Source organism: Mytilus edulis, chromosome 2 (assembly GCF_963676685.1).
Source record: "Mytilus edulis chromosome 2, xbMytEdul2.2, whole genome shotgun sequence".
In the NCBI taxonomy this organism is placed as follows: Eukaryota; Metazoa; Mollusca; class Bivalvia; order Mytilida; family Mytilidae; genus Mytilus; species Mytilus edulis.
This window is the reverse complement of record NC_092345.1, coordinates 45,253,502-45,325,590: the sequence shown is the minus strand read 5'-3', so window position 1 is coordinate 45,325,590 and position 72,089 is coordinate 45,253,502. Positions and strand designations below refer to the sequence as shown.

Below are 72,089 nucleotides of genomic sequence, written 5' to 3'. Positions count from 1 at the left end.
TAATTGCAAAATATTGTGCAATAGCAAGATTTTTTTTTAATTGGAGTTATCTTTCTTTGTCCAGAATCAACTTAAATCTTTGTTATATACAATATACAATGTATAATAACTTTTTACTACCAACTGATAAATTAAAATAATCTTTACCATTCAGTGATAACAAGCAGTTTTTTTACATCTTAATATTTTATGATGTATTTAAATGAGTAGTTATTGTTGCAAACTCCATTAGAAATTTTAATTGAGATTAGTTTTGGAATAAGGGAAAGGGGGATGTGATTAAAAAAATTGGGTCCAATTTTTCTCATTTGAAATTTCATAAATAAAAAAGAAAATTTCTTCAAACATTTTTTTGAGAGGATTAATATTCAACAGCATAGTGAATTGCTCTAAGAGAAAACAAAAATTTTAAGTTCATTAGAACACATTCATTCTGTGTCAGAAACCTATGCTGTGTCAACTATTTAATCACAATCCAAATTTAGAGCTGAATCCAGCTTGAATGTTGTGTCCATACTTGCCCCAACCGTTCAGGGTTCAACCTCTGCGGTCGTATAAAGCTACGCCCTGCGGAGCATCTGGTTCCTTTTTGGTACCATGATATATATGCTATTGTGCAGAAACAAACCATAGACAAAACCAAAATAGTGCTTTCCCTATTAGAGAGAATTAAAATTGTTATCAATAAAGTTCATCTATCAAATAAGATTTAATAACTGCATTACATGGATTTTTAATGCATAGTTCATTTTGTTGGTTTCAGAAACTCAATAAATGAAACAATGCAACAAAATGTTGACCTTATTAATGGTTTATCTTACTGCTCTAATAAATTCAGCAATAAAGTTGGAACTATGTTATTTGTAGAATTGTACTATCAGATTATTGTCTTGTTGTAAATTATTTTATGTGATATTAAGATGGTCACACAATTTCATATTGATATAAATGTATTGCATGTAATATTTTGCAATTATTTGTGTGATGGTCAATTTATCATGCACATCACAATGCAATAAATCATTTGATATAATAGTCTTCTTTATTATCATTGCCCTGCCAACTTTTATTGGTGGTGTCCTAAATTTCTGTCTGAATTTTTGTCGGTCTGCACTTCTATGCCATATGATAAGTAAAGATTAGCTGAACAGATTTTTTTTATGCAATGACATTACACACAATATTTGTATAATTTTTGATTTTGGCATAGAGCATTGTTAGAATAATGCATTGACTACACAGCTACTATTGCATAAGTACTTTTTCTGTACTAAAAATATGTAGTACTGGAAATTTAATTTTAATATTTAGTACTATTTCTTTACTTTAAAATTATTGTCATATTTAGGTACTTGTATTTTACAGTACTTGATTTGTACTAAATATTTTTGTACAGAAATAATAAATATTTTATTTTTGAAAAACATAATATTAAGAGATTTGAAATAGAAAAACTTTCAAAATGCTGAAAATGTAACGGTAGTAACCAAAAATCTGTAGTACCTAAATTAAGTACTGTAAAATACAGGTACCTAAATAATACAATAATTTTAAAGTAACAAAATAAAACTATATTAAAAGTAAACTTCCAGTACTACAGATTTTTAGTACAGAAATAGTACCTATGCAAAAGTAGCTGTGTAGGACAACTTGATGTTTATATTGTTATTTTGTGTTCAAATCAGAAATATAGGTTTGCAAATAGTAAAAAGATTCATTAAAAATTAAAATACTGTTAATTCAGAAATTATACATGCATTTAATACTGCAATTTGGACATGCCAGACCAACATGTAAGAATGATCTCATTGCAATTTAAGGAAATTTTTTAAGTTCACTAGACCACATTCATTCTGTGTCAAACCTATGCTGTGTCAACTATTTAATCACAATCCAAATTCAGAGCTGCATCCAGCTTGAATGTTGTGTCCATGCTTACCCCAACTGTTCAGGGTTCAGCCCCTGTGTTCGTATAAAGCTGTGCCCTGCGGAACATCTGGTAATATCTGATTAAAATCTTATCTAACGTTCCCCTTTTGTGTACACAAGATTGTTGTGTTACATAAACGCCTTTTTACAGTACCAATTTTTCTGTGTCAGATGTGCATTCTAACAATGAATGTCTCTTCAGTGGTGCTCGATGACAACATATTTGAAAATCCAAAGCCAATTTCTGTACTTCCCGTTTTATCAAAACTTTTAGAAAAGCATGTTTCAAAACATTTGTATGAGTACCTAAAAAGATTAGATCTTTTACACCCAGCACAGTCTGGGTTTCGACAAGAACATTCTTGCCAAACTGCCCTTATCAATATCATAGATAAATGGATACAGGATATTAATGATGGTGATATCAACTTAGCAGTCCTGTTGGATTTTAAGAAAGCTTTTGATGTAGTAGATCATGATATTCTCTGTAAAAAACTTGAAATTTATGGATTTGATAATACTAATGTTTCTTTTTCTAAATCATATTTGAATGAAAGAACTCAACAAGTACAAATTGGTAATGATCATTCTGAAAAACTTTATATCAAGTATGGTGTCCCCAAGGCTCCATATTAGGCCCCCTTCTGATTATATTATACATAAACGACCTTCCTATTTATATGAAAAATTGTTGCACTGATTTATATGCTGATGATTCAACTTTACATCTTTCTGGTAATTGTTATCAAACTGTACAGTCAAAGGTACAAGAAGATTTACATGGTGTAGAGGAATGGTGCAATGATAACAATATGTTCATCAATAAAAATAAAACAAAACATATGATTATTGGAACGAAGCAAAGATCAATGCCACATTACAATGAGAGTTGTTTAACTGTTAACAATCAAGTGATACAATCTTCCACATGCGAAAGTCTTTTAGGCATTAAAATTGACCCTTCCCTCACACGGACAAACCAAATTGATGTGATCTGCTCAAAATATTATCTAGACTATATCTACTATTAAAATTTAAAAAAAATCTTAATCTAGACTGCAGAAAATTATTCTATAATGGTTATACTTTGCCACTAATTGATTATTGTTGTATAGTGTGGAGTAGTTGTAACAGTGAGAGTTTAAAAAGGATATTAAAATTATAAAAGAGGGCTGCTAGATTAATACTAGAAACAGACCCATTCGCTCCTTCTGCACCCTTATTCAAATACTTAAACTGGATGACAGTTGAACAGAGAATAAAATATCATAAATTAGTGATGACATTTAAGTGCATTAAAAATGATGCCCCATCATATCTTACTAACAAGTTTCATTATGTTTCAGACAGCTATCCATACCCCTTGAGAAATGCTGTTCAAGGAAACCTCATACTCCATAAACCAAAAACAGAATTGTTCAAAAAATCTTTTATGTATTCTGGACCATCCTTGTGGAATAATTTCCCAATACCGTTAAGAAATATTACAAATGTTAATTCTTTCAAATACAAAATAACAAATCATTTATTGAAATCAACCTAGCTGTATCAATAATCATGTGAATGATGGTTTGAAACGACCCTCAAAAGTATTGCCACTCAAGAATATCCTCAGAAGAAGTGTGTAGGGTTAGCTTCGGCAAGTGGTGATTTTGACTTGACAGTGAACTTGTTTGTGACGAATATCTTAGGATGAATTCTGTCTTCATAACAGGACGGGTTTCAGAATTGACTTCATGCATGTTCATGACGGGGATTGTGTTTGAGATGCTTTCGTGAGATAATTCTGTACATGTACGAGTAACTGCTTGTGCTAAGTTCTGATATAGGCGTAAATGAGTTTCAAGATCTAAATTATACTCATCTGCATCTGTAATTTAAACTTCTATATCTTCTTTCGATGTATTTTCCAAGATCTGTTCATCAAATTTAAGAATTACACATTGTTTTTCACTACAGCGTCAATAATTGGACCTGCAATGTCAAAATTCCATCTCCGAATTTGCGATGCAAGACGTAACGGCCATACTACCATGACGGCCATAGGATGAAACGGCCATACCCCGAAAAGATGAAACGGCCATAGTACAAAAACGGCCATACTTTGTAAAGACGTATCGTCCATGGTTTTTTTTTTTTTTTTTAAATGTTATAGATGAATTATTTTGATAGTTATAGATGGTTATTATAACTTTTAAATAAATTATACTGTTTTTACATTATTTTTCATCTTAATTTTTGTTATATCATTTGTTTACTCATTATATGTTTACGTAAATGAATGTGTTTAATCTAATAAAATATTAAAATATCATATTGTTTTCTAAATGATTGTTTGATATCTTGCGTATAGCAAATAGAACGAAATGAACAAATATTAATGACTATATCCGAATGGGAGACTAATTTCTGTCATAATTAAAACAATGAGTTAAGTTTTGAAATATAAAACAAGGTAATCAGCTGTAATCAAGTAATGATTAAGTTGGAAATTTAAGAAGAGATTGTTGATTGTTTATTATTACCTCTTTGATGAACACAAGTATTAATTATGCTTTTGTCAAGAAATTGTAAAGGAAATACAATTCAAGATCACTATAAAAACACAACTCCCAAGCTGAGTTCAAGCGGAGTGAAAACATACAATTTCAATTCTTTATTACTTTAAGCACATTATGCTTATCAGTGCAATAAATACAAATACATTTCTATAACACAACATGACATAATACATCAGAGAAGCAAATAAATATCAAGTATTGACCAATAACAGTTTGGTCCTATGATTAAGTGCATTAAACAAGAATTTACACAAATTACGTAAATCTTTTACATTTTCAGTGCTGAGAAGTTGCACTAATTTGAACGACGATGGACGTCTATAATAATAAGGTTTAATAAACTGTCTCCTCAAGTCTCTATAGCTTTCACATTGTAAAACAAAATGGAATTCATCTTCAGTGATATTCAAAGTACAAAGAGTACACTTTCTATCTAACCTATTTACCCCATGATAACGGCCTACTTCAACAAACAAATTATGAGATGACAATCTAAGGCGAGTTAAATACACTCTAAAATTCATATGTTTAGTTAGATAATTCTGTAAACATACATTATTGACAATATATTTATATAAATAACACTTGGATGAAACGTTCAGTTGATCATTCAAAGTCTGTTTTGCTTGATCATATATCCTTGTTTTTACAAATAATAATAAATTTGTATCAATAATCAAATTGTCTTGGTTATACCAGATCTCATTTAAACCTAAGTTAAATAATAATTGTTGTAGTTGATAAATCCAACTGCTTCTAATATTACAGAAATTAAACAGTTGTTCCCTGTAGCAGTTTTTAAGAATACAGTTGCTTGTGGATAACAATTTTAACCAGTACTTCACTATTTTGTACTTTCTAAAATATATCAAAGGATATCTACCCAATTCAAAATAAACCATAACATTTGTTGTACATTGTTTGACACCTAATATGTTTTTGCAAAAATCAAGTTGTATTTTTTCAATATTTGGAGCTTTATGGAAGCCCCATATTTCACAACCATAACATAAAATACTGCTAATGTAAGTATCAAATAAATTCAAATATGTAAAAACATTCAAATACAATGACGAAACCTTCGACTTTAAACCAAAAACAGCTTTTCTACTTTGCTCAGCTAAATGTTTTTGAGCTTTAACAAATTTACCGTTAAAATTTAACAGTACACCAAGGTAACAAAATTCATCCACTATGTCAATAGCATTGCCATCATAATACCAAATTTCTTCGTCTTTTACAAAACCTCCGTTTCTAAATACCATAATTTTTGTTTTGGCAATATTTACAGTCAAACCCCATTTACAAGTATATAATAATAATGTGTCTAACATATCTTGCAAGCCAATAACTGAATCAGAAAATAAAATCATATCATCAGCATACATAAGTAAAAATAATGACAAGTCTTGCACTTCATATGGTATATTACTACTATATATACATTTGGTAGTGAAATTCTTGTAAAATTACAAGCTGTTTGAGCAGTCTTTTTGATGTACCGACCTTGCTTTATAAAAGTAACCAGAAATGTCGGTGACCATCATTTGGGAAATTGCTGTTCATCATGTCGTACCCTTGTTCTGTTCAAACGGGGAAAGATCAAAAACTAGCAAAGACTCAGACGCAAAAAAGCAGTAACATTAGTCCTGCAATTTCTAAACCCACTCCCACATAACTCTTAAAATGTCTAATTATAACAATCACTCTCATATATTGATAATATGTTTACTGTATTTTTTCATATATAATTACATTAATATGCTTCTTTTTACATTGAACATTAGAAATGGTTTTGAAAACAAAATTTATGAAATATTAGATGATAATAGAAATATAGACATCATCTGTTTACAGGAAACTGGTTATATGTCGCCAGATGTTATACAAGATATAAAACAAAAATTTAATAAAAATGTAGATTTTTCAAATGGTGTAAGTAGATCTACAGGTGTCATAACAATAGTAAATAAAGATTTAAAACTTTTTAAATCTCATAGGGTTCCAACACCGCTAAAAGGTAGACTAATCCACAATAGCTACGTCTATAATGATACTGTCATAAATCTTCTGAACCTTTATGCACCACAATGTGGTTTGAGGGAGGAACAACGATTATTTTATGACATTCTACTAAACTATGTCTCAAATGTAGAACAATATAGTTCAAAAAATAAATATATATTGACTGGAGATTTTAATTTCATAGAAGACAAAATAGATTCAAATAACATGAATTGTAGACTTAACAAATATATACTTGATAAATTTAAAAGTATCAAAGATACTCTGAAAATTAAAGATGTTTATAGAGAAATTCATAAAGACAAGGCAAATTTTACATGCTACAACATCTCTGGTTCACGTACTAGAATTGACAGGTTTTATGCAGATAATGAATTTATTAATAAAATAAGTGAAATTAAACATATTCCATATAAAAAGTCAGATCATAAAATGGTTCAAATTAACATACAATATAAACGGCAAAAATGGGGTCGTGGGTTTTGGAAAATGAATAATAGTCTTCTTGAAAATGAAAAATATACCGTATTAATATCAAATATTATCAAACAATGGAAAGAAGATAAACTGAAATATGACCCTCTAAAAGGTTGGGACCTCTTAAAAAAACAAATAAAAGAAACAACAATAAATTTCTCAAGGGTTCAAGCAAAAATTAGTAAATCAAAGTTGAATAAGTTATATGACTCACTTTTAGCTGAAGAAGCAAAACCCTCTCAAAACTGCTCTATAATAAATACAATTAAGGACGAAATAATAGCAATTGAAACAAAAGAGAAAATAGGTACATTAATCAGATCACGTGAGTGTTTTTATAAAGAAGATATCAAAAATATCGAAATCTTTAAAATAGCAGAAGAAAAAAGAGGCACAAAGAAGGAAATAAAATCATTACTTGATAAAAACAATAAAGCTACTGACGATAAAAATTCAATATTACAAATAATTCTAGATTTTTATTCTGAGCTATATACTTCTGATGGCTTTAATGATCAAAAGGTTGATGAATATCTAGGGAAAATAGAATTAAATGAATTAAAAGAAGAAGATTGGTCAGTTTTAAACCAATTTATAAGCAAAGAAGAATGTCTAAATAATATTAAAGATTTCGAAAACAATAAATCCCCAGGTATAGATGGCTTAGGTAAAGAGTTTTATCTAAAATTTTGGAATGTAATTGGGGATGAAGTTGTTGAAATTGTAAATAATATATACTTAAAAGGGGAATTAACCGAAACAATGAAAATGGGTATAATCACATTAAATTATAAAAATAAAGGGGATAAAAAAGACCTAAAACAATGGAGACCTATAAGCTTATTATGCTTTGATTATAAATTAATCACAAAAACTTTAGCTAAAAGATTATCTAAAGTAATAAATAAACTAGTTGATATAAAACAAACAGGAGCTGGCGAAGAAAAAAATATTTTTGATAATATTATCTCGATTTCAGACATTTTCGACCATATGAATTTGAACGATATAAAAGGTTTTTTAATAAATTTTGACCAAGAAAAAGCATTCGACAAGATTAAACATGAATTTCTTATTAAAGTTTTAAAGAAAATGAACCTACCAGTAGAATTCGTAAGATGGATTAAGATACTATATAAAGATATAAAAAGTAAAATACAAGTCAACGGTCAGTTAACAGAAGAAATTTTAATTACAAGATCAGTTAGACAAGGCTGTCCGCTCTCTATGAATTTATATGCCTTAGCTATTGAAACACTGGCAAGCTCAATAAGAAGAAATAAAAACATAAAAGGCATTAACATTCCAAATTTAAAAGATCCAATAAAACTTTTCCAACATGCTGATGATTGTACAACAATAACAACAGATATTAAAGATTATTACTTATTTATGAATGAATTTGAAAAATTTGGTAAAGCATCAGGAGCAAAGATAAATAAAAACAAAACAGAAATATTAAATATTTGTAATGCCCCAGAAGAAGACGCTTGTTTAAAACTTTTAACAAAGGAGAGCGTAAAAACACTGGGCATTTGGTTTGGTAAGTCGAGTCAGAGTCAAAGTTGGCTACCCATTATTCATAGTATAGGAAATACAGTAAAAAAATGGGAAAATAGAAAGCTAAATTTTAAACATAAACTTATTGTTATAAATACCTATATCATAAGTAAAATCTTATTTGTTGCTAGAGTTGTGTCCCCTTTACCTGAATATATCACACAAATAAATAGATATATTTACACTTTCTTTTGGGGAAGGAGTAACTCGGAATATATAAATAGAAAGTCTCTATCACAAATGTATGATAGAGGTGGACAACAAATACCGTATATAAATCTGAAAATAGATGCCATGCTTCTCCAAAGAGCAACTTGTTTTTTACAAGGAAATACATCTGTTTGGACATGTTTTATGATATATTACTTAGGTTACACATTAAGGGAGTTTAATGCAGAATTAGGAAATAATAAATATCAACATACTATGATCTTACCAAGAGTTTATACAAAATTAAAAGCTCTCTTAATAAATCATAAGAATAAAATTGATCTACAAAGTATAAACCCCAAAAATATTTATAAGAAAATTCTCGAAATTGATAATCATAAACATAAAATTGAAATAAAGTTTAGCTATGTCGATTTTACAGATATATGGAGTAATATTAGGAATATCAAAAGCAATTACCAGCAAGATTTTATTTATAGAGTTGTGCATAATGCTCTTCCTACTAAAGATAATCAAAAAAGACGAAATTATAGTAACGTTTTTCCGATATGCTTTTTCTGTAACTCGGAAAATGAAACACTAAATCATTTACTGCTACATTGTAAAAAATTAAGACTATTCCGAAAATATATAAATGACTTCATTAGAATAGAAATAAATGATGAAACTTTTGTTTTAAATGAATTACACTGTTTGTTATTTAACATACCACAGGAACTTTTCCCATCTATGTATGCATATGTTTATTCAATTTATCAAATCAGTTATGTAAACAATTCAGGTGGTTTAATACATACTCTTAACACCACATTTCATAGAAATAGAGATATATATTTAGATAAAAACAATATTACTTAGTAAAATATGTTACTTATTATTATAATTTGTGTGTATATGTTATATATTTTTTTTCCAATAAAATACTTTAATGTTCGGAGCACAATGATGACAAAATTTTGGCCACATATACCTCTTCCACCAACATGAGAATGAAGGTTGAGGCCTGCATCCCAATATTTTTTATTATGAATAAATTGTTTTTAAATTATTGGTTAAATATAGCTTTTTTAACTCACTAGACATCCGTTAATAAATAAAGCACAAAATCCAGCTTCTTTCTATGCATATATGTTCATCACTCTTTAACAGCTATTAATTATTAATATTATATACTAATCATATTACTGTATTAGTAAAAAGTTAAGTCATATTGCGATTATTGCGATTATCGTTTTAAAATTGTCTTCCAAACCCATCAGTCTGAGTGCTCATTTAGAAAGAAAAAAAAAAAAAAAAAAAAAAAAAAAAAAAAATGTCGTACCCTTGTGTGCTATGTGACCAGCAAGTCCGACCAAGACAACATGCTCTCCAATGTGAAGATTGTGATAAATGGCAACACAGGCTTTGCAATACAGGTATTTACAAATTTATTATTAATTTAGTTTTTCCTTTGAATCATATTTCGTACTTTCGATCATATTTGATACATTTTGTTTTACTTTAATTTGGGTTACGACCCTTCCCTGATAAGAATTAAATCTGTATTAGTGTTATTTGCATTACACATTTGTCCAATAAATGGACAATAGGTATCAATTAATAGATATAAAAAGAAGATGTGGTATGATTGCGGTATGATTCCCAATGAGACAACTATCCATCAGAGTCCAAATGATACAGAAATTAACAACTATAGGTCACCTCACAACGGCCTTTAATCTTTTTATCAGTGTGTTAATATTACTTGACTGTAAAGAAATATATGTTATATTTTAATTTTTTGTTATTTCAGGTATATCAATTACTGATTACCGCCTGATGGTCAATGAAGAAGTCGACATCATCTTCCACTGTGCAGAATGTGTCCGCATACCACAAGATATGGAGGTTGAGGTTCATATATATACGTTATTGTATTATTTTTTTAAATGTTGTGGGTTCGACAGAATTGTTTAATTTCTTACCTTTTTTTTATTATTTTTTATTAGAAGAAAAATTGTATTCAACATAAATGTTTCATTTTTTGTGGTTGACTATTAGTCCGAATAAGTGCTGTTATGCCAAAGTTCTCAAACCGTTACTTATGACAATGTATGATTACCTATAAAAGACCGATCATAAATCATATTAATCCAATCATTGGGCGCGTGTCTCTGTTTAATGCAAAGTAAACAAATTACGGAGGTGTTAATCCTTTAATTAGTTTATGTGATTGTCAATTATCAAACAATGTTACAAATATTAATGTGAATTTATATATTTTGACAATATTTTTTATAATATAATATTATATTTGACGTTTGTTCTTTACTTTTTCTTTTGTTCAAAAATACACAATTATATTTTGTTTCACGACTTTTATACATATGGTTTCGTTTAGGCTCAATAAAAAATAAGAAGATGAGACAACAACTTTCAACCAGCACCAATGAGAAATTAAAATAACTTTACACATTAAAAACATATTTCGCTTTTATTTAAATTTTTGGTATCTATTGTGTTTATTTATTGTGTTTATTTATTTTAGGATGGTAAAGTTAAACTATCATCATATTTGAGTTTTTATAAATGTCACTAGACACATTAAAATTGTTTCGTTTTTATTCAAATTTTTACTAATTATTGTGTTTATTTTAGGGTGGCATAGGCGTTTCAATGGCAAGGCTGCCCACAACCACCTCCATTTCTACAAGATTGTGCCAGCCTTCCATCAGGAAGCCAAGACCGTGTCCATCACACAGCAGCTTGTAAGTGAACAGCAGCTCAGCCGATACCAACGAGACACATACAAACAGCTTCAAGGTCGTCTAACTTCACTGTGGGACCAGTACGAGGAAGACAGTATCCGTACATCCGACTTTCTCCGTTCCGTAGGCCATCTGTATGCACCACCTGTTCCTCAACCAGAGACTCTCCCAGAGTCCGACTCTGAAGATTCCGACTACGAGTCTGATTAAGTGTTCATTGTAGTGACTTGATGAACATATTGATTGTGCTTATTATGTGTATACTAGTGCTTTGTTAAAATAGTAACTTTAATGAGTTCATGATCGTAATATAGTGCATTTTGGTATGTTTTAGTGCTTTTGTTTCAGTTGTGACTTTTATAACTGCATGTTTATGTTGTGACTTTTTATAACTGCATGTTTATGTTGTGACTTTTTATAACTGCATGTTTATGTATTTTAGTGCTTTATGAGTATAGGTTATATGTGTGAGTCTGAATATAAATGTTTGAATATTGGGAGACATGTGTATGTAGTGGAATAAATGAATGAGTGACAAGAGCATATGAGAGAAAACGTACGAGAATGTTAATTTAAAAAATGTATATAAGATGAATGTCCTACATGTATGAACGAAATGTATATATGAATGGTTTGTGTATGTTGTATGTATGAAGAAGGTTTATATGTTTGGTGTTTATTTGTTTATCTGTATGACCATGATGACTGAATGAATAAATAAAATATATTAAAAAAAAATATCATCTTTTTGTTTCTTATGCTAGAGTATATTGGTATGATTGCCCATAATACAATTATCCATCAACAAATGCACAAAAAAATGAGAACATTTAAATTGTCAACAAATAGTATTCAACACAATTCAACACAATGAACAAAGCAAAAATAACATTCAGTATGATAAAAATGAAACTGGCCATCTTTTATCATATAATTAGCCAATCGGGTGCACATTCCTGTCAGATTTTACGAGTAATTTGTTATGTTATTGGAAAATTCTGCAGCAGTCTCTGTCTTGGAAAGATGTTCAGCAAATAGAATGACTCTAAACTATAAGAAAGAAAAAAAATTCAGAATTATTAAACAATGTGTCTGATGATCATGACAAATATAACTCGAACTTGATGAATTGCCTTCCTTAGAGTTAACCTTTACACTGAGTCCTGTTTTTAATTTCACCAAGACTGAGATTGAGAAGATTTTTATAGTTTAGAATAATATATATTTTTTACAGATATAATAAAAAGATCTGTAACATGTGCTTGGATTTATATATCGTCATTGACAGCGACAGTCAACATTCCTACAGTTTAAAATTCATATAAAATATGATGCCTTTATATCACATTACAATAAAAATGATTCTTCAGAAAATGTTTACAACTGAAAATGAAGAAATAATCAATATACTTACATAATATGGCCGCAACAAGTTGTAAACACGAGCGATGATGATCAAGCATTATTTTCTCAATTCACTCTGTTCAACCGAAAATAAATTATTTATATACTCTAGGCTCCTTATTTTCCAACGACACCCTAATACCAACAACGAAAAATAATACCCATGTCGCAATTATTTGCAGTAAAATTGTTTCTGTATTAATAAAGAAAAACACCATATAGAGACTGTCAGGTGCGGTGACCATCTTCTTAATTTATTAAACACATAAAACACAAGACAAATGTCCTCAAATAGTTTTCCCAACTAATGGTATCAGACAGTTCATTCAAATAATACACAATGGCATCGATCAGTTCATTCAATTAACATACGATCTACAAAAGAAAAGCGCATAATTAAAATATGAACTCTACCTATATATAAGGCATAAACTGTTATACTGAAGATTAATCTTCCTATACACAAATACACTACTCGTTAGATGGTCTCCACCCTTGTCGATAACTTTTCTCGTGCACGCACGACTTTAAATACTAACGGAACTTCTTACTCTATTGTTATTACAATTAGCCCGCTACCTATACTGAAAAATTCATACGCCTGTCGTAAATAAATATATAAGATAACTCTTACAAGAATAAATAAAATCTTCTGTACAGAAAAAAAGTACTACACAATCATATTTATGTTATTATTATGAACAAATACTTATTTTTAGTATTATATTTTATGTAATAAACTCAATAAAAAAAAAATTAAAAGTGTGGACGATACGTCTTACAATGTGTGGCCGATATGTCCCATGGACGATATGACGGTATGGCCGACACAACCTAGGGCCGTCATGGAAGTATGGCCGTCGCGTCTCGAAAGCACATTGCCCGAATTTGTGTTAAACTCATCTAGTTTCTTGGATGATTTCGCGATGGCGGCTCTATTTCAAGCTCAAATAGACCTGATTCTCGTCGAATTAAGAGATAACTGTATTGTATTTGAAGCTTTAAGGACGTCCATCGGTAGTTTTACTGTCGCAAATTTAGTTTATCTGGCGACGCGGAGCGGAGACAGGTAAACGGGTATTTGCGACAGTAAAACTACCGATGGACGTCCGCAGAGTTTGAAATACAATACAGTTATCTCTATTCTAATGCAAAACAAGTTCATAATTAAATTTCAATCATTATTTTATTGTAAAATCTTCATTAAAGAAAAATCCGCGAAAATATGTTAACTTCTTTGGTCCCTACACTAGGTGACGTCATAGGTATGCTCCCGGCGTCAAACATAAACACCGGGCGTTGGCTGGCTTTCGTGCCGCTTCAGAATGTAATTAAATTTGATAAAAAGAAGACAACAAGTGAGTTTTTTGGCTTAATATTGTAGAAGTTACATGTCAATACATTCAGCAATTCAAAATGTCGGCTTCCTTAGTTACAGACAAGGAGATGGAGAATTTTATGCTAGCTGTCATCCAATCAGAACCATTGATACAAAATAATTGCATTAGAATCCATCTTTTATCGTGGTCGCGGTACCAATCTCGTGATCGTATAATTGTAGAATGCGTTGTGTTATGAAGTGAGAAAAAGATGTCTATACAAATGAATGATTTAATGCTGGTATACAATGACGTTTACACATAGATACCATGACGTTACATATAGACAGCGCTAACGCGTATAAATACATATATACTGCAGCTGTCCTATTTGAGCAGTCAAATTGCATTGACTGTATATTCATATGTGATATACAGTCACTGACCGTATATCACCTTGTTTATGACGTTGACAATGAGTTTCCGTAGAGTTTTATTTATGACGTCAATAAAACATACAGGTTCGCGGAAATTTTACGTCGTCCGCTTCAAATTAAAAAATGATTGTTTTTACCCTAAATATTTCATTTAGAACACTTATAAGAGTTGCAGTATATAAAAAATAACCATACATTGTCTCGAAATATCAATCGGTTATTTGTACTCGGCTCGAAACAGGTAGAAATGCTCGGCACAGCCTCGCTTTCTACCTGTTTCTAAGCCTCGTACAAATAACATTGATATTTCGAGACAATGTATGGTTATTCTATATGTATAATTCACGCGGTACTGGGATAGTCTAGATATCATCGACAGGTATATCAGACGCATATACACCATTCAAAGCGAAGCATTGAAAAAAATCTTTCTAACTTTTTTCAGTATTCTATAACAAATATTGAAACTCATATTTATTTCTGACCAATTTATGAAGCTTCATCAATACCCATTGTAACAGAAGCTATAACATCATCTTAGCAGAGTTTGACTGAAGGCTTAAGCCCCCGTTTTAATACACTTTAATTATTTTCACAAAGCTGTTGTGATAATTGACAGAATGTTGTGTTCTATCACGATTCCAATAGATTGCCCTTTCTTTACTTGGCAACACCTTATTAAATTTCGCCCTCTTGCGACATATTCCATATGTTCTTAACTGCCAAATGAGCTTTTTCCAAATTGACAACTTAGTAAGCCAAATATCGGCCCACCTAATACCACATATATTAACTCATCATAGATACCAGGATTAAAATTTCGTATATATGTAACACTCCCAAACGTGTCCTTCCCCCCAAACGTGTCCGATTCCCCCAAACGTGTCTTTCCTCCCTAAACGTGTCCGAAATGTACAATATTCCCCAAACGTGTCCGAATGCATAACCCCCAAACGTGTCCGATAAATGTTGTTCGCCAAAACGTGTCCAATATTTAACGCCAGAACGTCTCACGTCCTTTAGCGTTAATACATGTAACTCCTAAATAAAATCGCTGATAACGTTAACTTTACGGCAATTCTATGATGGGGACACAGGTGACAAAGTTTTTATTTATTAGCTTTAGCTAATTGAATGTAAGTTTTAAATGAATATCATAATTCCAAATTAAATCTGTAATTGTTAATTATCTTTTGACTGAAATTACTTATTGTCCAGTTGCAAGTATTTCATACTCATTTAGAGCGAACCTACACTGAATAATTATAGAGTTGAATTAATCGGTAACTTTGTAAATTATTTTGTACTTATAAACTCCGATGATGCTTTTTATATTTATCCGAATACTGTATGGCGGGCGTTAAGCAGCATTTTTTTTCTCACTTTTGTTACTAGTTCTCCATCTGAATTTGTGTGTATTGCAAATCATCAAATCATAAACTGGTTAACCGTTTTTTCATAAATTTTAGGTTTCCAGCATCACAAAAGACACACGACCAAGAAACATACCTTCCAGTGCCAAATATTTCTTGCATTGGTTTTATAGATTCTTTTTATCAATATAAATGTTATGAAAAAACGCCGGCTATTAGTAATTACCGTAATTGCAAATTTAATTTGTACTGTATAAATTAACTTTCTAGACTATCTATCTATCTTCATATTGCCGCACTCAGTCACAACTTTGACGATTACAGGACTATTGATAGCGTATTCTCCAGTTGCAAGTACTCTATGCATATTTAGAGCGAAATAGTTCTACATTTGCCGTATAAATTAACTTTAGACTGTTGGTGGCGTATTTCCAGTTGCAAGTATTTCATGCATATTTAGAGAGAACATACATGTTTCAATGATTTCACTGTTCTATACTGTTTAAATTAATATTTAAATTGTTGATTGCGTATTGTCCAGTTGCCAGTATTTCATGCATATTAGAGAGAACACAGTTTACAAGTTTTTAATTGCAGTTTACATTTGTACTGTACAAATTTACTTGAGACTGTTGGTTGTCCAGTTGCCGGTGTTTCACGATATAAATTGTAATGTGCAGAGAAAGGGACATGGCGTTGTCAGTTAATTTTCGATTTATCAGTTTGACTGTCCCTCTAGTATCTTTCGTCCCTCTTTTTTGACCCGTTAACGGTACAGTTTACCGTTTTGGGTTAGTTGAGAAATGGACACGTTTGGGCGTTTATACAAATCACACACTTTGGCGATGTTTTTAACTAGACATGTTTTGCAGTTCAGTGACGTCAATGTGGACACGTTTTGGGGAATCGGACACGTTTGGGGGGAAGGACACGTTTCTGAGTGTTACATATACGCCAGACGTGCGTTTTGTCTACAAAGACTCGTCAGTGAACACATAACCTCTATTAAAGTGCGTTTAATCCTATAATAAAACTCCCTTAAGTTAGTTAGCTGCATTAGATGTAGTGTTTAAGAAAGATTCTGCTTTTGTACATTTTGTACACCTAATAAGCGATTTTGAGAGGTTTAACCTGGAAAAGGCAAGTATAACCGTATACGTTCCCTTGCCTTATAATAAACAATATTTATTATTATTATTTCCACATATGATTATTAAGAATAAGTTCATATGAATATTAATAATTGATTGATATTTTCTACATATTGATATAATTATTTCTATTTTGCAGGACTGATTCCATTATATGGCCAGCTTCTTAAACAACCTTCAATTAAGAACTAAGTGATTTTGTTTTGGGACAATTTCTAATTTTCCTATGACAATCAAATCTCTAATCGAATACTACGACATTAACAAGAAGTCCATCAAACAGAATCCTAGCATTCAGTTGAAAAGCTTATTTCAAAGATGATGCATATACATTCATTATATTGGACCAGTTATAAGTTTTTTGTTACAATAATGAATATTTTTTTCATTGCTACAATTTTAAAAGGAAAGTTCCACTTCTGCACCTGCTGTTATGGTTGTTAAAGCAATTACTGATATTCTTACATTTATAATTCTAGTTCGTTTTAACATTCGAACGAAGTACTGACTTCTAAAACATAGAGTGGTGCTATATATATGTGAAGTTTGTCAAATTATTCTCCCCGCAATTTTTCATCATTTATCATTAAGGCTTTCTATAGAGAGATTTTTTTTGTATTTTCGTTTCTATGAAAATCAAAACGATTTTGCACAATGAAGAATGAAATTCTTTTCAGTAGTTGTGTATTTTCGTAAGTGTGTGGCATCGACCCAGTGGTTGTAAATAAACTCATCATAGATTTCAGGATTGACATTTTTGATTAACGCTACACACGCTTTTCGTCTTAAAGAAGACTGATCAGTGACGCTCGAATAAAAAAAAGGCCTGTTGAAGAGCATTGAGGACCAAAATTCCTAAAATTTTTGCCAAATACAGCTATGGTGATCTTTTTCAGAGGTAGAAAAGCCGTAGTGTTTCAAAAATTCAAAAGTTCAAAAAATCAAAAGTAGTTGATTTATATATTTTTTTTTTTTTTTTTTTTTTTAACAACATAATTAAATATTTATTTCAAATATTGGCTTGTTACAATATCCTTCAAGAGTCCAAGCTCCTCCTGATGTTCCCTGTTACAATCCACTAATCACTCAGGGTAGTGAAAAGTTGTAAAATACATATAACATTTGTATAGCAAATATATATTAAATAATATCACTTAGTATGACTATTCATATGTTTTCTAATAGTTGATAAGAAATTACTTTTTGTATGTAGACATACTCTTCTATTGAACTCATTGAGAAAAATTGAGAAAACATTGACATTTTTTGTCTTTTGATCAGATATGTAATAGGATTTGTAAATTGAAAAACCAACAATTGTTAAAAAATAGTTAAAGTCAAAATATTCTTCGTCAGAAGTTTTATATCCAAATACCAAGTGTCTTAGTTTTATCTTAAATGTTATTTTACTGTTCTTTAAAACATCATCTATTTTATTCCAAAAAAGTTTTAAATACGGACACAGCATAAAGAAGTGATCATAATCCTCTTCTTGTGTACAAAAATTACAAGAACTATTGTTTACAATTTTCCACCTGCATAAAAGTTTCTTTGTAGGTAGAATATGTTGTAGTAATTTCCATCTAAAAATTTTAAGTTTATTTTCTTTTAAATATATGAATAAAAATTTATTTAAATTGTTTTGATATAACACATCATCTATATTAAATATACGCAGCCATATTTTAGGTCCAATAGCTGGTTCAAATTTTTTATTTATCAGAGACTTATATAAAAGTTTATTTGATAGTGATTCTAATTTTATAGGTAAACCTTCCATTATAAATTGATTTCTTTTTATATTAACAATACTTTTTACAGAGTTTTCCGATTTTAAAGTTGCTACCCAATCTTTCGGTATTGATTTCTTTACTAAATTAATTTCAGCTATCCAATTTGATTTATTTTTTAGTTTATTTAAAATGATGTCTTGAGAAATACAGCCTTTTTCATCTATGATATCATTTACATAAACAAGATCGCTTTTAATCCAATTTTTTAAAAATAGAGCTTTATTTTCAAATTTAATAAATTTATTGTTCCATAATATTTGTTTTCTTATGTCTGTAAATGTTTCTGGTTTTTTTGATAGTCCTCCACCAGTTAATTTCCAACATTTAATGATATCTTTATAAAAATCGGGGATGTGTTCAATGCTTTCGTCTGGCTTATCCCCACTGTTTGTTTGAAACACTAACCAATTTGACCCAAAATTATAAAAATAGTGCTGAGGTATAATTTTCCAACCTCCTTCACAATCATTTACTAATCTTTTTACCCAAATAGCTTTTAAAGCAGTGAAATAACTCCTTATATCTATCATATCTAATCCCCCCTTTTCATATGAACCAATAATTGAATTTCTTTTTACTTTATCTGGTTTATTATCCCAAACAAATTTAAAACAACTTTTTTCTATTTCTTTTAAATATTTCTCTGGAACTTTGCAGGCAGATCCCACAAAAGTAAAAATGGGCACAATTAGTGTTTTGATTATCAAAATTTTTCCCAAAATAGTAAGATTTCTTTTTTGCCAAGAACAAAATAATTTATTCATCTTTTCAATTTTATTTTCCCAATTTAATTTTTCACATTCCTCCCTACAATGCCCAAAGTATATACCAAGAGTTTTGACTGGTCCATTACTCCAGTTGATTCCCTCAATTTTGTCTTTACATGATTTAAGCTTGCCTACCCATAACCCCTCTGTTTTATTTCTATTTAATTTCAGTCCTGAATAAGAACCAAATATTTCAATTTCGTTCATAGCTACTTGAACGTCATATTTAGAACAACAAAATAAGGTAGTATCATCTGCTAGTTGCGAAATTTTTATACTATGACTTTTGCAATCTAATTTGATACTTATACCTTTAAAATCAGTATTGCTTCTTAATCTTGAAGCCATAATTTCCACAGATAAAACAAATAATAATGCAGATAAAGGACATCCTTGGCGTATACCTCTGGTGTTTTTAAAGACATCAGATATCCAACCATTATTCATAACACATGTTTGAATATCGCTATATAAAGTCTTAACCCATCTTATAAAAGAATCATTAAATCCAAAATGTTTTAAAACTGAAAACATAAAATTCCATTCTAAAGAGTCAAACGCTTTAGAAAAATCAACGAAGACTATAGCCCCCTCAATTTTGTATAAATCAGTGAAATCAATGATATCTTGTATCTGTCTTAGATTAAAACCAATAAATCTATTCTTTACATATCCAGTTTGGTCTTCTTTAACAAGTTTTGGTAAGATTTTTTTCAATCGTTGTGCTAGAGCATACGATAGAAGTTTCATGTCTATATTTAAAAGAGAAATAGGACGGTAATTATTTAGTGACAATGGATCACCTTTTTTGAATAATAGCGTTAATACACTTGTACGCTGTGAGTATGTAAGTGTTTGATCTTTATATCCACTATTAAGAATATTTACTACTATGAACTTTAATTTATCCCAAAATTTTCTATAAAATTCAACTGTTAAGCCGTCTAATCCCGGAGATTTATTAAGTTTCATTTTATAAATAGCATCTGAGCATTCTTCTACTGTAATATCCCCATCGCAGAGTGATTTATCATTTTCATCCATTTTTCTCTCTAGTTTTGTCTCAAATATATATTTATCACTTGATGTTTTATCAGGGCTGTGCGTCGAGTATAACTTTTTATAGTACTCTTTAATATTAGATAATATATCACTTTGATCTGTTAAAATCTCATCATTTTCCGCTTTTAATTTATTAATTGACTTTTTTACCTGTCTCTGTTTTTCTAAACCTAAAAAGTAAGAGTTATTTTTTTCCCCAAATTCGACCCATTTCTCACGTGATCTTATTTGAGCCCCTTTAGCCTTTTGTTCATAAATTTTGGTAATATTATTTTCAAGTTCTTCAATATCTTTATCTACAAAGTTATTCTCTGATTCTTGTTCATCTCTAATTTTCAATTTTATTTCTAATTTTTTTTCAAGAGTTCGTAAATTTTCTCTTGTACGTTTGGCTTTAGATTTACAATAAGCTATAGTTGTCTCCCTTACCTTTATTTTAAATATATCCCATGCTAAACCAAGATTTTGTAAATTACGATTACCCTTAAAGCAGCTTTCCAGTTCTTTATCAACTAATTTTATGTAGTCATTATCTTCTAATATAGAATTATTTATTTTCCAGTACCCCCTTCCCTTTTCTGATGCACCAGTTCTAAATCTCATAAAAACACTTTGATGATCCGTAGAATCAATAACTGCAGGTTTAATTTTGCAACATTCTACTAGTGGTATGAAGTCTGAACCTATAAGAATCATATCAATCCTACTTGCCTGCGATTTATCTTTTCTCCGCCAAGTATATTGTTGTTTATTCTTATTTGAATATCTCCAAATGTCTGTTAAGTTATTTATTTTTATTAAAGATTTTAAACTATTTACTGATTGGGTATTTTTTACCTCAGAACTAGTATTTTTTCTGTCTATCCCTTTCATCGTATCATTGAAATCTCCCCCCATTATTGTAATTCCTATCCCTTGTTCTTTTAATATATTATTAACTTTTTTGAAAAATACATTTCTATTACTTTTACAATTGGGTGCATATATACACATTAGTGTAAAAACGCTTTCATCAATTTCTACGTTAAGAAGAACTAATCGTCCATCTACATCGTTGTGTTTATTTATCAACTTATAATTTAGAGACTTTTTAATGAGAATAGCCACACCCCTACTAGAGGTCGTTCCGTGACTGCAAAATATATCATATTCTGAATTATTTCTTATTTCTGTTTCTATTTTTTCGTCAAAGTGAGTTTCTTGTAAAAAACAAATAGAACTATTTTGACATTTAATCCATTCAATTACTCTGTCTCTTTTAGCTTTATTTTTAGTACCATTTACATTTAAACTACTTAAGTTTATTAAAAATTTAGAAGCCATTTCTAAGTATAATTTCATATTTTTGTATTATTTCCTCACTTAACTGTACATGCCTACAAACAGTACAATTAAAACACATGCGTATAACAATCATACAGAAATCAACAATGTATAACTTTCTATTTCTACGAACATAAAAAGTACAATTTATCCGACTATATAAAATTACAGGTAACAAATAAAACACACTACCTGTGAATACGGCGTTTAATTTACCGGCCTGATTTGACCTTATGTTAAAATCAATAGACAATAAAATTGACACTGAAATAATCAACAGCCACGTGTGATTTATTACAGTCTTACAATGACTATTCGGATGGATATATTTGCAGCGTGTCTTATTCACATAATGTGTCAATATATTTTTATTTAAATAAGTGAAATGGAGAATGCAGACAAATTTAAGATAATAATATATGTCAACTTCGCCGTTTTTAAAGCCTTCTTTAGCTGTTTCGTTAGCTATGTTTACCAAAGAAGTAATCTGTTTGGAAAAAATAGATATTTTACATGTATCTAATAGGAAGTGTGAAGGAATATCCGATAGTGCATTTCGTGGATTTATTACATGTACAATATTCAAATATGTTTATATATTTACTACCTATACCAAGAGTGCATTATTTATCATAAATGCTAAGCAAGATGTTCTAACAAAAGCTATTACAAATAAACTCATTATAGATACCGGATTAAAAGTGTGTACGCCAGACGCGTGTTTTAGATTTTACACGGACTCATCAGTGAGGATCGAATTAAAAAAAATTAAAAACACCAAATAAATTTCGAAGTTGAAAAGTATTGAGGACCAAAAATTTAGAAATAACTTTGACAAATACGGTTACATTAATCTATTTCTGTGGTAGAAAACTTTTACAATTGTAAAAAGTTAATTTATGATTATGGCTATATCAATGATAATCAATGTCAACACAGAAGGAATGACTACTGACCCCGTGATACCATCGGAAAGTACACTAGACTGGCTAATTATTAACTGCCAACGTCCTACGGCTGAGTAAAAATTAAATTCAGGACGAGAACATGTAAATCTAATATAAATAATAACTGTGCTTTGTACTAGACCGACAAGCCGTGTTGAATTTTTAAAGTGCTATTTGACAAAATATCAGGACTGCCCAATGAACGATAATTCCGATTGCCCCAAATTTTTATGTGATATCGTCGCTGTGTTAATTTTAAAATAAGACTAGTATCTCAATTGTTTGTAAAACAATTGAAAGGTCTTTCCTGTAAAAGTGATGTTTTCGTAATGTACTTTATACGACCTTTCGTTTGATATACGACAAGCATACATTCTGAAACTTTTCGCTTTTAACACTTAATGACCTCATCCGCCTACATTTTTGAGATCGGAAGTATGATAAATGTAACATAGAGTAGATGAGCTTTCATTTGATATGCGACAACGCCATGTTCTAAAAAGCCTTATTTTTGCACTTAATAACCCTATCTAACTAATTTTTGGAGGTCGGGAATTTGATATTTCAAATGTATACATCATGACCTTTCACTTGATATACAACAACCCTATCTTAAAAGAAAATTTATTTTTTGCACTCAATAACTCCAGCCAACCAATTTTTTGGAGATGTCAATTTGAAATTTGAAATGTACGCTTTATGTTCTTTCATTTGAAATCCGACAACCTTACCATTTAATAAATTTGAATTTTTTGCACTACATGACCCCACCCGGCCCCAATGGGATGAAAAGGGGGTTTAAAAATTTTCATTTTTAAGTAGAATTTATTAAGACCTTCAATCTTATATATCAGATGACCCCATTTGACAAAGTGCCAAAAATGATGCAATATCAACTTATAAATAGAAGTTATGAAACTTACAAAGTCAATGCAAAACATGAAAATTTCAAATTGGGTTTTTTTGGTGTTTTTTTTCCATGGAATGTTTTTTGTATTTGGTCAAACATATAACTATGGTAACCTCTTCAATTTCTTAAACATTTTAAGTGGTAAGCTGTTGTTGATTCAGAAATACGTGCCTCCGCTCGCAAAATTTCAAACTGCATTATCTCCAAAACGACAATAGATATCTCAAATCTGTTAAATGATAAATGATCTACAATTGAATGACAACATTGTACAAAAACAAATTCTATTCCGAGAACCAGAAGTCATAGACCCTTGGAACCTTACCCAATAATCTTTAATTCATGTGACCTTTAATTTGCACCCAATGTCAAAGGTCACTGAGTGCAAACAAAAATTAAGCTGCAAGTTCAATCTTACATATTAAGAAAACGATAAGAGTTAGCTGCATACATACAGAGTATAAAATGTTCCTCTCGACGAGCTCTACATTTTATAAAATAAGTCCAAAAACGTGCGTTCGATGGGGTTATTTAGCGCAAAAATCAAACTTTCTAGAACATGGTGTTGTCACATATCAAATGAGAAAGCATCAAGTCTACATTACATATATCATATTTCCAATCTGGAAAATGTAGGCGGGTGGGGTTATTCAGTGAAAAAAGCGACAAAAGTTCAAACGGTATGCTAGTCGTATATTTTAGATGTCTTGTTTTATTTTGATGACATTGAGTGAAGGAAATAGTTAATCACCAATTGCTGCAGTCATGCAATTACATAAGTCAGTCTTCATTAATGTTTATTTATTCAATTGTCTTTGTTTTAGTTATTTTATACCGATCTCTTCTATTTAAAATAGAAAGATTATAGTTGTATTACATGGATTATGATATATTTCTATAAGCACCCATCTAATAATGCCAATACATTTTACAGATATTTTTAAAGGTTTAAAAGATGGGCCTTTTTGTAGACAACAAGCTTAGACGTATATTTTTTTTTTATGAGTTTCGATACTCTTAAAAGATTCTTAAATATACCAAATTAAAATACATAGGTTTAAAACTGTGCGAAAACATAAGTTAAACTAACGTAGATAACATTTCTTTATTTCTTGTTAACATTCCTCCAAATTCTGGTTCTAGTCTTATTTCTAGATCTCATACTCAATTTTAGACTTAAATGAAGGAATGACTTAATCTATAACAGACATTTATTAACATTTAACCACTATCATTAATGAAAATAAATTATTAAAAGTTGTATCAAATAATTCGATGATTTTAATTTGACATATTATAATGTATACACATTACTTATATCTTAAAGGTTAAAAAGAAGGACCAGCCAGATCAAATACTACCTCAGGCATAGATTACCTTAGCTGTATTTGGCAAAACGTTTAAGAATTTCGGTCCTCAATGCTCTTCAACTTCGTACTTTATTTGGCATTTTTAACTTTTTTAGATTCGAACGTCACTGATGAGTCTTTTTTTTTTTAGAGGAAACGCGCGTCTGACGTATTTACAAAATTAGTCCTGGTATCTATGATGAGTTTATTATCATGTTTGTTTTCGGTCTTAGCTTCTCTGACTAGTTTTTACTTGTATGTATGTAAACAGGAATTCATCATTTGTTTAAATTTCCGTTTGGATATGTTCATCAATATAAGATGTTGACAATATATAGGTTGTTTAATATACTAATTAATTATGACAAATGCTGGACCTACCCCTTCCTTTTTTTTTTATCATATATATTGAAATATGTGACACCTCAATAACAAACAGTAATTTTATGCGATATATTACATTCATATTATTTCTGATCAAGGTAAGTTTGTACTTAAATACATGTGAAATATCTTTCAAATAGTGTTTTCATTTTACTTTCTTATTTTCGCTTTCTTTTTTTTTCATGGTTATGAAGAATATTGTCAAAACAAAGTGAAACTAGAGAGAATAATAGGGTAAACATCTATTGTTAAAATTGAATGCTTATTTTTGTAAGTGTATTATTCTACACTTAGACTGTACTTATGATCAAAGATTTTACAATCAGTCGAAGACCACATAATGGTCTTAAACGCAGTGAGATAATCTCGCACCAGGAGGTGGTCGTCAGCTGGCCCCTAAAATAGTTGTGAACTAGTTCAGTGAAAATGGACGGCCCCTAAAACTCCAAAACAAATAAATGAACTAAATCTAAAAACATACAAGACTAATAAAGGCCAGAGGCTCCTGACTTGAGACAGGAGCAAAATGCGGCGGAGTGAAACATGTTTTGTGAGATCTCAACCCTCCCCCTATACCTCTAGCCAATGTAGATTAAATAAACACTAAGCAATACGAATAGTAAAACTCAGTTTAAAAGACGTCTGAGTCCGATGTCATAATAGGTAACAAAAGAAATTAAGCAAAATGGCATTGATACATACATTAAAAATGACTACTTGCAGTTACTGACATACCAGCTCCAGACTTAAATCAAACTGATTGAAAGATTATGGCTTCATCATATGAAAATCATTACAATCCCTCCCGGTAGGTGTTTAGTATCATACAACCATAAAATATATGAGAAGAAAATAACACGTATCATGCCAACAACTGATTTTAGAACAATTCTGTTTATTTCCGATGCAAAGACCCTATGAGTGAATCATATTAATACCGAAATATGCAATCCTTAATTACCTGACCGTATCGTTTTATCCTTTCCGAATAAGTCTTTTTGAAAGTTTGTTTAGCTTTTGAGATGAATGCCGACATTTTTGTGCTTTACAACTCTTTTAGATTACAAAGAATCAGTGTGTTCTAGTAATTTGCTACACACATGAAATTACTAGCTACAAATAAGTCTTGGCCAAAGCTGAAACGACAAACCCAGTGAAAAGTCTTATTGGGTAGATCATATTCGGGGGAAAAGCCGATGAAGTTGTGGATTCGACAAATGGATCATATCTGTCATCATCTGTTGAACAGATATGTCATAACGATTCTCCAACTGGTAGTGGTGTGCGTGAGGGATGATTCCAACAGAACCACTAAAATGTTTTTTTTTCATAGCTTCCTTGTAAGAAACAATACCCTATCAAGAAAATCATGATAGATAAAGTAAGCCATACAATATCAACTGGGAGATACTATACAAAATTTGGAATAAAATGTGGCATAAAGTACCTTATATTTTTATAGCCATTAGAACTATCTTTATAATACGATTTAAATCATGCAATGTTTAATCTTTTATTTATCAAATATTACATTCTGTGGTAAGTTGTTCCGTGCACCTATTTACTGATGAACCATGGTTTCAGGTAAAAGAGTTAAGCGCTCATATAAATGATATTCTTAACACCCGACGGACTTACTATCAAAATCGTGACACAAATCAGATATGAACTTTAATATTTAATATTTATGTAACTTTTAGACCCATTGGGTCGGGTGTATATGTATATATTATGTTAAACTATGTTAATTGACACACTGCTGTAATTACACAAGTCACTATAATAAATAATCTACTTACTTACTTACATACTAATGTTTGTGCTTGTTCTGAGGTAGATACATGAAGTTATGGTTGTTATATGCTGTTTGCAATATTTGTTTTTTTTTGTATATTTATTTTAACGTAAATTAGGCCGTTGGTTTTCTCTTTTGAATTGTTTCACATTTTGCAATGCCCTGGCCTTATACAGTTGATTGTGCGCAATGGGTTTTGATCATTATGGAAGGCTGTACAGCGACATATAGTTCGTTCAATACTCATCATTTGCTCTCTGTCGGATAGTGTCCATTCGTTTGATGTGTTTGATTTTTTGATTTTGCCATTTGATAAAGGAATTTCCCTTTTGAATTTTCCTTGGAGTTCAGTATTTTTGTGACTTTACTTTTTTCTATTTGACATTCATATCGCAGCTATTTATTTTTATATTTAGGAACAAAAGTACTGTTTTTTGTTTGTTTGAACGATACAATATGCCTGTGTCTCCTCTTATTTTCGACATGTTTCTGAGACCTTAGATCCTTAGATAACAGATGTTATAAATGTACATACACAATTGAATGTACCATTAAGTACGAATGTTTGAAAAAAGATTTAAAAGTTAATCAAAACTTTTACAAAGTTGTACCGCAAAATTCAGGATTTAAAAGGCCTAATAATATTTGAATGTTATTTTAAAATTAAAACTAGGTCCTTTAATATTTATTCAAAATTATGAAACTTATTAAACAAACATTGTTCAATCTTCAAAACAGACGTCTGTTCGATAAATAGTATTATCCAACAAAGTTCTAGGTTATACGAGAAAGGTGTAAAATTGGGCTGCGTGTATTATTTGTTATGTTCTGTCTTTTGATACTTAAGTGCTTTTCTGTATGTATCAGTTGTGTTTATTTTAGCAGTTTCTGGTGTCATTTAATGTAAACATGGTAAACATGGATATGCAGTTGCATATTCCGATGGAATCTATTCAATGGACAACTGTTAATGGGCAGCAAGATTTGCATGCCATACATCGGTCACTGTTTTCTGTGACTGCGCGGATTCAAAAGCGCAATGAGTATAAAATCGTTTTTCAGAAAGGACATGTTAATATATGAGTCTTTACGTTTGTTCTTATACAGCAAAACACTTTTCCTATTTCCGTTCGGATATATTTATATGTAGGTATAATGTTATGACGATATATAAATTGTTTTTGTTATTAATCATAATGACATATGCTGTACCTATCCTTCTTATCGTAAAAAACATTTAAATATGTGATGCATGAAGAATAAAGTGATTTTAGACTATAAAACATAACAGTTATCTATGCACTAAAGGTAAGTGTGTGTTTTATAAAATGTCTCAAAAATAACTATATGTTTGTGTAATTCTTGTAATTGTTGTACACATATTGAAAATTAAAAGGCGATAAACATATGTATCTTATATATATATATATAAGTGAACATTGACATTAGAATAAAAATGTCCTAACTGTACGAACATTATATAGATATAATAAAAGAAAACAAACCACCTAAAGCTTGCACTCTGAAAAGACCGCTGTTATGCATTTGGGTTCTTTGACGATTTTTTTAAAATGAGACTTATCAGTAAATAATTTACTTTCTCTTTGCTATCAGATCAAAAAAGAAAATGATCTTTTCTCTAGTTCATACTATGGAAAGTTTCTTTTAATTTGTTGACGTGTTTTAACTTATTAAAATATCAGCAAGTTGAGTTATGTCGTACGTGGTTTTCCTTTGTATCTCTTACTAATCAAAAGATTGATAGGGGAACAATTGTTAGTACTTAAAAACTAGAACAACCTCGCCTAATGTGTATGTCCTATGCCGAGATACTATAGTGAGAGGTAAATTTAAGTTTTTTCCTCAAGTCTGATTTCTTACGAATCCGATGAAGTTATCTATAAACTTTTGAAACTTTAATTATATATCATCATTCTGTGAAACAAAACATTATTTAAGAAACAGACACAGCTTCCCATTCTCGTTTAATTTTGTAGTTGAACCCCTATTCAATAAATAGTTCTACCAATTTAATCTTGAATTCATTCTCAATTATAGAAACATGAGGTTGTATCGTCCTCAAAATGAGTACCGATCAGTAGATGAATTACACACATATACATCAAAGTCAAATATCGAAATATGTCTTGTTTTTTCACCTTTTTTAAGAACATTTTGACAGTATTCAATTGCTATTAATCATTTATAAGAAATTGATGTCCGTGGTATATTTTTGTTTCTTATTTTTAAAAAGTTGACGTTTTGTGGATGTTTCTATAAAGTTTACTGGCTAAGCTAGATACATCACCTGTTGATATATTATTGTATGTGTGTGCGTCAATGTAAAAATTTACGAGAAAATTTGTAACTGTACGGAGTGTACTTAATTGCTGTCAACTATCACAAATTAAAGTAAATAATAAACAAAATGGCACAGACAGGCTTTTTAAAAGAAAGGCTTCAATCAATGTTTTGACCAAACAAAGAACCAGTTCAAAAACAGTAGATATATATAATTTGTTAAAAGATTGAGCCACACGAATCCTCACCAAAATCCGGTATATTTATAGTGGATTGCGGCGAAGACTGTCTCGTAAGAGTATACATTTTTATAATAATACAATATATTCTTTCGAATATTACTAGAACCACAGCAACAGAATGCATAAAACACATAATAATTTAATGTCACGGGAAAGTTATGTCTATGTATCATTGTATGTAAACTTACAAAATATTAAAGTTGTGAACTTTGTTTATTGATAATAAACTATTCACTGAAACATCAGATAATATGATGACTACAAATTCTTAATTTTCAGTATAATGTATAAAACAATTAAAATACTTTAGTAATTATATATCATGTAAACAAGGGTCCAAGTTCCTGTTCATTACAAGTGACAAACGCTGAAAGACTGTGTCACTACTTTGTGTAAACTGTTCACAATGATAAGTAAATCGCCAGTTGGTGTGATTGCTCAGAAATTGTTTTTTCGTTATCTTGTATCTAGCAGTTATCGTTGTATGCTTTCTTGAATTATTGGTTTTTATTTACCGTTTCAAAACATTCCATTTGTTTTCCATCAAACTTTTTCACCAATTGTAATCCTTCGTATTTTTATTTTTTTCTATAAACCTGCTGGTGAATATTATCATACTTTTATATCTAGTAGATAGTTGTGTTATTGGCATCAATATAACATTTCTAATTTTTTATCTTGTGTTTAAACAAGGTCAACTTTTAGATGCTAAAACTAATATTAAATCAACTAATCAATACTCATTTTGGGTTTGCTTTTTCACGTTTACCAAGACAAGACAAGACAAGAAAAATACTTTATTAGAGTCTCGCCTCAAAATTGACATACATTTATACATTTATAAAATAACAATAATATTTAAAACAACATGAGCTACTCTAAAAAGAGTTATGAGAGACTATAAAAAAAATCATTTCTACAAAACACATTATTATCTACAATTATATAAAATACCTTTTCTTTTTAATAATACATCATAGCAGATTTTGGCTAAAAAGTAACACACATTTTCATCAGTAAATAAAAATTTGAATTTATCATCATCAGACAAATTAACAAAATCACAATTAAAAGAGCTAGCATGTCTAAATAAAATAGCTCGTAAATCTGCATATACTGGGCAGTTAATTAACACATGTTTCTCATCTTCAATAATGTTATGTTTCTTACATTGCTCATTAAAACATAATCTATTGTCAACCATAATGCCTTCATATCGACCAGTTTCTATTCTCAGAGGTGCAACACCTGAACATAAGTGAAATTCAAATCAAAGCTTTATAAATTAAGCTTTGACATGAATGAATTGAACTGAACATCATAGATTTGCTCACCTTGTGGTCGAATGAATATCTTGTAATTACTTACGAATAAAGTAAAATAGTTATCAAAGGTACCAGGATTATAATTTAATACGCCAGACGCGCCTTTCGTCTACATAAGACTCATCAGTGACACTCATATCAAAATACTTTAAAAAAAACAGTACAAAGTTGAAGAGCATTTAGAACCCAAAATTCCAACAACAAAAAAATGTGCGAAATACGGCTAAGTAATTCAGTCAATGACCAATGAGGTGACATCTAATAAGTATAGTATAGTATAAATAATCAAACGATTGATGAATTGATGTTTTACGTTATTTTGTAGAACTAATTGAGAAAATGGCCAGAAGACTACCAAGAACAACAACAGCTTCACAATTAACAGAGTCCCTTTTAGGAGGATTTCTAAACGTTTCAACATTAGAACAACATAATAGAACCAAAGCATTCAATTTAATAACTTATTTTGAAAGTGGGGCCTATATTTATTACGGATATGTAGGGCCAATAATTACTTTCTTTGTTACAATAATGAATATTCTGCTCATTGCAACAATCATCAAAGGAAAATTCAGGACTTCTACGCATGCCGTTATGGTATCTATAGCAATTGCCGATATTCTGACCGGCATAATTCCGGTACCTTTCAACATTCAAGTGTTTAGTGTCAAACAAAGTAGAGACTTTTTAAAAATAGAATGGTGCTATATTTTTGAAATTTGCCAAGTAATTCTTCCTACAGTTTTCCATCTTATATCATTAAGTCTTACAGTTGGCCTATCAATAGAAAGATTTTTCGTCGTTTCGTTTCCATTGAAAGCAAGCCGATTTTGCACTATGAGGAATGGAATTCTTTTCAGTATTTGTGTATTTGTCATAAGCTTATGTGCACAGATTGATACATTTGAAGACGTAACATATAATCCGGTTGAAATCACATCTTTAAAAGGAATCAAACTTACTGGATGCAGACGATCAGTGAAGGACAGATCTGATAAAGAATACATAACCAGGATGCTTATTTTACGTTTTATTCCATGTATGCTTCTTGTCATTTTCACTATTCTTTTACTTCGAAAATCATCCGACATTCAGGAATGGCGGAAATCAACCACTTCTTCTTCCGGTGCAACAGCGTCGTTAGAGCGAATGGATTTTGCTGTATCTTTGATAGCAACCATTGTTTTTTTGACAGAAATAACTATTGGTACTTTGTTGCTTATTGACCACCTCAAATCCCGACGACGAATAACATCAAACAACGCCTTGATTTCTGGTATTACGTATGTAGTTTATATGGTTACCAGTCCTGTCAACTTCGCAATCCTTTGCTTTCTAAGTAAAAAGTTTAGACAAACATTTTTTGGTATGTTTTGCAGACATTAACAACATGGAATATAAAAGAACTTCGGTTGAAAACGTTGCTCACATAAACCACTACTGTAACAGTATAATGTCTCATTTTGTGCAGCATCGCGATGTTTTAGTCATATTACATGAAGTCTTGGTGACTTAGACAAACTATAATTCTTCAATTCGTTACTTTTTATATGACTTGTACTATCAATGTTTTATCTCAGCAGATAAATAATATAAATCGAATGTATATGTAGTACTCAATATACTTTACCTTATTTTGTTATTGGCTGAGCTGGTTGGCCGTTATTGAGTATCCGTTTCACAGATGACGACGGATTTGTTCTTAATGTCGTATTTTCAATCCCGTCCCCTTTTCTCAGAATGTGACCAACCGAATTAGACTTATTACCGGGTTTGTACTGACTTAAACAACACACCGGGATGCAATGTGGAGATGGATCTGCTTACCCTTTCTGATCATTTGTTTTTGTGGGTTACGTCCGTGTTGCTCAGTCTTATGTTTTCTATGTTGTGTTTTGTGTACTATTGTTTGTCTGTTTGTCTTTTATTTATAGCCATGATATTGTCAGTTTATTTTTAGAGTTTCAATCTTTGGTACATCTGGCCTCTCTTCTCTACTACTACACACGCGTATATAATCATACTATTCACGTTACTTTCTTTTAACTGAGGACCCAAGAAAACAAGTATATTAACCTTGACCTGCTTTCTCCTTTATAATAATAATTCATGTTTTATTTTCGTGAGATTTGTAGATAATTTAGAGAACACTTCATCATCACTTATGAAGAGTTCGAGTAAAAATGTTTGCTTTTCTTCGAGTAAGAATTTGAGGCTGAGTTGCAATGTAAGTTAAAAGACAAAAACATATGCACGTTCGAGTTAAAAAAAAATATATTCATGTCAAAGTTCGAGTTTAAAATGGCATATGTTTTAAGAAGTTGCAGTTTATAATCAATGAGATTAGAATGAGATACAGCATAATAATGGTCTTATAGAAGCTGAAATATGCTCAAGTGTAAAGTCAAATAAACCTATAGTACTGATTTTTTGTAGTTACTGAGTATCCCTTTTAAATATCCATAATATAATAGTTTACAAGAAACTATCATTTGACTTTTTTCACAAATAATTAGCTGTTGATAAAATCGTAAATTAAAGAACGTTAGTGAGCGCGCTCACATACCCCACGGCCCCACATTGTCATTGGAGAAATAAAATAAGTGTAAGAAAGAAAATTGTATAAGAATAAAAATTGAATCAACATTTCCTGTCAATATGCACATCTACATAGTATGTCCTTATCATCCACAAATTTTCATGAAATGACCGGACTAACGGATGGACTGACGGACGGATGGGTCAAAAACATTATACCTTTCAGAACTTCGTAGCGTGGGGTATAATAAATGCAGTTTTCCCCCGAGTAATATATTAAAATTTGTTATGCTATGATGGCAAAACGATTGGTCATAATTATACATATTTACATATATGCAATACAATTAAAATGGAGCACCTATCGTTATTGACAGTAAAATTATTTAAACTTGAGAAAATTTAATATCTTTATCAAACCTGTCCATATTTACAGTTTTATATGTGGGAAAATGTTGATTCTTTTATCCAAACATATTGATTTTACATACAAACTACTAGTACGTGTTTGTCATTATGCATATATATTATCTCTATTGTAATCAGTATCCTGGAGCAGTCAGTACTAAGGTAACCACCAATAAATAAATGACAGTTTTCCATAAAGTGAATGTTAGACATCAAATTAACATGAAAGGATCTCAATTGGGTCGTAAGTTTTCGTTTTAAATGATTCACAGTTTGTCATGTCGGCGCCTTATATTAGAAGGATGACTCGCTTTTTTTTATAATGATGAAGATTTTAACACAATGTTGAGTGCTGTGACCCTATTTATGACATTGTTACCAATTATGGCTGTGTGTTTGTTCACACATCGTTGTCAATATAATAGAATGTTATGCGACTGTCATAATCCCCTTTTTGAGATTTTTACCAATGTTGTCTGTTTGTTTGTTCACACATCGTTGTCAAAATAATATTATCGTATGCTACTGTCATTTAAGTGAGAGGTAAAGCTAGTAGCGATAAAAATGATCCCAATAACTACAGAGGAGTCTCTATGATTAATTGTCTTGCAAAAATATTTAATGCAACTCTAAACAATAGGCTTACTAAAATTATAGATGAACAATTAAGTAACAGTCAATTTGGTTTTAGAGAGAACCACAGAACTGCAGATAGCATTTTTATATTAAAATCTCTAATAAATAAGTATTTACATAAAAACAAAAAGAAATTTTATGCTTGTTTTGTAGATTTAAGAAAGGCATTTGACTCTGTATGGAGAGATGCTCTTTTGTACAAACTTTATAATATGGGGGTAGGAAAGAAACTTTTTAACATTATAAAACATCAATATGATGACACTGGGTCTTCAATTAAATACAAAAACATGGTAACTGATATGTTTAATATTACAAGAGGGGTAAAACAAGGTGATTCACTGAGTCCTACTTTATTTAATATATTCATTAATGACATCACAGAGGTCTTTGAAAATGACTTGTGTTATCCTCTAAAAATTATAGACTCAAAACTAAGTTGCCTGCTTTTTGCAGATGACTTGTTAATTTTTTTCAGAAACTAAAACAGGGCTACAGAATAGTCTCAACAATTTAGCTTTATACTGTGATAAATGGCAGATAGAATTGAATATTAAAAAGACAAAATCTATGATATTTAATAGGACATGCTCTAAACTAGAAAAATCATTTTTAAATTTTAAAAACAGTAACATTGATAATGTATCAGAATACTCATTTTTAGGCTTATTAATTAAATGCAATGGCAACATGTCTGATAGTACTAAAGAACTTGTCAAAAAAGCCCAAAAAGCATTATATGGGTTGAAAGCTTACACAAAGTCTTTGAATAATTTACCAGTCAAAGTTGCATGCCACCTCTTTGATTCCCTCATAAAACCAATAATGATATACAACTCTGAAGTTACATATTTAGACACATATATATCTCTTTTTAGAGCAAAAAATAGAGCTTTAAATTCTGGAAAAGAAGTAGATATTTTAAGTTTTGCAGAAAAAAGTTCAATTGAAAAATTGCACTTGCATTTTTGTAAATTTTTACTAGGAACTAGAAAGAATGCATCTAATCTTGCAACTAGAGTTGAATTGGGGAGACTTCCTATATAATTTAATATTAAAACACAAACTTTATTATATTTAAAGAGATTTGAATGCTGTAAGTTAAATCCTCTTTTTAAAGAAGCTTACACGCTTAGTAAAAACTTACGACTCAGAAGGAGTATACTCCTGGTTTACATATGTAAAAAATATTTTAAGTGAACTTAATTTAGATATAGCACAAATTCAACAAAATACTAGTTCAGACAAAAAAATAAATAATTCATTTAAAGTTTATATAAAAACAAGCTCTAAAAACTACTTTGAAAATTTGATACATGATAAGATGCAAAACATTGATGAAAAAAGTAAACTTTATTTATATAAGAATCTTAAACAAAATTTACGTTTTGAAGACTATTTAAGAACATCAAACTTTTCATATAGAAAATTAATAACAAAACTAAGAATTAGTGACCATAATTTAAATATAGAAAAAGGCAGACATACTAATATTCCTAGAGAGCAGAGATTATGCCTTAAATGTAAAACATTAGAAAACGAAAAACATTTTATGTTAGATTGTAAATTAAATATGGAACTAAGAAATAACTTTTTTAACAATTTGGATTTTAATTTTTCTGTTAAAGATTTATCTGATGAAGAAAAGTTGATTTTTATACTCAATCCATCAACACCATCACAAGTAAATAAATTGGGGTCCTACATCAAAAGGTCATTAGAATTGAGGACAGGGGACACTGGAATATTTACTGTAAATGAATGATTGTGTATATATATATATGTGAAATATAGTTATATTGTTTATTATTTTGTATGTCACAAACTTAATGTTTAAAGTTTACATGGCAATAAATATTTGAATTGAATTTGAATTATAAAACCAGGTTTAATTCACCACTTTCTACATAAGAAAATGCTGTACAAAGTTAAGAATATGACACTTGTTATCCATTCGTTTAATGGGTTTGAGCTTTTGAATGCCATTTGATAAGGGACTTTCCGTTTTGAAATTTTCTTGAAGTTCGGTATTTTTGTTATTTAGCTGGCTAAACCTCTCAATTACAAAGTCACTTGTATGACATGTGCTTAAATTGTCATTCCCCAAAAAAATGGCATATAGACAAAACACATTAGCAAAAGGAAAAGAATTCAAAAATTGACCATAGCACAATAACACAATGACGGGATGTGTATATAAGTATCGAGCCACGACAACTGATAGTACCATATTGCACTTAACACTAAAGGTAATAATTTACAAAGACAAATCGAAAAATACTTTAGGTTACACTTTGTAAATACAGTCGGTTCACAAGCAAACCTTTTTATGTGGCGATATATTTTTAAAGTCATAGATATTTTGTTTTGTTTAAGAACATAGAGTTGTGTGTCATATTTTCAACATTTATATTCTGTTTTGTCGTTGTTCTCCTCTTATATTTGATGTGTTTTTTAGTTTGTAACCCGGATTTGTTTTTTCTCAATCGATTTATGAATTTCGAACAGCGGTATAATACAGTTACTGTTAAGAGTTTAAACTTGTACTAAAATTCTGTACTACCCCTGCATCACTTTAGGTATTTATCAGTATTCAATTTTAGCAAGCTTCTTCGTGTATTTATACTAGTAACATTTCAAGTTATGTATTTAACCCCTTTGACAAATAAAGCATTGAAGATGAAAATGATGTTCAAGACATCAACACAGAAATGGAGATGACTCAATTTTCCCGAGAAATGACCAAGTGAAGATCATAATAGATGGTTGATTGTGGTATTATTATTTCATGCATTCTCTTGACGAGAAAAAAAATTAAAAAAAATACAATATGTAGGTCATGTTATAGATGCCATCTGGGATAAAGGTCGGAGAAATTTGGACTGCCACTGAAAAATGTCGGTATATACTAGATAGGAACAGCAATTTTGCATTGAAATAGAACACCTACGGACCCGTAGAAGAGTTGTTGCAAGGATTCATAACATGCAAATAGAATGGCATTATTTTAACACGTGACATCGGAATCAACGTCACCATCCTTACCAGACGTGGCTACATACTTGTACATCCAGCACAGTTAAACGGGCGTCCTATTTAGACAAGGGTTTTATTGCCGGTCGGAAGGAGACTTAAGACTTAAGTGCATGATCATACGCACATTAAAATTCAGTTCAAGAGAAGTCCGAGTCTAATGTCAGAAGATGTAACCAAAGAAAATAAACAAAATGACAATAATACATAAATAACAACAGACTACTAGCAGTTAACTGACATGCCAGCTCCAGACTTCAATTAAACTGACTGAATGATTATGATTTCATCATATGAACATCAGGCACAATCCTTCCCGTTAGGGGTTTAGTATCATACCATCATAACATACATGAGAAGAACATAACCCGTGTCATGCCAACAACTGTTTTTAGAATAAATGTGTTTAGTTCCGATACAAAGACCTTATCAGTGACTCAATATTAACGCCAAAATATGAATTATGAAATATGAATTTTTTTTAATGACTTGACAACAGTATCGTTATTATATCCCTTCTTAATAAATCTATTCAAAGGTTTTGTAAGTTTCTGAGGTGAATACTAACACCTTTGTGCTTTATAAAGAATATTTTCATAAAAAATTGGATGTGAAATACCTGAACGTATTAGAAGTCTGCATGTTGAGCTATGTTTACGAATGATGTCTTTATACTGATGATAAAATTTAGTAAATGTTTTGACTAGTTTGTGATATCGAAAACCCTAGTGTAATAATTTTTCAGTAATACATAAATTTCTCTCGTTAAAATCTAAAACATTGTTACATACACGAGCGAATCGTACAAGTTGAGATATATAAACACCGTAAGATGGTGACAAGGGAACGTCACCATCTAAAAACGGATAATTAACGATAGGAAATGAAAAATCATCCCTTTTATCATAAATTTTAGTATTCAGCTTTCCATTAGTGATATAGATATCAAGATCGAGAAAAGGGCAGTGGTCATTGTTAGTATTAGCTTTATTTAAAGTAAGTTCAACAGGATAAATTTCATTGATATACATACTGAAGTCGTCATTATTGAGAGCCAAAATATCATCCAAATATCTAAAAGTATTATTAAATTTGTTTATCAGATGTTGTTTCGATGGGTCTTTGCTTATTTTTATCATAAATTGTAACTCATAACAATACAAAAACAGGTCCGCAATAAGTGGTGCACAGTTAGTCCCCATTGGAATTCCGATAATCTGGCGATATACGGAATGTACTAGTTCGGTGAAAATTGATGCCACACTAAACTCCGAAACCTACAAAGTAACTAGAATTGAGAAACATACAATACTGACTAACAAAGGCCAGAGGCTCCTGGCATGGGGGACACGCGCAAAAATATGGAGGGGGTTAAACATGTTTAGGAAGGTCTCATTTCTCCCATATAACTGAAGTTATTCTTTATATATCTTACAAATCAGACATCCAAAATTCAACAGAAACTAATATATGCGGATATGGGATAATTTTTTGGGTAAAAGCATAAAGACGTTACACAATGAAAACATACATACCTACGTCTTTGTCGTTGCCTTGGTATATGTAAATTTTAGAAACACGGACGATGTTCCAAACCTCTTGTGATTTTTGTCGCGGTGAATATAACATTTTACCTAAAAAGATTTCTCAAGCTTTTAGCCAATGAGATTCTCTCGCTTGAGCCGGTGCAGCGAAAGTGAGAAAAGCAATCGAGTTGTGATGACCAATTATAATCTGTCCATCACTATTTTACCTATGACGACTGGTTAATATCATAGACGACGCGGCACGTGCTTTTTCTTTTTTTAGGTTTTCAGTAGTCCTTCAATGATCTGAAGATTATTTACTGTTTGCGCGCGCAGCGTGGTCTACATATATATATATTTATAAATAAATTTGGTGTATTTACTGTCTTCTGATTGGTTAAAATTATTAGTTTTATTTTCAATGTTGTCAATTTTGATGGCGACGCGCCCACTCTTACGTTGTGTATTCATACGCCAACATGTGTGTACGTTGTTATTGTTAATATAAATAATATAAAATGTTCCTTGAGCCTATTTTTGATAGAAATTTATTTATAATGAATGGCAATAATTTATTTTGATTTTATTGAACCATAAAACTAATCTTTGACTCTTCACATTTTACATAATCCGCTTCGCGGATTATTCAATGTGAAGAGTAAAAAATTAGTTTTATGGTTCAATAAATTAAACAACTTTCCTGTAGAGTTGGCCAGTTTTGGGTGTTTATTTAATATTTATTAAAATTTAATTTTAAACAAAACAGAAAAAACAAAAATATTTGGAAATAAATTTGAGGTGCGTAATTTAATTTTATGAATTGTGTTTAAAACTATGTACATAGGCTAATAATGAGTTAAATGAATTTGTGGAGAATAGCTGGTGTGAGCTGTTCTCTGAAAGTGTCAACTGTGGCGACAGCGACTGTTTGCATTGGCAATAAGTTCCACTGAGTTAAGGTATATGGAAAAAATGAATATTTATATGTATCTTTTTTGGTTGAAATGTGTCTAAAAGTATAATTGTGGTTTTTGCGGGTTCTACTGTCTGATGGTATGAGAATAGCAGATGGTATAGCTACGATTTGATGTACTATTTTGTAGAACATTATTAATCATGTGCGTGTTCTTCTTTCCTGTAGAGTTGGTCAGTTTGGGGTGTTTATCATATCTGTTGGGCTACTGATGTTATGGTATCTGTTACAGACATACCTGGCAGCTCGCCTTTGGACCATCTCGATTTTGGAGGTTTGTTCAACTGTGTGAGGGTCCCATACTGAACATGAACATTCCAGTTTAGGACGGACTAGTGCCAGATAAGCCTGAGTTTTGATGTTCCGACAAGATGTTTTTAAGTTTCTTTTTAAGAAGCCCAGGGATTTGTTGCCATTAGCTATGATGTTGTATGTATGTTTTGACCATTTTAGGTTTGCTTGAAGTGTAAAGCCCATGTATTTAGCCGAAGAGACAAGTTGCAGTTTGTGATTGTGGAGGATATAGTCATGTTTAAATGGCTTTTTCTTCTGTGAGACTGTAAGGACTGTGTATTTGTCTGGATGGAAAGCCATCAACCAGTCTTGCTCCCGCCTAGCAGCAGCATCTAAATCTAACTGTAGAGCATCACAGTCGCTGTGAGATTTGATGGTTCTGTAGAATAAGATGATACTGTCATCGGCAAACAGTCTGAGCTTACTTGATGATAGGTATTCTGGTAGGTCATTAATGTATACCAAGAATAATACTGGGCCCAGAACTGTGCCTTGAGGGACACCTGATGTGACTGGGGCTAGGTCAGATGACTCTCCATCCAGGACAACTGTTTGTGTTCTGTCATTTAAGAAGGCAGAGACCCAGTTTAAAGTTTCATTTTGGATACCGTAATAGTGTAATTTATAGAGTTATCTTTCATGAGGAACTTTGTCAAAGGTTTTGACAAAGTCCATTATAATTAAGTCTATTTGAGTGTTGTTGTTATCATTTGCTGCAAGTTCTTGGATGAATGAAATGAGTTGAGTTTCGCAAGATCTAGACTGACGGAAGCCATGCTGGATGTCATACAGTATATTGTTCGTTTCAAGATGGTTGATGATTTGTTTAGTGATGATATGCTCCATAAGTTTACAGAAAATACATGTCAATGATATAGGACGGTAATTTTCTGGTTTATATTTTCCCCCTTTTTTAAGTACTGGTGCTACGTTGGCGTGTTTCCAGTCTGATGGTATAAAGCAAGTTTCAAGTGATGTTTTGAAGATAAGTGTAAGAATTGGAGCTGTTTGGTCATTGAGTTCTTTAAGTATTCTGCCTCTGATATTGTCTGGGCCGGTTGCCTTTTGTGGGTTTATAGTGTGTAGGAGTTTCTTGACACCAGGTTAAGATATTTCGAGTGGTGTTATCACAGGATGTGAAAGGAAAAGAGGGACGAAAGATACCAAATGGACAGTCAAACTCATAAATCTAAAACAAACTGACAACGACATGGCTAAAAATGAAAAAGACAAACAGAAAAAACAATAGTACACATGACACAACATAGAAAACTAAAGAATAAACAACACGAACCCCACCAAAAACTAGGGGTGATCTCAGGTGCTCCGGAAGGGTAAGCAGATCCTGCTCCACATGTGGCACCCGTCGTGTTGCTTATGTGATTACAAATCCGGTAAATAGTCTAATTCGGTAGGTCACATTCATGAAAGGGAAGGGGATTGTAGCTACGACGTAAAGAACATATCCGATATCATTTGTGAACCGGTTATTCCATAACGGTCAACCAACTCGTGATGGCGTCCGTAAAATTTACGAAGGGATGATTTCAACTTCACCATTTGGAACTCTTGGTTTAATAGCTTTCTTGTGAGCAGTAACCCTCTATCAAGAAAATCATGATAGGAAATGCAAGCACGGGAATATCGTATCAATTGGGAGATATATACCCCGTATGCAGGTGCTGCTTGAATGTGGCTACTTAGAAATGGAAAGTTCACAATTGGAAAGTTGAAATCATCTCTTTTGTCGTAAAGTTTTGTTTTCAACCGACCCTCATTGTCAATTTCTAGATGTAAGTCAAGATATGAAGCCGACTTAACTGTATCTGTAGTATCCTTTATCTCCAATTCGATGAGATAGATGCGTTCCACATAGTCACCAACTTTTGAATTGTTTAGTGAAAGAACGTCATCTAAATAGCGGAAAGTAGAGTTAAAGGATATTGCTAACTTCTTATCTTTCTTCCTAAGAAGTTCCTGCATGAAGTCAGCCTCATAATAATAAAGAAACAAGTCGGCAAGTAGAGGGGCACAGTTTGTTCCCATTGGGATGCCGACAGTCTGTTGAAAAATACGTCCTCCGAACGTTACAAACATGTTGTCAATCAAGAAATCAAGCATCTTGATAATATCGGTTTCAGAGAATTTTATTGTTTGAATCAGAGTGATTCTTTACAAAGTATGATTTATCCCTCCCTAAGACAAGATACTTGTATCTACGTTGGCCATTCTTTTTTATGAAGCAAAGTAATACCAAATCTTTCAATTTGTCTTTTAGTTTGGAATGTGGAATACTTGTGTAAAGAGTAGAAAAGTCAAATGTTTTAATACTGTTACAAGATGAAAGAGAGTTAGATTGTATGTACTCTAAAAGATCTTTGGAATTTTTAAGTATCCACATCTGATTCCCGCCACCTCTAGAATAGGCAGTTTCACAATAACTTTGAAGCTCGTCTTTGATTGCTGATAAAATAGATGTTAATAATTTAGAAAGAGGTTTCGTGGAGCACTTGGAAGACCCAGCAATATACCGTTGTTTGTAAGGACACTTATGTAGTTTAGGTATCCAATACAGTGATGGAAGATCCAGTTCTTCATCTTTGGTTGAAATACCAAAGGAACAAAGAACAGACCTATGATTATCCAGGATTTCCTCTTTGGTAATTGTCGTGAGGGTATATGTTGAGTTTCCAAGTGAATTGTCTATACCTAATTCGTTTATCAAGCAATTAATGTAGTGACTTTTACAGACAAAAACGATGTTATTTGGGGCTTTGTCTGCGGGGACAACAACATATTTATCATGGAGGTCGGATAAGTGTTTAGCAACATTTGGGTCTTTAAAGATTGACGTAGCATGGGCATTGGTGGACCCATTCAGTTTCTTGATTCTAATTTGTATTAACGACCTCACTGCCTTAATCCATTCGGATAGAGTGTCTACGTCTTCCTTTTCACGTTTAGCCCATTGCCTGGCATAATCCTCGACTGAGTCCATCAAAATTTTAAAGTTGTATTTCCAATTGATGGATTTAGGCTCACGATATTTCGGACCTTTCGATAACACATTTCGTAGAGAAGTGTTATTAGCAATGTTAAGGTCACCGGTAATAACGTGGCCAGCAGGATTATATATGAATTGGGAACTAGCACAAGTGCAATCAGGAGGTTTAGACTTGAAGTCGTCAATATCAAGATTCTGCAAAACGCGTTTGTAATTGAAAATTTTAGTTGCAATAGGTTTGGTATAGGTATAAGAAATTATTGGTACAGACTAGTCTTTGAAATAAGGAGGTATTTTCGATTGAACTAATTTATGATGAAGGATATTGCCTAGGTTGACGCCATCGAGACCTTTGTTGGCAAAGGAAAGATTTAGAAAAGATTTTTTCTCTTTTTCATCTTTTCCAATGCGAACTGGCTTGAAAAGTCTGTGACTTGCAATATCCGAAATTATAGCTTGAAGTTTGTATTGGTTTGAATGAGGGTTTGTAACAGTGGATTCCAAACATAAATTGAACAGAGAATGAAGTTTTGAAAGGGGTAATGAATAAAGTTTCGTGCGAATGTGATGAATACCTAACGGCTTTTGTATGAATGACAGCAAGTCATTAATAGAGACATCATGCAGGGAAGGTGATGTATAATGACGATGACCATGACTGCGTCTACGTCGAGGAGTCGAGTTGAAAATATTCATCACATTCACCGAGTTACACGAAGGACTAGATAGAATACCTATACCATCAATTTTGTCATTGCAGCCATACGGTGTTGCAGTTCCCAATTGTCTAATCCAGTAGTCTTCTTTTTGTCTACGGAGAGTCGTTGAAATATTAGGATTGTTAGAGCTATGGTATATCTTTTCGATAATGCGAACTGTCATAGAAACGATGGAATGATCGGGCTGATTGAAATGCTGGTATAGAATGTCGTTAGCATTGAGGTTAATGTCTGATCTATGACCGCACATACGTTTGTTTAGCCTTCCTTTCGTTTCACCGACGTATACCAATCCGCAAAGGTTGCACAAAGGTGTGAGCTAGGACCTTTGTCTGGAATGGTGTTATTTGATTCAGTTGTAAACACTGATTGGAATTGTGTGTTGAGGATGTCTGCCTTTTGCTTTGTATCATCTATTAACTGTCCTTTTTTTAGTGGTGCGACACCGTTGTTATCTGTGCTCAGTGATTTAATAAAGGAAAATAGCTTTTTAGGTTTAGATTGATTGTTGCACTGTTGGTCTGGTTCATTTATGGGTAGGTCTAATATCATTTTTTCAATATAACCCCAGTATGCAGTTCTTTGTTCTTTTTGTACTTGTTTTCTCAGACGTCGGTACTTTTCAGCATACCTGGTGTCTTGTTTCATTTTATGATATAGCTTGTTTTTTTCTATTTATCATTTTCCTTAAATTGTTGTGAATCCAAGGTAGTCTATTTTTGTATGTTAGGAACTTATGAGGAATGTTGTTTTCCACCGATTTTGTAAGGTTTGTTTTAAATGTGTCAACTTCCACATGTCATTTACATTTGTTTTGTCCTCTAGGTTTAGTAGATCTTTGTATGTTTTTTCTAGATCTGATTTGATGTTACTCCAGTTAGATTTGTTGTATTTCAATATTTTTCTAGGTTTTTCTCTCACCCTGCGCAACCAAATGTCAGATTCTACATAAACAATGTCGTGGTCACTAAGGCCTATTGGTGGTAGTGTACTAACCTTGTTAATGTTGGATGGATTATTGACTAGTACTAAATCTAAAAAAAAATCTTTCCGTGTTGTTATGTTCACTATAATTTGATGAAAGTTTCTATCGATAATTTTTATAGCACTCTACTGTGCTGAGAAAGGAAATCATCAGTCAGTGAGATCAAAGCAACATTTCGTAAATTAGCTACAAATACATTTCTAACGACAAAACATATCATTTATCTATATGTTTAACTTAACAAATATTTTCGGTTATCAATAAAAAGCGCAAGGAAATACCTGAGGCAACATATATAACATCGCTATAACCTCTCAGTGTTATCAGTGAGGGCTCAGCCAATGCAAAAATATCTTGATACATTAAGTATTTATACGTTTTCCTAAAATTCAAATCATATACTGAAAGAGTTGTTCATGAATAATATCGCTAAGCCGCGCGCGATCTCTACCAGGAACGGTCGAAAATTACGTCATCGATCAATCAGTTTAAACTGAGACGTAATAGCAGACGAAGCATTGTACCATATAGGAAATTTAAGGGAAGTTGCACGAATTCGGAAGTTGTGTGTTACGGATATTTTCATGAAAAGATACAGATAAATGCCATATATAGTACAATCCACTTCAATCAGTGAATATTCTACGACGATCGAGCATTTGTATATTTACAAAGCCTTGTGACGACACAGTATAGCGGTACGGCAAAATAATGTGCTCCTCTTAACGGAGGAAGTTAGAGGTTTCTATTTGGACACAGGTCAAAGCGTTCTGTTAGTTTCTTTCCCCTGTCCACAATAAACGCATACTTTTTTTCAAAATAAATAATTTTTCGAGGTTTATGTGAAAGGTATGCAGAAAACTGGACAGTCTTTACAGGTAAGTTTACAGATGAAAAGAATAATGCTACAGTACCCAATATTCACCCAATGTGAAAGCAACGTAAATCTAGATTTTCAACTCTTTTTTTCCGTCGTCTTCTCTCATTCTCCGTCTACAAGTCTAGTGTACTTATAACATTCTTTTAAAGAATCCAGTCCTTAGCATGGAAGAAGAAAAAGAAGAAGAAATTATCATGATTATGTCCAAGAGAGGATTATCTACAATAGAGATTACCCTGTCATCACGACAAAGATTGAAGATTATGTCTCAAAATGCATAAAAAACACACCGAACAAATATGACTAATATTATCCTAAGATGATACTTTCCATTGACCTAAGTGCTATTTGTCTGCCATTACTGGAAGTCACAACAGATGTACCCATTCCAGTTTAAATTTTGGTCTGGGGACAGAGATGTGTGTGGGAGGGTAAAAATCACCCTTCTGATGTACTGACAGGGGCGTAGCTAGCTATTCATTCAACTGTAGTCACAAATCGGCAGGGGGTCTGGAGGCCACTTATGAATTATGGGTAATAAGTAGCATTTAACCATTGGTTAAGTAACTTATCCAGTGGCTTACTAACCATGCTAACCAGACTCCCATTTAACCATGGAGCAATGGAAAAATAGCCAACGGATAGTAAGCCACTGGATAACATAATTAGCCGTTGGATAAGCTAACCAATGGTTAAATTTAGCCATAGATTTGAGCAACCCAGTCCAGGTAGGGGGTTCAGGGGGGGGCGAAACCCCCTGACTGAAAATGGTTTTCAGCGTTTTAGCTGCAAAATTTTATGTACTAAAATATTAAATTTACTGGTTATTTAATCATGATAATTATAAAATACATGATGAAAATTTCGTAGAATTATGAATAATGTACCATAACATCTGACTGGTGAAAATTTTTAAATAACACAGTACAATCCGTAATATAAAGAAAAATATTTACAATATGCATTGCCCAGCGTAGATCAGCGTATCCCTTTAATTTTAGCAGTACACCCTGTTTTGTATTATCATATCTATTCCGTTCTGATTGATATATACGTTAACTTAATTAATAGTACATATTGACGATCCTTCATTAAAAAAGATAGGCATGTAAACACTGATACTACAAATGTACTATATAATAGAACTATCCTTTTGGCTAGACATCAACCATCAATCTTTTGAATCTTAAACCTTCACCCTAAGGCCTAACAAAATTCAAATTTCTTTATATATCCTCTTCTGTAAAATCCCTACCTGCTTAGGAATTTTGAATAATTGTGGCCATTACACGCAGATTTGAGAGTACTCAAAATTACTGGAAGCCAGTTGATTGATTGATTTGTTTACATCCAGTGTCAAATATTTATGCAATTTCAGGACCGTTGAATTTTCTTTTTGCAATAAATACAACTTGGAGCTAGGTCCTGTAATAGGTGTCATCCAGGACGAAGGTCTGGAAATTTAAAAATACCATGCATTGGAAAATGAGGGATTATTGGATAGGAGCAGAAGTTTTGCCTTTCAGTAGACCAACTACGAACTCCTTAAATAGTTGCATTCTCTCTACAACTAGGCATCTGATTTAATGTTCCCATTCTGACCAGATGTGACTGCGTATTTATACATCCTGCACACCCAAACAGATGACCAACATTGGCATTTCGGGTGAAGACAATGTGGTAAACTATTTGAAAACTGACAACAACTAATTAAAAAACTCATGTGTCTAAGTTAAGGTTCATTCAAGTTTTTGTTGATAGAAGTGAAATGATCTGAGCAAAGTTATAGTTTTAACATGTTTAATATAGTTTTTATATAATGTAAAATCGTAAAAACATTAAATTCTATCTCATATTCCATTCACTCAAGGAGGAGAGACTAGTGTACACATGACATTGGATAATTTAAGAGTTTTGACAACTTCACCAGCTTTCATCTACAGATAATGTTGTTTATTATTTTTTTTTGATAAAAAAATATAAATGTGAAAAAATTATGTGTAGGCACGTGCCTAAAGTGCCTAACGGCAGCTACCCACCCCCCTGACTGATAGTTTGAGCTCCCAGAGTCAAAATCAAACTCAGAACCCTAAGCACAGTAGACATCTGTATATCAACCTCTTAGACCACAAACCCACACTAAAAGTGCTACAACCTTTTCATCCTCCACATACATTTGTACACCTTATCGCTATCTACTGGACATCACACAGGTTCCCGTAAAATTTTAACGTCATATAAGACATAATACAAAATATCTGAAACCACAATGGAAAAGTGATTGTTGTATGATGTCAATAGTTCAAGCAGGACAGATTCTCAGGTCCACCTGGAACAGTCAGAGCTCAGACATAAATAAGTCTGAATCTGCTTTTGACTCATAGAGGTCTAAATTTGTAAGTTTTAGGATTAGTCTCCCCTTAATGCAAGACAAAATATGACTTTAATAAGTCAAATCTTGTTAAGCAAGAAATAATTGACCACAATCAAAAAGTTGCATATATCGACTCCTACAAGTCGATAAGTGATCAAAATTGGTTAACTTCAAGACCCACGCATATTTATAAGGAGGTCATGCATCTAAATCAAATAATGACAACATTGAAAGACAATGCTTTGTCTTCTAAAGAAAAATATGAATGAGAGACTAAAAAATCGGAGATAATGTTAATTAACCTTACAATGCAACCACCTGGAACTACACTTAATGAGGAAAAACATCTGTGTTTAGTAAGGATGTTCAATTAGACAATTACATATAGATAGCTCAAGTCCTTGTGAACTCTCAGACAGGTTTTTGCTGTCATAGGTTGTGAATTTTGGCCACCAAGTGAAATTAAGTTTTTTCATCAACATAAATAGACCTTAACAAGTCTGTCATTTTCTGACTTAGATAAGTCTAAAATTGAAAACACATTTTTATGATAAATACATGTTTTGACTTCTTTAAGTCAAAAACAAAAATCGACTTGTTTATGTCAGAGCTCTGACTGTGGAATAAAAATAAAGTGTATTGAAACAGCCCTTTCTCGAAAATCCTACTTTAGACCACGGTCCACATGGTCTTGTATCCAAATATAAAAAAAAACCTACTGTATGAAAGAATGCTTGTAATTAATGAAAACTTTCCTCCATAATGACGCCGGTTAACGCCACCTCCTTTACTCCATAATGACGCCTTTTGATGCCTCATAGTCCCTCAGTTGAAACGTCTCACCTACAAAGAAAACTGCATCAGACTTAATAAAAGTTGTATCTAATAGAAAGATATTCATGAGAATCTATGACTGGAATTTCATTGATGAAATATTTGTTTTTGCAATGCATTAATTATTTAAACCTGCTGAATTTTTTTTTATTGAAAAAATTCTATGCAAATCAAGTATTTAAAAAAAAAGTATCCATGGAGGAAAGGGTTAAGCTCTCAATTTAATCACCTGAGATTTAAATCACTGCTGTAAAAGAAGGCCGAAAGTCACCCTAGGGACATCTCAACTCATAAATCGAAAATAAAAAGATAAACAGACAAACAATAGTACACCAAAAACAACATAGAAAAGTAAAGACTTAGCAACACAAACCCAACCAAAAATTAGGGGGGGGATCTCAGGTGCTCTGGAAGAGTAAGCAGATCCTGTTCCACATGTGGCACTAGTCATGTATAATTGATGAAATATCAATGAATGTATTTACTGTTTTTGTGCAGGCTATTAAACTTATATCTTCATTCTTAAGCAATTAATACCAAGAATTGAATAATCTTGACAATTCTTGAATATACAAGTATACGAAAAATGAATAAACTTTATATTTTCTAATTTAGTTTCAAATCAATCTGATGGGAAAAAGTAGAAAAAAAAATATGGTTAATCTCAGAAATTTCAAAATTTAACAACAATGGTATAATTACATTGTAAAAGAAGATTTGGTATGAGTGCCAATGGGACAACTCTCCATTGAAGTCATAATTTGAATTAGTAAACCATTATAGGTTAAAGTACAGCCATCAACACAGAGACTTGGCTCACACTGAACAGCAAGCTATAAAGCATTAAAGGGCCCCCAAAAATGACTAGTGCAAAACCATTCAAACAGGATAACCAGTGGTGTAATCTATTTTAAAAAACAAGAAACGAGGATCACTTATGAACCACACGACATCAACAAATGACAACCACTGAGCTTTACATGTACATGAATTAAACTTAAATGTCAATAAGTATGTATTTTGAAAGACATATCAAGTTATTCAAGTATAAATGTATTAACTTTTTAATTGAAAATATTTTTTTTCAGATCCAACTGAGCAACTGAGATAAAATGTTTTCTACTAGTACACAGAAAAAACATTGGACATTTACTGGCGAAACGCAGATAACGCAAAATAAAAGAGATACTAATCATAAATATGTAAACAAACATGGTGGTGCTAACCTTGATGTAAGTAAAACCTCTTCCAGAAGGTATTGAGGGTGTCTTAGAAGTATATATATTTGTTTTGATACTAAAAATTTTAAAGTAAAGGAAAATTAAAGTATTTGCTATCTAAAAATGATTTGAATTTTGAACCACCCTTACATATGTTTTAGTAATACTTTTTTGTACAGCTCTTTATAAGAACCAGGCTTCTACTAGGCCAATTATAGATAAAATCTGAAACCTTCATGTATCGCACTCTGCCTGGTTCTTACAAAGAGCTATACTTAAAACCTTCCAATCACTCCTGGGATTTTTTTAACAACTCTTATACAACTCTTAATCTAAAATTACGCTCATGACATTAAAACAAGACAGGTGACAGGCTACAAAAGAATTTGTTTTCATATGAAATTTTGCTTCTTAACGTTTAAACGTAATTTAATATCCTGAACTTTGTGGCTTACAGCAAGACATAATGTTCTGTTTCTGTTTAAACTTTCATCTTGCCATTTGAAAAAAGGACTACACATGTTTTTGTTAATGTAAAAATGTACATGAAGTGGATAGCCAAAAATTGACAGGTAGGTATATTAAGAAGTAGGAGATTGATAATGCATCCTACAGGTAGATATAGCCTGAAAAAGATTTTTCTCTTGTCTTGGTCATATATACAGGGGCGGATGCAGCCATTTTAAAAAGGGGGGTTCCTAACCCAGGACAAATGGGGGGTTCCAACTACATGTCCCCATTCAAATACATTGATCGTCCCAAAAAAAGGGGGGGTTCCAACCCCCGGAACCCCCCCTCTGGATCCGCGCCTGTATATAGGGAGAGATATAAGCTTAAAAAGTAAGGTGAAATATACCAGTGGGACACTCAAAGTCATGAGTTAAAAATAAACCTTAAAAAATTGAAAAGACCAAGGACAAACAACAGTATACTCATTCTGACATAGAAAACTAAAGACTGAGTAACTCAAAGCCCAATCACATTTAGGGATGATCTATGTTCAGAAAGGGTAAGCAGATCCTACTCCACATGTGGAACCCATTGTGTTGCTTATGTAAATACAAACCCATTGATAAGTCTGATTTGGAAGGTCACATTCTAGTAAAAGAGGATTGAATTATGGTTATGCCAATTGGAACGTATCCATCGTTATCTGCGAAACAGATATTAAACTTTATAAATGTTGTACTATATATTAAAAGATTGAGAATTTTTGCCAAAGATTGTAGCAATGAACATAATTAAATTAAAAAAAAGTATGTGATTCATAAAAAATTTAACACAACTCTTCTTTTGATTTTTAATTTATTAACTTTCAGGATGAAACAAAAGAGAAGAAATACTTAACATTTACAGAAGAGAGGATCCTTGGTCGACATTTTGAGCATGTACTTCGTGAATTTTGTAATGTTTTCCAACCTCCAATGCCAAAATATGTAATGGTAGGTGAATTCTTTTAAAAAAAACACACATTTATTATTATTATTATACAATATTTATATAGCGCATTATATAATTTGAAAAATTACCCTAAGCGCTTAACATGAATAAACAAAAAATAAGATACATAAGGTAAAAGCAAAATATACAATCACATAAATACAATTTCTGAGCAGTGGCGTGTAAAATGAAAACATTGAAAAACGCACACATTGTACAAGCAACAACAAAAACAAATACTTCAATTCCAAATCATGGCTGCCAGGATTAGAAGAATAATTGCCACTATTATTTTCAAACAAGATAACATTATTTGTACTTAAACAAAACTATAGTGTGATTAGTTATTGTTTTGATTAACATTTCATAATAATTTAATTTTGGATGTAACGCGTCTTCTGATTGGCTGACGTTATTTTGTTATCAGACCATAGACATCATTTAGTCATGTGACCGTGACGTCATCAATGTTTTTTCATGGTTTTCTACGGTTTAAAATGGAATTAAGAATTAAATTATAAGAAATGACTGTAATATTTTTTCTGTCTATTCGAAATAACATAAAAAATGTGGTGCACACTGTTAAATAACCCGCTACGCGCGTTATTCAGTGTGCACCAAATTTTTTATGTTATTTCTTCATAGACAGAAAAAATATTACAGTCATTCCTTAATTAAAGTAAATGTTATAAGTAGTGACAGGGGTCTAGAGTTGGAGCAATGAGGATGTACTTTCTATAATGGTGAAAAATTGAAGCAAGTTAAATAAGACATTATTCTACTCAAGTATGTATTATATTTATCCTTTATTTCATTCAATTCAGACCTAATAGGAAAAACATGTGTAAGTTTTAGGATATGTCTACCTATTTTGTTGCTCTTTTCAGCATCATATCTTTTTGATGTATGTTATTTTAATTTAATGTCTTCATTTTAAGATGATGCTGTTCTATTTACAACATTTTAGGGTACAGCTATGTGTTATTTCAAGAGATTTTATGTAAAGCATTCTGTGATGGACTATCATCCTAAAGATATCATGTAGGTATTCAGAGATTATTTTATGTAAAGCATTCTGTGATGGACTATCATCCTAAAGATATCATATAGGTATTCAGAGATTATTTTATGTAAAGCATTCTATGATGGACTATCATCCTAAAAATATCATGTAGGTATTCAGAGATTATTTTATGTAAAGCATTCTGTGATGGACTATCATCCTAAAGATATCATGTAGGTATTCAGAGATTATTTTATGTAAAGCATTCTGTGATGGACTATCATCCTAAAGATATCATGTAGGTATTCAGAGATTATTTTATATACTAAAGATATCATGTAGGTATATATTCAGAGATTATTTTATATACTAAAGATATCATGTAGGTATTCAGAGATTATTTTATATACTGTAAACCTACTGATTTTCAGGAGCAATTTATTTTCTTGAATAGAAGAATAATGCAAATTTAAATCGTCACAAACCTTATATAAATATATCGAGAAAATGAGAAGATTAAAAAAAATGAATTGCCACAAAGTTGGCTAGAAAGCACTTAAGATAAAAAAAAAACTGTATGCACGAAAATAATATGGTTTACAGTATATATAATATATACAGCTTGTAAACAATTTTCCTACTATAGATATGAACTACAGGAGATACAGGGTTACATCATTGAGACATCAACTTAATGACAAAAATAAAGAAATCTTAAAAAAAGGACATACAGTCGTCAATAATGGAAAGGTATCCATACAATATGTCAGCTCTAAATCATCACCCTATAAAAGTTGTGAATAAAATTAACAGTAACAACCATAGATCTCCATTAAAACACCTCATTCTCCAAATAATGGAATAAAAATAAAATATCATTAAGATATAATGTACAACTACTGATGAGGTTCTTCACTTGGGTCAGGCACCTGGAAATGTGGTGGGATAAAACTAGATCTTTGATACTGGTATACAGTACGCCCAGAGAGTATGTAATCGCGAACTCTAATCACCGATTTCCGAGTGTAGCGGTGTGACACCGCGAATCACGGATTATACTCCCAATTTCCTCCAAAGATTCTCTCCCAACACCGCGTGGCTGTTTATTGGTTTATTGCCCATCGGATGAACTGAAAATTAATGACGCGTGACAACATCATCGGATTAGCAAGATTTATTACCTTTGTACATTTAATCGATCTTGATTGCACCTGAGTGCTTTAAAATACGTTATTTAAATGTCCTTTCATTGTCAGATAAAAGTGTGACATTTTTATTTAAAATAAGATAATTATTCTAGTATGTATATGCCCATGTCATTGTCATATGACAAAGAACGTACAAACGTATAAAAATACGATTAAAACACTTATTTTGTATTTTCATTATAGTTCGATCAGGTCATAATTTTGTTTTTTCAACAAAGACGATTTTACCACAATTAGAACCTTTTATGACCTACTCAGTGAGCAATATTCGGTTCATTAACAGTTTAATATTATAAAATTAATATCAACTGGCTTAAAACAAAATGATGTTTTTTACGGTAATATGTCCAATCAAAATTAAACCCAAGAGTTAATTTATCGGATCAAGAAGTGAACTCTGTTACTTTCAATTTATTTTGAAATGTAAAATATTATGTTTTACTACCTCGGTAGATTACCGACTTGAAATATTTGAATTTAAAAAAGAAACTGTAAAGTGACAAATAGTTTTGTATGCAATGTGGCAGCCCTATATTCATAAATACTGAGATACATTCGCCGCCCAGACACAACACAATAATCACAACCTTTAAATATTTAATTATATGGAGAAAAAAAATCGTTTTTTATCCCTTATGATCTGTTATTGATCTTTAATTATTTAAAATAAAATTGGATTGGCGCAATCCGTATTTTACAGCTAGTTAAAAGTCCTCGTCGAAAGATAAAAAGAAGTATTTCAACAATTATAAAATAGAATATTTAAATGAAATTATATCCTGTTCTACAAGAAAGAAATATGTCCAAAAAAAAATGTGGATCAGATTTTTACGATCGGCAAATTTTTACAGAGGATCTCTACCAACGCCCATCAGGAACTGAACGACATGCATCCTGTTTTCGTCTACCATTAATATATAGTGTTGACTATGGACGTATTAATAATGTCCGGTTTTATGTCCTCTGTTGATTGAGGAACGTAAAAATAAAAGGCTGATGTTGGTTAATTCAGAAAAGGAATACAATTTAGAATCCGGTTAATCAATTGTAAAAGTACCTTCTAGAGCCTCAATCTTAACGCACACAAATTTATGTCAATCATTAGAAAGCAAGTTTAAACCTTGAATGAATTTTCCCACGGTTATCCAGAAAGGTCACCTGAGTTTACTGTTACATGATACTATTTCCCGCCAAATAAAAATCTCGTGGACAAAATTGATGTCACTATTTTTAGCATTCAATATTGTGAGCAAAGTCAAGTTCAAGTTCAACTACGCACTGTTGGTCACTGAGATGCGTATCGTCTTCCCACGGCAATTAATTGCTTTAAAAATATTTAAAGATCACTGTTCTAAATACAACACATTTTGCGTAAATGAATATTATGCAACGACGAGTTGATGCAGCTATAGAAGTATTCCTGTTGTAGCCGAAATGTATTATTTATCCTAAAGTATTAGTAATGCTAACAAATCGTGAAGAGAAAATGCCGTAGACTTATTAAGCATAAGGAATGGTGAAAAGTATTTTCTTTTTTTCTTGCATATACAAGTTTTAAGACACGTAATTTTCTTTCTTTCTCACATTTTATACCTTCAGCGTTAATTTCCGTTTATTTTCACGCAAGTATGTCTCTTTTCGTAAGTTATATAAATTACCGATAAAAAAAAACCAGAGGTCATAATCAAGTATAGATTTTTTTTTATAAAACTTTAATGCAATTGAAAGCATTTAATAAAAACAACCTTTTGCTTTTTAAAACTTTTATTTTGTAATCGTAAAATGGAAATGGCGTAGGTTTATTAGCATAACAGATAGTGAATAATATTTTCTTTTTTACTTGTATAAAAAACTTTGAGACGTGTCACTTTTCTTTAAACTACCCTAATTTATTCAGCGTTAGTCTCCGTTTATTGTTACACAATTATATCTCTTTTAGTAAATTAAATATTTATTTACTGATAAAAAACGGAAGTCAAAATCAAATATAGTTGTTTTTAAAAATTGTTTCAGATGTACAGAGTAATTAAAAGAATTAACAACAACGTTTTGATTTTGATTTTAATCTTTCATTTGTTTCAAGCAATCAGATATAAACTGATAATCAATAGACAGGAAATACAATTGTTTAATTACATTAGAAATCTCGCATACCTTGACTGTCGCGTGCCGGCATAGATCAGAAGGATTAGGGCAATTAATTACCTGGTGTGACACCGCATCACTCCAGACTGGGAGAGATGTCGCTAATACAATAAACAAAAGGTAACGGATTTACGCGGAAGTCGGAGGGAATACTCCCAAATTTCTCCGAGAATTTAGGGAGTGATGTCGGAGTTTCCTGGTGTCACACCAGGAAAAAACTCGGTGTATGGAGTTTGCGATGGCTTTCGCGAAAATTGTACTGTAGCAACCCTCTTATCAGTCATTGATCTGAAATATTATTGTAATTTTTTTTAACTCCATTGCTAGCTCTAGATTTATAGACAATATTAGTCTTTATATTTGCAAAACTTAAGTTTTACGAGTTGTGTCTATTAATCACAGAGAAATTTAAATAGATTGAAGAATCTATGCAAGCTTTAATTGAGTACTGCCATAGAATCTATGGTCTTTTAAAGTTACGGAAATGGCTATAAAGGTTAACAACTCTTTTAATTTAAAGTTTTGATAGTGGGCATTTGTTTTTCAAGCTAGTAAAGCTTTTTAAAAAGTTAATGCTTTTAATCACATGGTTCATTTATTATACCCCACGCAACGAAGTTGCGGAGGGTATAATGTTTTTGACCCGTCCGTCCATCAGTCCGTCCATCCGTCAGTCCTGTTTCTTGTCATCGCAACTCCTCTCAAACCACACAACAGAATTTCACGAAACCTTTTCAGATAATAAGGACATACTGTGTAGTTGTGCATATCGACGGGAAATTGTGATTCAATTTTTTTTCTAGGAGTTACGCCCCTTTGAACTTATTTACTTTAATGTACTACTGCAACAGTTTGTCATTGCAACTCCTCTCAAACCACAAAACAGAATTTCACGAAACCTTTTCAGATAATAAGGACATACTATGTAGTTGTGCATATCGACAGGAAATTGCGATTCAAATTTTTTTCTAGGAGTTACGCCCCTTTGAACTTATTTACTTTAATGTATTACTGCAACAGTTTGTCATCTCAACTCCTCTCAAACCACACAACAGAATTTCACGAAACCTTTTCAGATAATAAGGACATACTATGTAGTTGTGCATAACGATGGGAAATTGCGATTCAATTTTTTTTCTAGGAGTTACGCCCCTTTGAACTTATTTACTTTAATGTACTACTGCAACAGTTTGTCATCGCAACTCCTCTCAAACCACACAACAGAATTTCACTAAACCATTTCAGATAATAAGGACATACTATGTAGTTGTGCATATCGACGGGAAATTGCGATTCAATTTTTTTTCTAGGAGTTACGCCCCTTTGAACTTATTTACTTTAATGTACTACTGCAACAGTTTGTCATCGCAACTCCTCTCAAACCACACAACAGAATTTCACGAAACCTTTTCAGATAATAAGGACATACTATTTGGTTGTGCATATCGACAGGAAATTGCGATTCAATTTTTTTTCTAGGAGTTACGCCCCTTTGAACTTATTTACTTTAATGTACTTCTGCAACAGTTTGTCATCGCAACTCCTGTCAAACCACACAACAGAATTTCATGAAATTTTGTAGATAATAAGGACATACTATGTAGATGTGCATATCAACAGGAAATTACGGTTCAATTTTTTTCTAGGAGTAATGCCCCTTTGAACTTATTTGCTTCAATGTACTTCTGCAACAGTTTGTCATCTCAACTCCTCTGAAAACACACAACAGAATTTCATGAAATTTTGTAGATAATAAGGACATACTATGTATATTGACAGGAAATTATTATTCAATATTTTTTCTTATTCAATTTTTTTTTCTTATACTTATTTAATTTCTCCAATGACAATGTGGGGAAGTGGGGTATGTGAGCGTGCTCACTAAGGTTCTTTAATTTTTTTCAGGTTGACATGTGTTTATTTAGCCAGTAAAGTAGAGGAATTCAATGTTTCTATTACACAGTTTGTAGGAAATTTAAAAGGAGATAGAGACAAGTTTACAAATATAATTCTAAGTTTTGAACTTATGTTAATGAAGAAATTACATTACCATTTAACTGTACATAACCCATACAGACCTCTGGAAGGTCTTATTATAGACCTCAAGGTTAGAGTACTGTGTAATCATTATTATTGATGTAAATTCAGAAATTATTGCATGCATTTATTTTTGCAATTTTGTCATTTTAGACCAAAATGCGATTTATTTTTTACCATATTGAGAAAAATCCAACTTCATTCATATAAATATTGCAAAATGCAAGTCTAGATTATAAAGATTACAAAGTAAAATCACAAAAATACTAAACTTCGAGGAACACTCTAAACGACAAGTCTCTAAACAAATGACAAAATCAAAAGATAAAACACATAAAACGAAAGGACAACAATTGTTGTATTCCTGACTTGGTACAACACTGTCACAAAAAAAATCTTGCAATCATTTCAAAATTTGCAGTATTAACCTTCTTTCATTCATTGAAAAAGTTAACAACAAAAGAGATGTTTAATAGATTTTAATAGCTATAAAAAGAATCTTTACTATGAATGTATTTGATCTAAAGTTAATTCTCTTTTGTTGAAGTGGAAAAAGATTTAGATAGGTAGGTTGTTTGTGCTTGCAAGGTCAATTATGTATATATAACTGTGTGTCTAGGTCAGTTTAAGGGAACCACTTATGATAAATCAATAGTATTTGGTATGCTGTTATATAAGCATTGAAAGGAGTAGGTCCGGTAAGGGCCTATTTTGTCCTCAAATTTCATGTTCATTTAACGAAAGATTTCGGACACTTTTTAAACACTTAAGTGTCTATTTCAATTGATTCGATTAGTTATGTGAAAGATTTTAACAGATTTAGTCATTTTAAACGCTCCGATTCAAGCTTAAATATGAAAAATCTATCAAATATGCCAAAAAATGTCACTTTTTCAGATGTTTTTTGTCAAAAATGAAAGTGGCCGCATCCGTGTTCATTCTCAACGTTTATATATGTTATGTATAACCATCAAATACAACTTACATTTCAATATTATGAATGAACACGAATGCGGCCACTTTCATTTAAGATGGAAACTAAAATGCTAAAATTGTAAAGATTTCAGTAATTTAGCATAACTTAATGATGCTAGTACTCCATATATATGCATCGTATCGTCAAAAACAGTGCATATTTATGTAGCAGAAGTATTCTACTTTCCAATTAATAGCTAAAAGATTACATTTTCACAATTTTGTAAAACTGCTATATTTTGGTGCCAAAAAGGGGTCTTACTGAACCTACTCCTTTTTCATTGCCACATAGATTATTTGGACCTACACCTTCTGTCAAGGTTCATTGGATTTTTTAAGGTTTGCATTAATATAACATGTCCAAGTATTGCCATTCAACAAGTTCTAAAATTTCATTAATTGCATAAAAATATAAAAATAACATGAAGGCGAGACATAATTCAGTGTCAAAATTCTATTTTATTTATTTTCAGACTAGATATAAATCTATAGAAAAAAGTCGTATAGATAAGATACGCAAACTTGCTGAGGATTTCTTAGACAAGTCTTTAGCCAGTAATGTCAGCTTGGTATTTGCTCCATCACAGATTGCATTGGCAGCCATCTTAAGCAGTGCAGAAAATGACAAAGTCAGTTTGGATAGGTAAGAATCTGAATGGTATTTGCTATCATCTAAAGTAGTGCTGAGAAAGTTTCTGCAAAGAATTATTGATACAGTATAGTTGATAATTAGATATAAGTGTTTGTTGAAAATCCTAAAATCTAATTTGTTATTGAAACTAACACAGATTGAGGTGAATTCCAATGTGACAAAATAGAAACTGAAGAATTTATTTGGTGTATAGAGGTCAAAACCATTGTTCTCCTTTTAGGGACTGATCATTTTTTATCTGGGAGGGGGGGGGGGGAGGGACTGGTCAAAATATAGATGGGATCAAGTTTTTTTCTGTATGTGGAAAAGGGGGGGTTAAAATTTTTTTATAAATTCAAAGTGGGGGGATCAAGTTTTTATACACATGAAAATAAGTATTTTACATACTTTAAGAGACAAAATGTCTAGAAGAACATTACAAGATCTTACAACAGTCAAATCAAAATATATTTTTAACACCATTTATATACAATTATTAAAGTAAGACATCACAAGACTTTGCATGGTGATGTAGGAAGCTGCAGCTTCATTATCCAAATAATTCAGTCGTTAAACATGTATTTCACTCACTTTGATCACTAAATTAACAAGCCTTACTGCCAAGCTTTATTTTTTATTAGCTTTATTAGTTTGAGAGAAATTAAGTATAAATCAAAACGAAATCTACAGCAATTTGTGCAAATTTTTGTCCGAACATACAAATCAAGCCACATTATGAAAAAACATAGTGTACAGCAATAAATTCTCCTAAAAATGATTAAATATTTATTTACTCTGCATTTGAATATTGATACACATTGATAATGATTCTGAGATGAAGAACACCATAATGTATCCTTTTGTTTTCATAACAAGATCCCTTTGGGTCCATTTATACCTCTAACTCCCTCAAAATTTGTACTTTTTAGACTAATTATTCAAAATTTTAAGGTTACTATCACACATTTGTGAATGAAATGTGACAATAAATGAGTAATTAAATTGTTCAAGCTGAAAGCATGAACTATCCATATAAAAGTTTAGCGACTCAATTGAGGTTTCAATAAGGCCTCACCGTAAAGCTTAAGTTTATAAGCAGCGTTCATATAATAGATTCCTCTTAATAAATAATGTGTTGTTACTGTTTTAAAAAGTTATTTTTTGAGTTACTTAGGATCAAGATTTCTTTTATAGCAAATTAGAAAAAAAAGTCAGAAAAAAGTACTAAAAGCACTGGCTTGCTCTACCTACTTATATTCATGGAAAAGGCCTTATGGAAGAGCCCTATTTCAAGACATTTTCCCTCAAATATGTTTTTTTCCTGAAATAAATTTTTTAAATGTTTTTACTGGGGGGATCAAATTGAAATAGTGAAATATTATGGGGGGATCAAGAAATTTTAATGTTTGATTTCAAAATGACCAGCCAGTAACATTTAAAGTTATCCTACTGCAGCTATCAAACCACAATGTTTTTTGCTTTGAAAATATTTGAGTAATTTGAATAATTAACTTGCTTGTTACGTGCTGATGTCACAAAATAACAAATCAAGAGGAGAAATACCCTGATACTAAGGATTCATTAATATTCATTGGATACTAATTTTCGTGGAACAGTGGAAACAAAGTTAGATGTTCAGCAAATAACAAATTTTCTAAAGGAATGTTTGCAGACTATGCTAAAACTACAAAATTAAATATCCACGATTCGAATATGCATATTTTCCTCATTCCACGAAAGTTAGTTTGAGAAAGTAAATGAATCCACAGTATGTGGTTAGCGAAGTCTGTATAACTGGTACTGTACTTTTGTCTTCATGTAATCTACAGTATGTGGTTAGAGAAATCTGTATAACTGGTACTGTACTTTTGTCTTCATGTAATCTACAGTATGTGTTTAGAGAAATCTGTATAACTGGTACTGTACTTTTGTCTTCATGTAATCTACAGTATGTGTTTAGAGAAATCTGTATAACTGGTACTGTACTTTTGTCTTCATGTAATCTACAGTATGTGGTTAGAGAAATCTGTATAACTGGTACTGTACTTTTGTCTTCATGTAATCTACAGTATGTGGTTAGAGAAATCTGTATAACTGGTACTGTACTTTTGTCTTCATGTAATCTACAGTATGTGGTTAGAGAAATCTGTATAACTGGTACTGTACTTTTGTCTTCATGTCCTTTCTGTTTTTTACAGTTACATGTCTGATGTGTTGTTGGCCGGAGCTGCACCTGAAGATGTCAAGAAAACAGTTTACCAGATAAAACGTGAGTATAATCCGTAACATATTTATCCCATTGTTGATCAGAATGAAAGGCCCTTTTACATGTTAGAAATATGTGTGTTAACTCAGTAAAGAATGATTAATTTAGTACTCACTGGTTTTACCTAGCAATACATAAGTTCTCGTGCAGACAAATATCTACCAAACAGGAACACAATTATAATATTAAAAAGATGTGGTATAAATGCCTGAGACAACTCTCCATAAGTAAATTACATAAAGTTTATATCTAATGGAGGATAAACCCCCTACCTAATTATCTGGGATTAGTTAATGATAGTTACATTTCAAATTGTTGGCTGTGCCACTTTTTGTTTTTACTTTTTTAAGGTCAGTACACAAGAACCTGATCAAAAGTACTTAGTTATTTGTTTTATTAATACAGGTATAAGATATATGGTCAGTACACAAGAACCTGTTCAGAAAGATATGGTTGGACCAATACAGAGGAAGCTAGAACAGTGTAGAAACCAGGAAAATAATCCAGACAGCGAAATGTAAGCATGGAAAATTTGAAGATTTGTAACAGTGTTGATTCTAGTAGCTCTAGATGATAGAAATATCGCCAAAGCTTGATAAGTCAGAAGTCAATGGAACCTGGAATTACTACTGGACTTATTGTTCAAGTTAAGAGCAATATGAGGTCAAGAGTTATATTATATGTAACTCAGAAGTCCTTATGGGACAAAACAGGGCCTTTAATTGGTATGCATTCAACATTCTGTTTAGCTGCAGATTGGTTAACTTTCATTATTATCTTAAATACAATGTGCTGATAATTCAAAAATTATTCAGATGTTTTTATTATTGCCAAAAATGCAACAGGGTTGTAATCGCAATAATTTAAACTCACATTTTGGATTTTTTTTATATACCGGTTAATGAATTGGAATTTTTCTCAGTACTGCAAACATATATTATAATCACATTTTGGTCAAAAATGACAAAATCAAAATAATTAGTGCTCACAATAATTTTTGGATTAACTGATTACTTTACTCAATAAATTTGGTATGAATTATTTGCTCATCTCTAATTGAGGTGAGCAAATAATTAATATTCATATGTGATATACAGTCAATGATCGTATATCACCTTGTTTATGACGTTGATAATGCGTTCCCGTAGAGTTTTATTTATGACGTCAATAAAACATACAGGTTCGTGGAAATTTTATGTCGTCCGCTCCAAATTAAAAAATGATGGTTTTTACCCTAAATACTTCATTTAGAACACTTATAAGAGTTGCAGTATATAAAGAATAACCATACATTGTCTCGAAATATCAATGTTATTTGTACTCGGCTCGAAACAGGTAGAAATGCTTGGCACAGCCTCGCTTTCTACCTGTTTCTAAGCCTCGTACAAATAACATTGATATTTCGAGACAATGTATGGTTATTCTATATTTATTATCTCAGGGGTAAAATGTATTTGACCTTTGATCTGTCTCACTAACAATAATTTCCTGCTACTGATTGTTATAGCATATATCTTTTCACTATTTTTAGTCAATATATGGTTTAGATATTGACACCTTTCTCTAGATAGTGATTGCAAACAGACATTGTTTTCTTTCTGCATTAGGGCACAATTGAATTATAGCTTAAAGATATATGAATTGTAAAAATATGGTGTATAGGGATAAAAATAACTATATAAGAAACATGCAATCATATTTAATACTGTTAGTATTTTATGAAAGTATCATCAGCTCAGTCCTCAGTACTTTGATACTGACATGAATTATAACAAACCTTTCTTAAATTGTCTATTTATATAAATTTAAAAATTATTAAGAAACTAAGGTTTCGAATCCCTCAGCCAAAGTTGACCTTAGACAGATTTGCCTATTATTTTAGGTCCTTTTAGGTCCTTTTCGGTCATACAGCTCTTCAGCATTCCCAGTTCTTCTACATTCTTAGTTTTCAAAAATTTGGCTATGAGTGTTCCTTGATGAATATAAATTCAGAAAACTGCTTCATACTTTTGAAATTAATGAAGTGGTGCTTTCATATTTTTCAGTTATAAAAGAAAGCTACAGGAAATGTTAGATGATGAAGATGAGATACAATCACAAAAAAGAATGAAAATTGAAGAAGTAAGTTTTTTAGTCAAATATAGGACATATCCTAAACAGGTGTCCATCTGTCTGTCTGTTCTTTCATTCATTGTCAGATGGTATGTCCTTATGAACATTACTTTTTCAGATTTTTTTTATTGCAGATTTAATTTTTCCTAGTGCTGTACAGTTGATACAGTTAACTTTATCCCAATTTTCTTACTTACCAAGTGTTTACGATTTCCAATAATTACCGGTCTAGAAAATTGGTTTTTTCTTTATCATTTTTATGCTTCATATCTGTCAAGCAAGTAAGAAATAGCAATCCTACATTCTGTGGTCAGCATCTGCTTTTAGTTTCAATTTGTTGGTAAAGTGTTTTTAAGACTTTAAGAATACTGTCAGCAGTATGCAGTATGACATATCTGGTCAATTACTAAACACATTTTTTAAATATTATTGCAGGAGGAAAAGAAAGCAGAACAGGAATTAGTTTTAGGTGTGATATGATGACCACAGGCTGTGATTTAGACAGACATTAACTGCGACCAGTGCTCAGCAGGTGCAAGCAGATATCCAGTGTGATCAAATGATAATAATTGACAGTCTATAAAAAAAAAATTAAAAAAAAGAAAATTAAAAACTACATGTTTCTTTATAATTCTGAAAATGTAAATTAACATCAGAAGCAACCATTTATTTTATGTGACCATTATGAAGAAAAATAAATGCATTTCATTACTTTTCAAAATGTCATTTAAACATTCTGTTCTTGTGTTAACCATAGTCTTTTCACTCATTCTCTTTTGGTTAAAGATTTCACTTCACCTTGACCAAACAGTGTGACCAAGTAAGCAACTATAGACCACATTACAGCCTTTAATAACTGTGGGCCAACTTAAGCCATAGCACATTTTTACATATAAAGATGCATACAGATTCCATTGAAAGTTGAAACTTTTATTCTATTTATTCTGCAGACTTGCTGACAGTGTGGTGTGAGTCAAAGTTTTTCACATAGCATTGTAAACTTACATGTAACAAAAAAACCAATTAAATATACCAAGCATATAATTTATACACATGAGACACTTTTCAAAAGACCCCTCAGTGACACTGGAATCAAACATTTGAGAGCCAAAATAGAATACATAGTTTAAGGGCATTGAGTTTGAAATTTCAGTTCAGCAAGAGTTTGGCAAATACGGCTAAGGTAATATAATCCCCAGGGTAGAAAATCCTTAGTTTACCCCAACAACTTAAAGTTTTGTAAACAATTGATTTATAAGTTTAGCCTCACTATGCTGAACAGTTGAACCCCTAGATGTCATAAAGACTGAAGTAAGAGTCAGATATAATATTAATCTTGTAAAACAATCATTTTGTTTTATATTTAGTGAAATCTTTATGAAGAACTTCATGCTTTTATGAAAGTTAAGATCCTCACATTTCAATTTGGATTAAACATGCCAATAGACCAGGACCATTAATAGATTTTTCCAATCAAAACACTTCCAAAGAATTAAGTGTAAAGATGCCATGATCAGTCTGTTTATGGTTGGAAACTGTATCTTTGAAAAATAATTCAAAGACTAATGATTAAAGCTTTAAGGATATTTTATCAGGATCTTTGTTGTTCTAGTTGTTCGTGTCCTGTTGGTACAACTGTTCTCTACCATTTATTCCATTAGGAACATATATTGTAATAATTATTCCAGTGAAAATAGAATATATTCCAGAATTTTGTTTCCATTTTGAACTTGTATAATGATGGAACTTCTATTACATGACAGACCCCTAAGATTGTTTTTAACTTTCTAGGTCATTTAATTGGGAAAATTTATCAGCCAGACAATATCTGGGTCAAGATATGCAATTCCCAAAGTCGACAATGGTTGCCTTTTCTTCTCTGTTCATATCATAAAATTGGATATTTATGATGGCTCATTTCGAAGCTAAGACTCATTTTCACACATGTTTAAGTTTCATGATACAAAGTGTGGTTGAATATTTCACAAATTGGGAAAACCCCTAAATGACCCACTTGATACTGCTTCAACAAGTAAAAGTCCTTATTTTCACAATTGGTACCAACTTTACAGCACTTTTTTAGTGATACACGAGGTCAAAATATTTTTTTTAAAGGACATGAAGTAGAGCCAAATCCGCAAAAAGAATCCGAGGTTTCAATAAGGGAGATATATTCCTTAGTTGTAAACGATTTCAAAAATTAAATTACAGCAAATTTTAATAAGACAATGCCCTTCATTTTATTGCCGTAATGCCAGAACCAAAGTGCATGAGATACTACCGTCTTAACATTAGGCAAGCAGTACTCAAACAATTTGTCTAACAAGGTGTTTATTTCAAATTCATCTTTTAGTTTTTTAACTGATAACTGGTGTTGGAAAAGTAACTAAAAAACCTAAGAGTTATCATTCTTTGATTGAAAGAATGAAATGGGCTTTTTCGATTATATGCAAACAGTCGTGGTCCTCAATATATGACGGAACGGAGGTCGTTTTTCTTTGTACGGTTTTTGCATTTGAAGTGCTCGCATCAAATCTTTGAATAGAAAACAAAATTAGATTAACATTATATGATCAAATGTTTTTTCCCTGTTGATTATTTAGTCTTGAATCGTATAAGTTTGGGCTAGGCACATATAGTCTCTTAATGGACTTATTGCCTTAGTGATTATTTTTGGAATCGCTTTGGTTGTTTTAGGATGTTTTCTCGATAAAGTTGTCACTCCGAGATTGTTTCCATACGGCTGTCCAATCAGCACGAGAAACTAGCGGCGTCAAATTGGAGCAAACACGGTAGGAAGCCGTTTGCGCAGCAGTGAATAAAGGACACGGCGGCCTTTCCGTGGTAACATGCTGACAGCAGTACGACGCCTGAATCGACTTAGATGGACACACGCGTACGAGCGTCAGAGATGGTTACACAGGCAAATTCCATCTTCGCCGTAGTGATGGACGAACTCGTGTGTAGAGACAAAGAGGAGAACGTTTTCTAGATTCATGTATCCAAGAGACAGGTCGTTGGGATGGTGGTAGTGTCATGGTATGGGGAGGAATATTGTTCAACCATAAAACTCCACTCACCACTATCAATAGCAATTTAAACTCCAACGCTACATCGATAATACTATGGCTAGGCATCAATATGTTAATGTTTTTCAACAAGATAACACTCGAGCACACTCTGCACGACTCACAACTGCGTTCAGTAGTAATAACCATGTTCAGATATTACATGGCCAGCCTTTTTACCGGATTTGAGTCAAATTGAACAATTATGGGATCAAATAGGACAATCCGTAAGACGACGACAACCACTACCAGTTACGCTGCGCCAATTTCAAAACGCATTGCGGGAAGAATGGACAAACAATCCACAACACCGTGTACGACGTCCCGTCAGGTCAATGCCACGTCGTTTAAGAGATTGCGTTGCAGCACGCGATGGAAACATTCGTTATTGAGACTGTGAGGTAGTGAATTGTAGCGTTGTGTTACACGAACGTATTACATTCGAATCGTGATTATTGAACATTTTTGTTTGACTTTTATCTTTAGGTAAACCCATTAACGGTCATTAACAATAACTGTAAAGAAAATGTTATTTTTAAAAAAAACATAGTGTTGCGTTGTCATTGGCACTCGCAATGTTTCAAATATTCATTTGTCGTCAATACCCTGCAAACTGCAAACAGAATGCGTTATGCAAAACATTAAAATTATTCTTGTTTATTTTTACATGAATTGTAAAATTGAACACGTTCAGCAATACAGCTGGGGAGCGAATTTAAATGGCAAATGTGTATATTTACATGGTTACCGAACTGAGATTGATATATAAAGGTGAATGTGTTAAAGAAACTGTCCACCATTTATTTAAGGAAATTTCATTGAAAGCAAAAACGAAAATTAAATGTTTAGTTTGAAGTTAAATAAAGGCAACAGTAGTATACCGCTGTTCAAAACTCATAAATCCAGGGACAAAAAACAAAATCGGGGTAACAAACTAAAACCGAGGGAAACGCATTAAATATAAGAGGAGAACAACGACATAACACCGAAACGTAACACACACAGAAACGTACCAAGCATCAGACAAAACACCACGAGAATAACAAATATAACAAGAAAACCAAATACATGAATTTGGGATAGACAAGTACCGTGCCACGTCTGATCTCAATATCTCAAAAATAAGAGAAAACACAAACGACTCAACGTTAAAATGCAACACACACAGAAACGGACAATAATATAACAATGGCCATCTTCCTGACTTGGTACAGGACACTTTTAAAGGGGAATAAAAGTGGTGGGTTGAACCTGGTTTTGTGGCATGCCAAACCTCGCACTTTAATGGCAAAGTTAAATATAACATTGAAATGACAACATAATATTACAGGACTACAATACAAATAAAACCTTCTGATAGTTACAAAGGAAAATTATTGTAAGTCGATTTAATTCTGCATTTCAGTTAATTGTTTAATCTATATAACCTTGCTATTAAAAATAAACATCATTATTTTGATACGTGATAATGTTCAGAAACTTGTTTTTATTTTATTTTCTGTAACAAGTGTTTGACATGATTTTAAATTAACAATGATGCATATTAAAGTTCCTGAACATAAGTATAAAAATATCGATTTTCGTCAGCATTCGTTTCTCAGTTATTAGGTACAACTTAACATTGCAGATATGAATGTAATAAAATGTTCTTCTATGAACACTTTTTTCTAGTGTATTTTTGAAGGTCCAATAAACTCATCATAAATACCAGGATTGTAAGTTGTATTTCGCCAGACTCACGTTTTGTCTGCAAATGACTCATTAGTGACGCTCGAATCGAAAGAAGTTAAAACGGCCAAATAAAGAACGAAGTTAAGGACCAAAAACTCCCAAAGGTTTAGCCAAATAAGCTACGGTAATCTGTAAAAATGTCTTAGATTTTCAAAACTTCAAAGATTTGTTAACAGTTATATTTTTGACCAAAAATGAAATCACAATCAGATTCACAACATCGGGAAAAATATAACCGCTCAAGAATAATGATTTCGAGGAACCAGTTATTGTATCTAAAAAGAGCGTCAGAATGATGTATTGGTTTCGATTTTGGAAAAAATAGAAACTGTTTTAATTATTTTCCTTAGACATCGGTTATATCTTTAAACAATTTATCCCGAGTCATAAGCTGTTTAAATTTGCTACCTAGTCTTTATTATTTATATTGGTTTATCATATAAATGAGAAAAAAACGTATTAAATGAAAAATCAAGTTTAAGGTAAAGTATAACAAACAAACAATATATTTTGAAATAGCGACCAGTGTTCACTTCGAACATGTCGAATGAGGAGATCTGACATGATAGCCCCCCCCCCCCCCCCCCCGGTTGCCAGGGGAAAAAAGATTAACAATGTGTAGATCGTTAAACATTAATTTTATAACTAGTACCAATTTAGAACCAGCCACTCATTGTAGACATGAGATGGTCTCAACAGAACTTCCTGTGGTAACACGTGATACACGTGATAGTAAAAACCTTATATGATCCGACGTTCAATACGGGAAAGGATCATAACCTTAATCTGTGATTAAAAAACTAAAATAAATCAATATTTAATGATTTAATGGTCACTTTTTCCACTATTAAATACTAGCAGTTGAATCTTGCATCAGATGTGAGTCTACTTTGAACTGATACACATTTAACTACCTTCAGTTGATTATTATATTTTAGGTCGCTTTGGTTGTTTTATTATGTTTTCCCAATAAATGTGTCATTCTTTTACGTGATATACTTGTAAGATTAAAATCTATGACATCAAAACTGTATCCTCCTCAAATCTACGTCATGCTAAACTCTGTCTTGTGACGTCATGACACTCCCATATGTGGCCCTTTGTTCAACCTAAAATATGATATATCTTTCATTAGACTTATGTCCCGTGATGTCGTTAAACTGAAACATTGGACGCCTTTGTTATTCAAATTTAAGTCCTTTTTTAAAATGTAGACTATCTGCAATGGACTGTGACTTCGAACAACTTGTAAAAATTAGTTACTTCATTTAAATGGTTTTAAGTATAAAGCACATGATTTTATTTGTTTATACATAGTTTTAATTTAGAAGAAAACCAACATGGTTAGAAAATACAAATAATAGCACCATAACAAACACGATCCGATTATAATTTTCTTGTCATGGTAAGAAAATACATAAAAAAACACGATATTAAACGGAATCCCCATTAAATATTCTTGTACGTGTCTTTAAATAAAATCAAATCTATTTTATTTTTTGAAATTTATTTGGGATCAAATATACGTAACAAAAATAACAAGAAAAATAATAAGAAAAGAAAATGAAAAAAGACACGAAGCTAAGTTATCGTTTGGCCTTCACGATTTTTTTTATCATTTGACGGGAAATGTACACATCATTTATTTTACTTTGGGAATAAGAAGGAAAAAAGGCTTTGTGGGCTTATCTTCTGGTTTTTTTTAAAATACGAAAGTACAAATAAATTCAGCTTGTTCTTTATGACCATACATATGAATTCGGTTAATTGTATAATTGATACCCTTGCTATGAAATTAGACATAACATTATCTTAAAACGAGTTAATGTTGAGAAACTGCATTTTTATTTAATGTGTAACAAGTGTTTGACATAATTGACTAACCATGCTGAAAAAAATCTGAACAAAAGTTTTTAAATGTCACTAAAAATCGTTTTAAAATTGTTAGGTACAACTTTACTTTGCAGACATAAATGTAAGACATCTATATATAGATGGAAAAATGTTGTTCTACACTTTACAAGCGAAGGTTAAAATTACCAGTGCAATAATGATCAAGAAAACATATAATCGATCAAGAAAAAAGATTGTGAGAAAGAAGTCGTTCGATTTGATACTCTCATTTTGAACATCTTGAACATGAAAACCGTAGAATTCTACAACTTATAGAAAGAGAACATTAGAATATGATAATTAAATGAGACACGAGAAAATCCAAAGGGACATACAAACTCATTTAGCTGAAATAAACTAACAATGCCATGGTTGAAATAAAAAAAAAAAAACAACAACAAAATTTGATTTGGTTTCGCTTTTTTGAAAGATTATTGTTTGAATATTTCCTTACTGCATCAGTTATATTTGCAGAAAAGTTGCTTCCAGAGTAGTCTTCATTATTTAGTTAAAATATTGATACCATACCAGTATGATAGTCAACTGTTTTGGTTAAGAAACATTTAAAATAAAAGGATGTACGTTTAATTGGGGTGTTTCATCTTTACTGCAAATCTGAATTAATTAAAATTTCTTACTTTTAAGATAAAAATAAATTATGAGGCAACTAAGGCCGATTTCAAATGACCAAATTAAGTAATCTTTTAGTTTCATTATTTATCAGATATTTTTACACAGCTTAGTACACAATTAAAAGTTATAAATGTTGATTTATAAAAATACAAGGTTTGATTATTTCCCTTT

The 72,089-nt window shown here is 31.5% G+C and overlaps 2 protein-coding genes across 5 annotated transcripts; both read left to right on the top strand.

The window, feature by feature from the left end:
- The first annotated feature begins 25,681 nt into the window (after positions 1-25,681).
- LOC139512233 (sex peptide receptor-related protein 2-like) lies at positions 25,682-37,075 on the top strand. 3 transcript variants are annotated; one of them, XR_011662212.1, is made up of 4 exons: positions 28,635-28,792; positions 31,678-33,634; positions 33,797-34,841; positions 36,774-37,075. XR_011662212.1 is itself a non-coding variant. In XM_071299688.1 (2 exons), the coding sequence occupies exon 2, from the start codon at positions 31,692-31,694 to the stop codon at positions 32,736-32,738; it is 1,047 nt and encodes a 348-aa protein (XP_071155789.1). In that variant the 5' UTR covers positions 25,682-25,787; positions 31,678-31,691; the 3' UTR covers positions 32,739-32,972. The 3 variants fall into 3 exon arrangements, 2 of the variants coding, with proteins under 2 accessions (XP_071155789.1, XP_071155788.1); XM_071299688.1 differs by lacking the exons at positions 28,635-28,792; positions 33,797-34,841; positions 36,774-37,075 and adding an exon at positions 25,682-25,787 and having other exon boundaries at positions 31,678-32,972; XM_071299687.1 differs by lacking the exons at positions 33,797-34,841; positions 36,774-37,075 and having other exon boundaries at positions 28,675-28,792; positions 31,678-32,972.
- An 8,896-nt stretch (positions 37,076-45,971) lies between these two features.
- Positions 45,972-65,319, top strand: LOC139512242 (cyclin-H-like). 2 transcript variants are annotated; one of them, XM_071299727.1, is made up of 10 exons: positions 45,972-46,166; positions 50,645-50,788; positions 52,096-52,218; positions 53,184-53,257; positions 58,478-58,679; positions 60,058-60,227; positions 62,414-62,484; positions 62,887-62,998; positions 64,527-64,602; positions 65,029-65,319. In XM_071299727.1, exons 2-10 carry the CDS (start codon positions 50,669-50,671, stop codon positions 65,071-65,073), a joined length of 993 nt encoding a protein of 330 aa, XP_071155828.1. In that variant the 5' UTR covers positions 45,972-46,166; positions 50,645-50,668; the 3' UTR covers positions 65,074-65,319. The 2 variants fall into 2 exon arrangements, with proteins under 2 accessions (XP_071155828.1, XP_071155827.1); XM_071299726.1 differs by having other exon boundaries at positions 45,973-46,346.
- Positions 65,320-72,089: the final 6,770 nt, after the last annotated feature.

Coding starts and splice junctions, on each gene's coding strand:
- LOC139512242 (XM_071299727.1), top strand. CDS start 50,669: ATGTTTTCTACTAGTACACAGAAAAAACATTGGACATTTACTGGCGAA. Junction 52,219..53,183: donor CAATGCCAAAATATGTAATG/GTAGGTGAATTC, acceptor ACAACATTTTAG/GGTACAGCTATGTGTTATTT. Junction 58,680..60,057: donor GTCTTATTATAGACCTCAAG/GTTAGAGTACTG, acceptor ATTTATTTTCAG/ACTAGATATAAATCTATAGA.
- LOC139512233 (XM_071299688.1), top strand. CDS start 31,692: ATGGCCAGAAGACTACCAAGAACAACAACAGCTTCACAATTAACAGAG.